Here is a 67783-nt window from a genome sequence, read left to right as displayed (position 1 = left end):
CTGTTCTGTTCTGCTCTGTTCTGCTCTGTTCTGTTCTGCTCTGTTCTACTCTGTTCTGTTCTGTTCTACTCTGTTCTGTTCTGCTCTGTTCTGTTCTACTCTACTCTGTTCTGCTCTGTTCTGTTCTACTCTGCTCTGTTCTGTTCTGCTCTGTTCTGTTCTGTTTTGTTCTGCTCTGTTCTGTTCTGCTCTGTTCTGCTCTGTTCTGCACTGTTCTAAACTGTTTTGCTCTGCTCTGTTCTACTCTGTTCTGTTCTACTCTGCTCTGTTCTGCTCTGTTCTGCTCTGTTCTACTCTGTTCTGTTCTGTTCTGCTCTGTTCTGCTCTGTTCTGCTCTGTTCTGTTCTGTTCTGTTCTACTCTGCTCTGTTCTGTTCTGCTCTGTTCTGCTCTGTTCTGTTCTACTCTGTTCTGTTCTGCTCTGTTCTGTTCTGCTCTGTTCTGTTCTACTCTGTTCTGTTCTGTTCTGCTCTACTCCGCTCCGTTCTGTTCTGCTCTGTTCTGCTCTGTTCTACTCTATTCTGCTCTGCTCTTTTCTACTCTGTTCTGTTCTGCTCTGTTCTGCTCTGTTCTGTTCTGTTCTACTCTGTTCTGTTCTGCTCTGTTCTGCTCTGTTCTTTTCTGTTCTACTCTGTTTTGTTCTTTTCTGTTCTGCTCTGTTCTGTTCTGTTCTGCTCTGTTCTGTTCTGTTCTGCTCTGTTCTGCTCTGTTCTGCTCTGTTCTGTTCTGTTCTGTTCTACTCTCTTCTGCTCTGTTCTGCTCTGTTCTGCTCTGTTCTGTTCTGTTCTGCTCTGTTCTGTTCTGCTCTACTCCGCTCTGTTCTGTTCTACTCTGTTCTGTTCTACTCTGTTCTGTTCACCTCTGTTCTGTTCTGCTCTACTCCGCTCCGTTCTGTTCTGTTCTGTTCTGCTCTGTTCTACTCTGCTCTGTTCTGTTCTACTCTGTTCTGCTCTGTTCTACTCTGCTCTGTTCTGTTCTGCTCTGTTCTGCTCTGTTCTGTTCTACTCTGTTCTGTTCTGCTCTGTTCTGTTCTACTCTGTTCTGTTCTGCTCCTGTTCTGTTCTGTTCTGCTCTGTTCTGTTCTGCTCTGTTCTACTCTGTTCTACTCTGTTCTGCTCTGTTCTGTTCTGCTCTGTTCTACTCTGTTCTATTCTGTTCTGCTCTGTTCTACTCTGTTCTGCTCTGTTCTGTTCTGTTCTGCTCTGTTCTACTCTGTTCTACTCCGCTCTGTTCTGTTCTGTTCTGCTCTGTTCTACTCTGTTCTGTTCTGCTCTGTTCTACTCTGTTCTGTTCTGCTCTGTTCTACTCTGTTCTGTTCTGCTCTGTTCTGCTCTGTTCTGCTCTGTTCTACTCTGTTCTGTTCTGCTCTGTTCTGCTCTGTTCTGCTCTGTTCTGTTCTGCTCTGTTCTACTCTGTTCCACTCTGTTCTGCTCTGCTCTGTTCTGTTCTGCTCTGTTCTACTCTGTTCTGCTCTGCTCTGTTCTACTCTGTTCTACTCTGTTCTGCTCTGTTCAGCTCTGTTCTGTTCTGCTCTGTTCTGCTCTTCTCTACTCTGTTCTGTTCTGCTCTGTTCTACTCTGTTCTGTTCTGCTCTGTTCTACTCTGCTCTGTTCTGTTCTGTTCTGCTCTGTTCTGTTCTACTCTTTTCTGTTCTGCTCTGTTCTACTCTGTTCTGCTCTGTTCTGTTCTTCTCTGCTCTGTTCTGTTCTGCTCTGTTCTACTGTGTTCTGTTCTACTCTGTTCTGTTCTGTTCTACTCTGTTCTGTTCTGCTCTGTTCTACTCTGCTCTGTTCTGTTCTGTTCTACTCTGTTCTGTTCTACTCTGTTCTGTTCTGCTCTGTTCTGCTCTGTTCTACTCTGTTCTGCTCTGTTCTGTTCTGCTCTGTTCTGTTCTGTTCTGTTCTGTTCTGCTCTGTTCTGCTCTGTTCTGTTCTGCTCTGTTCTGTTCTGCTCTGTTCTGTTCTACTCTGTTCTGCTCTGTTCTACTCTGCTCTGTTCTGTTCTGCTCTGTTCTGCTCTGTTCTGTTCTACTCTGTTCTGTTCTGCTCTGTTCTGTTCTACTCTGTTCTGTTCTGCTCCTGTTCTGTTCTGTTCTGCTCTGTTCTGTTCTGCTCTGTTCTACTCTGTTCTACTCTGTTCTGTTCTACTCTGTTCTGTTCTGCTCCTGTTCTGTTCTGTTCTGCTCTGTTCTGTTCTGCTCTGTTCTACTCTGTTCTACTCTGTTCTGTTCTATTCTGTTCTGCTCTGTTCTACTCTGTTCTGCTCTGTTCTGTTCTGTTCTGCTCTGTTCTACTGTGTTCTACTCCGCTCTGTTCTGTTCTGCTCTGTTCTACTCTGTTCTGTTCTGCTCTGTTCTACTCTGTTCTGTTCTGCTCTGTTCTACTCTGTTCTGTTCTGCTCTGTTCTGCTCTGTTCTGCTCTGTTCTACTCTGTTCTGTTCTGCTCTGTTCTGCTCTGTTCTGCTCTGTTCTACTCTGGTCTACTCTGGTCTACTCTGTTCTGTTCTGCTCTGTTCTGTTCTACTCTGTTCTGTTCTGTTCTACTCTGTTCTGCTCTGTTCTACTCTGTTCTGTTCTGCTCTGTTCTACTCTGTTCTGCTCTATTCTGAACTACTGTGTTCTGTTCTACTCTGTTCTGTTCTGCTCTGTTCTGTTCTGCTCTGTTCTACTCTGTTCTGCTCTGTTCTGTTCTGCTCTGTTCTACTCTGTTCTGCTCTATTCTGTTCTGCTCTGTTCTGCTCTGTTCTGCTCTGTTCTGTTCTGTTCTGTTCTGCTCTGTTCTGCTCTGTTCTGTTCTGCTCTGTTTTACTCTGTTCCACTCTGTTCTGCTCTGCTCTGTTCTGTTCTGCTCTGTTCTACTCTGTTCTGCTCTGCTCTGTTCTACTCTGTTCTGCTCTGTTCTGCTCTGTTCAGCTCTGTTCTGTTCTGCTCTGTTCTGCTCTGTTCTGATCTGTTCTGCTCTTCTCTACTCTGTTCTGTTCTGCTCTGTTCTACTCTGTTCTGTTCTGCTCTGTTCTACTCTGCTCTGTTCTGTTCTGTTCTACTCTGTTCTGTTCTACTCTTTTCTGTTCTGCTCTGTTCTACTCTGTTCTGCTCTGTTCTGTTCTTCTCTGCTCTGTTCTGTTCTGCTCTGTTCTACTGTGTTCTGTTCTACTCTGTTCTGTTCTGTTCTACTCTGTTCTGTTCTGCTCTGTTCTACTCTGCTCTGTTCTGTTCTGTTCTACTCAGTTCTGTTCTACTCTGTTCTGTTCTGCTCTGTTCTACTCTGTTCTGCTCTGTTCTGTTCTGCTCTGTTCTAATCTGTTCTGCTCTGTTCTGTTCTAGTCTGTTGTACTCTGTTCTGTTCTGCTCTGCTCTGTTCTGCTCTGTTCTACTCTGTTCTGCTCTGTTCTGTTCTACTCTACTCTGTTCTGCTCTGTTCTGTTCTGTTCTGCTCTGTTCTACTCTATTCTACTCTGTTCTGCTCTGTTCTACTCTGTTCTGCTCTGTTCTGCTCTGTTCTGTTCTGCTCTGTTCTACTCTGTTCTGCTCTGCTCTGTTCTGTTCTGCTCTGTTCTACTCTGCTCTGTTCTGTTCTGCTCTGTTCTACTCTGTTCTGTTCTGCTCTGTTCTACTCTGTTCTGCTCTGTTCTGTTCTGCTCTGTTCTGCTCTGTTCTGTTCTGCTCTGTTCTACTCTGTTCTGCTCTGCTCTGTTCTGCTCTGTTCTGCTCTGTTCTACTCTGTTCTGCTCTGTTCTGTTCTGTTCTGTTCTGTTCTGCTCTGTTCTGCTCTGTTCTGTTCTGCTCTGTTCTGTTCTGCTCTTTTCTGTTCTGTTCTGCTCTGTTCTGTTCTGCTCTGTTCTGCTCTGTTCTGTTCTACTCTGTTCTGTTCTGCTCTGTTCTGTTCTACTCTGTTCTGTTCTGCTCCTGTTCTGTTCTGTTCTGCTCTGTTCTGTTCTGCTCTGTTCTACTCTGTTCTATTCTGTTCTGCTCTGTTCTACTCTGTTCTGCTCTGTTCTGTTCTGTTCTGTTCTGTTCTACTCTGTTCTACTCCGCTCTGTTCTGTTCTGTTCTGCTCTGTTCTACTCTGTTCTGTTCTGCTCTGTTCTACTCTGTTCTGTTCTGCTCTGTTCTATTCTGTTCTGTTCTGCTCTGTTCTGCTCTGTTCTGCTCTGTTCTACTCTGTTCTGTTCTGCTCTGTTCTACTCTGTTCTGTTCTGCTCTGTTCTGCTCTGTTCTGCTCTGTTCTACTCTGTTCTGTTCTGCTCTGTTCTGCTCTGTTCTGCTCTGTTCTACTCTGGTCTACTCTGGTCTACTCTGCTCTGTTCTGTTCTGCTCTGTTCTGTTCTACTCTGTTCTGTTCTGTTCTACTCTGTTCTGTTCTGTTCTACTCTGTTCTGTTCTGCTCTACTCTGTTCTGCTCTGTTCTGTTCTACTCTGCTCTTTTCTGTTCTGCTCTGTTCTGTTCTGTTCTACTCTGTTCTGTTCTACTCTGTTCTGTTCTACTCTGTTCTGTTCTGCTCTGTTCTACTCTGTTCTGCTCTGTTCTACTCTGCTCTGTTCTACTCTGTTCTACTCTGCTCTGCTCTGCTCTGTTCTGCTCTGTTCTACTCTGCTCTGTTCTGTTCTACTCTGTTCTGTTCTACTCTGTTCTGCTCTGTTCTGTTCTGCTCTGTTCTGTTCTACTCTGTTCTGTTCTGCTCTGTTCTGCTCTGTTCTGCTCTGTTCTACTCTGTTCTGCTCTGTTCTGTTCTACTCTGTTCTACTCTGTTCTGTTATGCTCTGTTCTAATCTGTTCTACTCTGTTCTACTCTGTTCTACTCTGTTCTGTTCTGTTCTGCTCTGTTCTGTTCTGCTCTGTTCTTTTCTGCTCTGTTCTGTTCTGCTCTGTTCTGCTCTGTTCTGTTCTGTTCTGCTCTGTTCTGTTCTACTCTCTTCTGCTCTGTTCTGCTCTGTTCTGTTCTGCTCTGTTCTGTTCTGTTCTGTTCTACTCTGTTCTGTTCTGCTGTGTTCTGTTCTGCTCTGTTCTGCTCTGTTCTACTCTGTTCTGCTCTGCTCTGTTCTGTTCTGCTCTGTTCTACTCTGTTCTGCTCTGTTCTACTCTGTTCTGTTCTGCTCTGTTCTGCTCTGTTCTGCTCTGTTCTACTCTGTTCTGTTCTGCTCTGTTCTACTCTGATCTGCTCAATTCTGAACTACTGTGTTCTGTTCTACTCTGTTCTGTTCTGCTCTGTTCTGCTCTGTTCTGTTCTGATCTGTTCTACTCTGTTCTGCTCTATTCTGTTCTGCTCTGTTCTGCTCTGTTCTGCTCTGTTCTGTTCTATTCTGTTCTGTTCTGCTCTGTTCTACTCTGTTCTACTCTGTTCTGCTCTGCTCTGTTCTGTTCTGCTCTGTTCTACTCTGTTCTACTCTGTTCTGCTCTGCTCTGTTCTACTCTGTTCTGCTCTGTTCTGCTCTGTTCTACTGTGTTCTGTTCTACTCTGTTCTGTTCTGCTCTGTTCTACTCTGTTCTGCTCTGTTCTACTCTGCTCTGTTCTACTCTGTTCTACTCTGCTCTGCTCTGCTCTGCTCTGTTCTGCTCTGTTCTACTCTGCTCTGTTCTGTTCTACTCTGTTCTGTTCTACTCTGTTCTGCTCTGTTCTGTTCTGCTCTGTTCTGTTCTACTCTGTTCTGTTCTGCTCTGTTCTAATCTGTTCTGTTCTGCTCTGTTCTGCTCTGTTCTACTCTGTTCTGCTCTGTTCTGTTCTACTCTGTTCTACTCTGTTCTGTTATGCTCTGTTCTAATCTGTTCTACTCTGTTCTACTCTGTTCTGTTCTGTTCTGCTCTGTTCTGTTCTGCTCTGTTCTGTTCTGCTCTGTTCTGTTCTGCTCTGTTCTGCTCTGTTCTGTTCTGTTCTGCTCTGTTCTGTTCTACTCTCTTCTGCTCTGTTCTGCTCTGTTCTGTTCTGCTCTGTTCTGTTCTGTTCTGTTCTACTCTGTTCTGTTCTGCTGTGTTCTGTTCTGCTCTGTTCTGCTCTGTTCTACTCTGTTCTGCTCTGCTCTGTTCTGTTCTGCTCTGTTCTACTCTGTTCTGCTCTGTTCTACTCTGTTCTGTTCTGCTCTGTTCTGCTCTGTTCTGCTCTGTTCTACTCTGTTCTTTTCTGCTCTGTTCTACTCTGTTCTGCTCAATTCTGAACTACTGTGTTCTGTTCTACTCTGTTCTGTTCTGCTCTGTTCTGTTCTGCTCTGTTCTGCTCTGTTCTGTTCTGATCTGTTCTACTCTGTTCTGCTCTATTCTGTTCTGCTCTGTTCTGCTCTGTTCTGCTCTGTTCTGTTCTATTCTGTTCTGTTCTGCTCTGTTCTACTCTGTTCTACTCTGTTCTGCTCTGCTCTGTTCTGTTCTGCTCTGTTCTACTCTGTTCTGCTCTGCTCTGTTCTACTCTGTTCTGCTCTGTTCTACTGTGTTCTGTTCTACTCTGTTCTGTTCTGTTCTACTCTGTTCTGTTCTGCTCTACTCTGTTCTGCTCTGTTCTGCTCTGTTCTGTTCTGCTCTGTTCTACTCTGTTCTATTCTGTTCTGTTCTACTCTGTTCTGTTCTACTCTGTTCTGCTCTGTTCTACTCTGCTCTGTTCTACTCTGCTCTGTTCTACTCTGTTCTGTTCTACTCTGCTCTGTTCTGTTCTGTTCTGCTCTGTTCTGTTCTGCTCTGTTCTGTTCTACTCTGTTCTGTTCTACTCTGTTCTGTTCTGCTCTGCTCTGTTCTGTTCTGCTCTACTCCGCTCCGTTCTGTTCTGTTCTGTTCTACTCTGTTCTGTTCTGCTCTGTTCTGCTCTGTTCTACTCTGTTCTGCTCTACTCTGCTCTGTTCTGCTCTGTTCTGCTCTGTTCTACTCTGTTCTGCTCTGTTCTACTCTGTTCTGCTCTGTTCTGCTCTGTTCTGCTCTGTTCTGTTCTGCTCTGTTCTGTTCTGCTCTGTTCTGCTCTGTTCTACTCTGTTCTGTTCTGCTCTGTTCTGTTCTGCTCTGTTCTGCTCTGTTCTGTTCTGTTCTGCTCTGTTCTGTTCTACTCTGTTCTGTTCTGCTCTACTCCGCTCCGTTCTGTTCTGCTCTGTTCTGTTCTGTTCTGCTCTGCTCTGTTCTACTCTGCTCTGTTCTGCTCTGTTCTACTCTGCTCTGTTCTGCTCTGTTCTGTTCTGTTCTGCTCTGTTCTACTCTGTTCTGCTCTGTTCTGTTCTACTCTGTTCTGTTCTGCTCTGTTCTGTTCTGTTCTGCTCTACTCCCGCTCTGTCCTGTTCTGCTCTGTCCTGTTCTTCTCTGTCCTGTTCTGCTCTGTTCTGCTCTGTTCTGCTCTGTTCTGCTCTGTTCTGCTCTGTTCTGTTCTGCTCTGTTCTGTTCTGTTCTGCTCTGTTCTGTTCTACTCTGTTCTGTTCTGTTCTACTCTGTTCGGTTCTGCTCTGTTCTGTTCTGCTCTGTTCTGTTCTACTCTGTTCTGTTCTACTCTGTTCTGTTCTGCTCTGTTCTGTTCTGCTCTGTTCTGTTCTGCTCTCTTCTACTCTCTTCTGTTCTGCTCTGCTCTACTCTGTTCTGCTCTGTTCTGCTCTGTTCTACTCTGTTCTACTCTGTTCTACTCTGCTCTGTTCTGTTCTGCTCTGCTCTGTTCTACTCTGTTGTACTCTGCTCTGTTCTGTTCTGCTCTGTTATGTTCTACTCTGTTCTGTTCTACTCTGTTCTGTTCTACTCTTTTCTGTTCTACTCTGTTCTGCTCTGTTCTACTCTGTTCTACTCTGTTCTGTTCTGTTCTACTCTGTTCTGTTCTACTCTGTTCTGCTCTGTTCTGCTCTGTTCTGTTCTGCTCTGCTCTGTTCTGTTCTGCTCTGTTCTGCTCTGTTCTGCTCTGTTCTGCTCTGCTCTGTTCTGTTCTACTCTGTTCTGCTCTGTTCTACTCTGTTCTACTCTGTTCTGCTCTGTTCTACTCTGTTCTGCTCTGCTCTGTTCTACTCTGTTCTGTTCAGCTCTGTTCTGCTCTGTTCTACTCTGTTCTGCTCTGTTCTGTTCTGCTCTGTTCTGCTCTGTTCTGCTCTGTTCTGCTCTGTTCTACTCTGCTCTGTTCTGTTCTGCTCTGCTCTGTTCTGTTCTGCTCTGTTCTGCTCTGTTCTGCTCTGTTCTGCTCTGCTCTGCTCTGCTCTGTTCTGTTCTGCTCTGTTCTGCTCTGCTCTGTTCTGCTCTGTTCTACTCTGTTCTGTTCTGCTCTGTTCTGTTCTACTCTGTTCTGTTCTGCTCTGTTCTGTTCTACTCTGTTCTGTTCTGCTCTGTTCTGTTCTGTTCTGCTCTGTTCTGTTCTGTTCTGCTCTGTTCTGTTGTACTCTGTTCTGTTCTGCTCTGTTCTGTTCTGCTCTGTTCTGTTCTGTTCTGCTCTGTTCTGTTCTACTCTGTTCTGTTCTGTTCTGCTCTGTTCTGTTCTACTCTGTTCTGCTCTACTCCGCTCCGTTCTGTTCTGCTCTGTTCTGTTCTACTCTGTTCTGTTCTGCTCTGTTCTGCTCTGTTCTACTCTGTTCTGCTCTGCTCTGTTCTGCTCTGTTCTGCTCTGTTCTGCTCTGTTCTGTTCACTCTGTTCTGTTCTGTTCTACTCTGTTCTGTTCTGCTGTGTTCTGTTCTGTTCTGCTCTGTTCTACTCTGTTCTGCGCTGCTCTGTTCTGCTCTGTTCTGTTCTGCTCTGTTCTACTCTGTTCTGCTCTGTTCTGTTCTACTCTGTTCTGTTCTGTTCTGCTCTGTTCTGTTCTGTTCTACTCTACTCCGCTCCGTTCTGTTCTGCTCTGTCCTGTTCTGCTCTGTTCTGTTCTGCTCTGTTCTGCTCTGTTCTGTTCTGCTCTGTTCTGTTCTGTTCTGCTCTGTTCTGTTCTACTCTGTTCTGTTCTGTTCTACTCTGTTCGGTTCTGCTCTGTTCGGTTCTGCTCTGTTCTGTTCTACTCTGTTCTGTTCTGCTCTGTTCTGCTCTGTTCTGTTCTGCTCTCTTCTACTCTCTTCTGTTCTGCTCTGCTCTGCTCTGTTCTGCTCTGTTCTACTCTGTTCTACTCTGCTCTGTTCTGTTCTGTTCTACTCTGTTCTGTTCTGCTCTGTTCTGCTCTGTTCTACTCTGTTCTACTCTGCTCTGTTCTGTTCTGCTCTGTTCTGTTCTACTCTGTTCTGTTCTACTCTGTTCTGTTCTACTCTGTTCTGTTCTGTTCTACTCTGTTCTACTCTGTTCTGTTCTACTCTGTTCTGTTCTACTCTGTTCTGTTCTACTCTGTTCTGTTCTGCTCTGTTCTGTTCTGTTCTGCTCTGTTCTGCTCTGTTCTACTCTGCTCTGTTCTGCTCTGCTCTGTTCTGCTCTGTTCTGCTCTGCTCTGTTCTGTTCTGCTCTGTTCTGCTCTGCTCTGCTCTGCTCTGTTCTGCTCTGTTCTGCTCTGTTCTACTCTGCTCTGTTCTGCTCTGCTCTGTTCTGCTCTGTTCTGCTCTGCTCTGTTCTGTTCTGCTCTGTTCTGCTCTGCTCTGTTCTGTTCCGCTCTGTTCCGCTCTGTTCTGCTCTGCTCTGTTCTGCTCTGTTCTGCTCTGTTCTGTTCTGCTCTGTTCTACTCTGTTCTGGTCTATTCTGTTCTGTTCTACTCTGTTCTGTTCTACTCTGTTCTGCTCTGTTCTACTCTGCTCTGTTCTACTCTGCTCTGTTCTACTCTGTTCTGTTCTGTTCTGCTCTGTTCTGTTCTGCTCTGTTCTGTTCTACTCTGTTCTGTTCTACTCTGTTCTGTTCTGCTCTGCTCTGTTCTGTTCTGCTCTACTCCGCTCCGTTCTGTTCTGTTCTGTTCTACTCTGTTCTGTTCTGCTCTGTTCTGCTCTGTTCTACTCTGTTCTGTTCTGCTCTGTTCTGCTCTGTTCTGCTCTGTTCTACTCTGTTCTGCTCTGTTCTGCTCTGTTCTGTTCTGCTCTGTTCTGTTCTGCTCTGTTCTGCTCTGTTCTACTCTGTTCTGTTCTGCTCTGTTCTGTTCTGCTCTGTTCTGTTCTGTTCTGCTCTGTTCTGTTCTACTCTGTTCTGTTCTGCTCTACTCCGCTCCGTTCTGTTCTGCTCTGTTCTGTTCTGTTCTGCTCTGCTCTGTTCTACTCTGCTCTGTTCTGCTCTGTTCTACTCTGTTCTACTCTGCTCTGTTCTGCTCTGTTCTGTTCTGTTCTGCTCTGTTCTACTCTGTTCTGCTCTGTTCTGTTCTACTCTGTTCTGTTCTGTTCTGTTCTGCTCTGTTCTGTTCTGTTCTGCTCTACTCCGCTCTGTCCTGTTCTGCTCTGTCCTGTTCTGCTCTGTCCTGTTCTGCTCTGTTCTGCTCTGTTCTGCTCTGTTCTGCTCTGTTCTGTTCTGCTCTGTTCTGTTCTGTTCTGCTCTGTTCTGTTCTACTCTGTTCTGTTCTGTTCTACTCTGTTCGGTTCTGCTCTGTTCTGTTCTGCTCTGTTCTGTTCTACTCTGTTCTGTTCTACTCTGTTCTGTTCTGCTCTGTTCTGTTCTGCTCTGTTCTGTTCTGCTCTCTTCTACTCTCTTCTGTTCTGCTCTGCTCTACTCTGTTCTGCTCTGTTCTGCTCTTTTCTACTCTGTTCTACTCTGTTCTACTCTGCTCTGTTCTGTTCTGCTCTGTTCTACTCTGTTCTGTTCTGCTCTGCTCTGTTCTACTCTGTTGTACTCTGCTCTGTTCTGTTCTGCTCTGTTATGTTCTACTCTGTTCTGTTCTACTCTGTTCTGTTCTACTCTTTTCTGTTCTACTCTGTTCTGCTCTGTTCTACTCTGTTCTACTCTGTTCTGTTCTGTTCTACTCTGTTCTGTTCTACTCTGTTCTGCTCTGTTCTGCTCTGTTCTGTTCTGCTCTGCTCTGTTCTGCTCTGTTCTGCTCTGTTCTGCTCTGTTCTGCTCTGCACTGTTCTGTTCTGCTCTGTTCTGCTCTGTTCTGCTCTGTTCTGCTCTGCTCTGTTCTGTTCTGCTCTGTTCTGCTCTGCTCTGTTCTGCTCTGTTCTACTCTGTTCTGTTCTGCTCTGTTCTGTTCTACTCTGTTCTGTTCTGCTCTGTTCTGCTCTGTTCTGTTCTGTTCTGCTCTGTTCTGTTGTACTCTGTTCTGTTCTGCTCTGCTCTGTTCTGTTCTACTCTGTTCTGTTCTGTTCTGCTCTGTTCTGTTCTACTCTGTTCTGTTCTGTTCTGCTCTACTCCGCTCCGTTCTGTTCTGCTCTGTTCTGTTCTACTCTGTTCTGTTCTGCTCTGTTCTACTCTGTTCTGTTCTGCTCTGTTCTACTCTGTTCTGCTCTGCTCTGTTCTACTCTGTTCTGTTCAGCTCTGTTCTGCTCTGTTCTACTCTGTTCTGCTCTGTTCTGTTCTGCTCTGTTCTGCTCTGTTCTGCTCTGTTCTGCTCTGTTCTACTCTGCTCTGTTCTGTTCTGCTCTGCTCTGTTCTGTTCTGCTCTGTTCTGCTCTGTTCTGCTCTGTTCTGCTCTGCTCTGCTCTGCTCTGTTCTGTTCTGCTCTGTTCTGCTCTGCTCTGTTCTGCTCTGTTCTACTCTGTTCTGTTCTGTTCTGTTCTACTCTGTTCTGTTCTGCTCTGTTCTGTTCTACTCTGTTCTGTTCTGCTCTGTTCTGTTCTGTTCTGCTCTGTTCTGTTCTGCTCTGTTCTGTTGTACTCTGTTCTGTTCTGCTCTGTTCTGTTCTGCTCTGTTCTGTTCTGCTCTGTTCTGTTCTACTCTGTTCTGTTCTGCTCTGTTCTGTTCTACTCTGTTCTGCTCTACTCCGCTCCGTTCTCTTCTGCTCTGTTCTGTTCTACTCTGTTCTGTTCTGCTCTCTTCTGCTCTGTTCTACTCTGTTCTGCTCTGCTCTGTTCTACTCTGTTCTGTTCTGCTCTGTTCTGCTCTGTTCTGCTCTGTTCTGTTCACTCTGTTCTGTTCTGTTCTACTCTGTTCTGTTCTGCTGTGTTCTGTTCTGTTCTGCTCTGTTCTACTCTGTTCTGCTCTGCTCTGTTCTGCTCTGTTCTGTTCTGCTCTGTTCTACTCTGTTCTGCTCTGTTCTGTTCTACTCTGTTCTGTTCTGTTCTGCTCTGTTCTGTTCTGTTCTACTCTACTCCGCTCCGTTCTGTTCTGCTCTGTCCTGTTCTGCTCTGTTCTGCTCTGTTCTGCTCTGTTCTGCTCTGTTCTGTTCTGCTCTGTTCTGTTCTGTTCTGCTCTGTTCTGTTCTACTCTGTTCTGTTCTGTTCTACTCTGTTCGGTTCTGCTCTGTTCGGTTCTGCTCTGTTCTGTTCTACTCTGTTCTGTTCTGCTCTGTTCTGCTCTGTTCTGTTCTGCTCTCTTCTACTCTCTTCTGTTCTGCTCTGCTCTGCTCTGTTCTGCTCTGTTCTACTCTGTTCTACTCTGCTCTGTTCTGTTCTGTTCTGTTCTACTCTGTTCTGTTCTGCTCTGTTCTGCTCTGTTCTACTCTGTTCTACTCTGCTCTGTTCTGTTCTGCTCTGTTCTGTTCTACTCTGTTCTGTTCTACTCTGTTCTGTTCTACTCTGTTCTGTTCTGTTCTACTCTGTTCTACTCTGTTCTGTTCTACTCTGTTCTGTTCTACTCTGTTCTGTTCTGCTCTGTTCTGTTCTGTTCTGCTCTGTTCTGCTCTGTTCTACTCTGCTCTGTTCTGCTCTGCTCTGTTCTGCTCTGTTCTGCTCTGCTCTGTTCTGTTCTGCTCTGCTCTGCTCTGTTCTGCTCTGTTCTGCTCTGTTCTACTCTGCTCTGTTCTGCTCTGCTCTGTTCTGCTCTGTTCTGCTCTGCTCTGTTCTGTTCTGCTCTGTTCTGCTCTGCTCTGTTCTGTTCCGCTCTGTTCCGCTCTGTTCTGCTCTGCTCTGTTCTGCTCTGTTCTACTCTGTTCTGTTCTGCTCTGTTCTGTTCTACTCTGTTCTGTTCTGCTCTGTTCTGTTCTGTTCTGTTCTGTTCTGCTCTTTTCTGTTCTGTTCTGCTCTGTTCTGTTGTACTCTGTTCTGTTCTGCTCTGTTCTGTTCTACTCTGTTCTGTTCTGCTCTGTTCTGTTCTGCTCTGTTCTGTTCTGTTCTGTTCTACTCTGTTCTGTTCTGCTCTGTTCTGTTCTACTCTGTTCTGTTCTGTTCTGCTCTACTCCGCTCCGTTCTGTTCTGCTCTGTTCTGTTCTACTCTGTTCTGTTCTGCTCTGTTCTGCTCTGTTCTAATCTGTTCTGCTCTGCTCTGTTCTACTCTGTTCTGTTCTGCTCTGTTCTGCTCTGTTCTACTCTGTTCTGCTCTGTTCTGTTCTGCTCTGTTCTGCTCTGTTCTGCTCTGTTCTACTCTGTTCTGTTCTGCTCTGTTCTGTTATACTCTGTTCTGTTCTGCTCTGCTCTGTTCTACTCTGTTCTGTTCTGCTCTGTTCTACTCTGTTCTGTTCTGTTCTGTTCTGTTCTGCTCTGTTCTGTTCTACTCTGTTCTGTTCTGCTCTGTTCTGTTCTGCTCTGTTCTACTCTGTTCTGTTCTGCTCTGTTCTACTCTGTTCTACTCTGCTCTGTTCTGTTCTACTCTGTTCTGTTCTACTCTGTTCTGTTCTACTCTGTTCTGCTCTGTTCTACTCTGTTCTACTCTGTTCTGTTCTACTCTGTTCTGTTCTACTCTGTTCTGTTCTACTCTGTTCTGTTCTACTCTCTTCTGTTCTGCTCTGTTCTGCTCTGTTCTGTTCTGCTCTGTTCTGTTCTGTTCTGCTCTGTTCTGTTCTACTCTGTTCTGTTCTACTCTGTTCTGTTCTGTTCTACTCTGTTCTGTTCTGTTCTACTCTGTTCTGCTCTGCTCTGTTCTGTTCTGTTCTGCTCTGTTCTGTTCTGTTCTGCTCTGTTCTGTTGTACTCTGTTCTGTTCTGCTCTGTTCTGTTCTACTCTGTTCTGTTCTGCTCTGTTCTGTTCTGTTCTGCTCTGTTCTGTTCTGTTCTGCTCTGTTCTGTTCTACTCTGTTCTGTTCTGTTCTGCTCTGTTCTGTTCTACTCTGTTCTGTTCTGTTCTGCTCTACTCCGCTCCGTTCTGTTCTGCTCTGTTCTGTTCTGTTCTGTTCTGCTCTGTTCTGCTCTGTTCTGTTCTACTCTGTTCTGTTCTGCTCTGTTCTGCTCTGTTCTACTCTGTTCTGCTCTGCTCTGTTCTACTCTGTTCTGTTCTGCTCTGTTCTGCTCTGTTCTGCTCTGTTCTGTTCACTCTGTTCTGTTCTGTTCTACTCTGTTCTGTTCTGCTGTGTTCTGTTCTGTTCTGCTCTGTTCTACTCTGTTCTGCTCTGCTCTGTTCTGCTCTGTTCTGTTCTGCTCTGTTCTACTCTGTTCTGCTCTGTTCTGTTCTACTCTGTTCTGTTCTGTTCTGCTCTGTTCTGTTCTGTTCTACTCTACTCCGCTCCGTTCTGTTCTGCTCTGTCCTGTTCTGCTCTGTTCTGCTCTGTTCTGCTCTGTTCTGCTCTGTTCTGTTCTGCTCTGTTCTGTTCTGTTCTGCTCTGTTCTGTTCTACTCTGTTCTGTTCTGTTCTGCTCTGTTCGGTTCTGCTCTGTTCTGTTCTACTCTGTTCTGTTCTGCTCTGTTCTGCTCTGTTCTGTTCTGCTCTCTTCTACTCTCTTCTGTTCTGTTCTGTTCTACTCTGTTCTGTTCTGTTCTACTCTGTTCTACTCTGTTCTGTTCTACTCTGTTCTGTTCTACTCTGTTCTGTTCTGCTCTGCTCTGTTCTGTTCTGCTCTGTTCTGCTCTGTTCTGCTCTGTTCTGCTCTGCTCTGTTCTGCTCTGCTCTGTTCTGCTCTGTTCTGCTCTGTTCTGTTCTGTTCTGCTCTGTTCTGTTCTGCTCTGCTCTGTTCTGCTCTGTTCTGCTCTGTTCTGTTCTGTTCTGCTCTGTTCTGCTCTGCTCTGTTCTGCTCTGTTCTGCTCTGCTCTGTTCTGTTCTGCTCTGTTCTGCTCTCCTCTGTTCTGTTCCGCTCTGTTCCGCTCTGTTCTGCTCTGCTCTGTTCTGCTCTGTTCTGCTCTGTTCTGTTCTGCTCTGTTCTGTTCTACTCTGTTCTGCTCTGTTCTGTTCTGTTCTGTTCTGTTCTGCTCTGTTCTGTTCTGTTCTGTTCTGTTCTGTTGTACTCTGTTCTGTTCTGCTCTGTTCTGTTCTACTCTGTTCTGTTCTGCTCTGTTCTGTTCTGCTCTGTTCTGTTCTGCTCTGTTCTGTTCTACTCTGTTCTGTTCTGCTCTGTTCTGTTCTACTCTGTTCTGTTCTTGTTCTGTTCTCTTCTCTGTTCTGTTCTGTTCTGCTCTGTTCTGTTCTACTCTGTTCTGTTCTGCTCTGTTCTGTCTCTGTTCTGCTCTGTTCTGTTCTGCTCTGTTCTGCTCTGTTCTGTTCTGCTCTGTTCTGTTCTCTGTTCTGCTCTGTTCTGTTCTGTTCTGTTTCTCTGTTCTGTTCTGCTCTGTTCTGCTCTGTCTCTGTTCTACTCTGTTCTGTTCTGCTCTGTTCTGTTCTGCTCTGTTCTGTTCTGCTCTGTTCTGTTCTGTTCTGCTCTGTTCTGTTCTGTTCTGTTCTGTTCTGTTCTACTCTGTTCTGTTCTGCTCTGTTCTGTTCTGTTCTGCTCTGTTCTGTTCTGTTCTGCTCTGTTCTGTTCTACTCTGTTCTGTTCTGCTCTGTTCTGTTCTACTCTGTTCTGTTCTGTTCTGCTCTACTCCGCTCCGTTCTGTTCTGCTCTGTTCTGTTCTACTCTGTTCTGTTCTGCTCTGTTCTACTCTGTTCTGCTCTGCTCTGTTCTACTCTGTTCTGTTCTGCTCTGTTCTGCTCTGTTCTACTCTGTTCTGCTCTGTTCTGTTCTGTTCTGCTCTGTTCTGTTCTACTCTGTTCTGTTCTGCTCTGTTCTGTTCTGCTCTGTTCTACTCTGTTCTGTTCTGCTCTCTTCTACTCTGTTCTGTTCTGCTCTGTTCTGCTCTGTTCTACTCTTTTCTACTCTGCTCTGTTCTGTTCTGCTCTGTTCTACTCTGTTCTGTTCTGCTCTGCTCTGTTCTGCTCTGTTCTACTCTGCTCTGTTCTGTTCTGCTCTGTTCTACTCTGTTCTGTTCTGCTCTGTTCTGTTCTGTTCTGCTCTGTTCTGTTCTGTTCTACTCTGTTCTGTTCTGCTCTACTCAGTTCTGCTCTGTTCTGCTCTGTTCTGTTCTGCTCTGTTCTACTCTTTTCTGGTCTACTCTGTTCTGTTCTACTTTGTTCTGCTCTGTTCTGTTCTACTCTGTTCTCTTCTGCTCTGTTCTGCTCTGTTCTGTTCTGTTCTGTTCTGTTCTGCACTGCTCTGTTCTGTTCTGTTCTGCTCTACTCCGCTCCGTTCTGTTCTGCTCTGTCCTGTTCTACTCTGTTCTGTTCTGCTCTGCTCTGTTCTACTCTGTTCTGTTCTGCTCTGTTTTGCTCTGTTCTGCTCTGTTCTGCTCTGCTCTGTTCTGTTCTGCTCTGTTCTGCTCTGTTCTGCTCTGTTCTACTCTGTTCTACTCTGTTCTGTTCTACTCTGTTCGGTTCTGCTCTGTTCTGTTCTGCTCTGTTCTGTTCTACTCTGTTCTGCTCTGTTCTGTTCTGCTCTGTTCTGTTCTGCTCTGTTCTACTCTGTTCTGTTCTGCTCTCTTCTACTCTGTTCTGTTCTGCTCTCTTCTACTCTCTTCTGTTCTGCTCTGCTCTGCTCTGTTCTGCTCTGTTCTACTCTGTTCTACTCTGCTCTGTTCTGTTCTGCTATGTTCTACTCTGTTCTGTTCTGCTCTGTTCTGCTCTGTTCTACTCTGTTCTACTCTGCTCTGTTCTGCTCTGTTCTGTTCTACTCTGTTCTGTTCTACTCTGTTCTGTTCTACTCTGTTCTGCTCTGTTCTGCTCTGTTCTGCTCTGCTCTGTTCTGTTCTGCTCTGCTCTGTTCTGCTCTGTTCTACTCTGTTCTGCTCTGTTCTGTTCTACTCTGTTCTGTTCTGCTCTGTTCTACTCTGTTCTGTTCTGCTCTGTTCTGTTCTGTTCCACTCTGTTCTGTTCTGTTCTGTTCTGCTCTACTCCGCTCCGTTCTGTTCTGCTCTGTTCTGTTCTGCTCTGTTCTGCTCTGTTCTGCTCTGTTCTGCTCTGCTCTGTTCTACTCTGTTCTGTTCTGCTCTGTTCTGTTCTACTCTGTTCTACTCTGTTCTGTTCTGCTCTGTTCTGCTCTGTTCTGCTCTATCCTGCTCTGTTCTGCTCTGTTCTGTTCTGTTCTACTCTGTTCTGTTCTGCTCTGTTCTGTTATACTCTGTTCTGTTCTGTTCTGCTCTGTTCTGTTCTGCTCTGTTCTGTTCTACTCTGTTCTACTCTGTTCTGTTCTGCTCTGTTCTGCTCTGTTCTGCTCTGTTCTACTCTGTTCTGCTCTGTTCTGCTCTGTTCTGCTCTGTTCTGTTCTGTTCTACTCTGTTCTGTTCTGCTCTGTTCTGTTCTACTCTGTTCTGTTCTGTTCTGCTCTGTTCTGCTCTGTTCTGTTCTGCTCTGTTCTGTTCTGCTCTGTTCTGTTCTACTCTCTTCTGCTCTGTTCTGTTCTGCTCTGCTCTGTTCTGTTCTGCTCTACTCCGCTCCGTTCTGTTCTGTTCTGTTCTACTCTGTTCTGTTCTGCTCTGTTCTGCTCTGTTCTGCTCTGCTCTGTTCTGCTCTGTTCTACTCTGTTCTGTTCTGTTCTGCTCTGTTCTGCTCTGTTCTACTCTGTTCTGCTCTGTTCTGTTCTGTTCTGCTCTGTTCTGTTCTGCTCTGTTCTGTTCTACTCTGTTCTGCTCTGTTCTGTTCTGCTCTGTTGTACTCTGTTCTGTTCTGCTCTCTTCTACTCTGTTCTGTTCTGCTCTGTTCTGCTCTGTTCTACTCTGTTCTACTCTGCTCTGTTCTGTTCTGCTCTGTTCTACTCTGTTCTGTTCTGTTCTACTCTGTTCTGCTCTGTTCTACTCTGCTCTGTTCTACTCTGTTCTGTTCTACTCTGTTCTGTTCTACTCTGTTCTGCTCTGTTCTACTCTGTTCTACTCTGCTCTGTTCTGTTCTGCTCTGTTCTACTCTGTTCTGTTCTACTCTGTTCTGTTCTACTCTGTTCTGTTCTGCTCTGCTCTGTTCTGTTCTGCTCTACTCCGCTCCGTTCTGTTCTGTTCTGTTCTACTCTGTTCTGCTCTGTTCTACTCTGTTCTGCTCTGCTCTGTTCTACTCTGTTCTTTTCTGCTCTGTTCCTCTCTGTTCTACTCTGTTCTGTTCTGCTCTGTTCTGTTCTGCTCTACTCCGCTCCGTTCTGTTCTGTTCTGTTCTGCTCTGTTCTGCTCTGTTCTACTCTGTTCTACTCTGTTCTGTTCTACTCTGTTCGGTTCTGCTCTGTTCTGTTCTGCTCTGTTCTGTTCTACTCTGTTCTGCTCTGTTCTGTTCTGCTCTGTTCTGTTCTGCTCTGTTCTACTCTGTTCTGTTCTGCTCTCTTCTACTCTGTTCTGTTCTGCTCTCTTCTACTCTCTTCTGTTCTGCTCTGCTCTGCTCTGTTCTGCTCTGTTCTACTCTGTTCTACTCTGCTCTGTTCTGTTCTGCTATGTTCTACTCTGTTCTGTTCTGCTCTGTTCTGCTCTGTTCTACTCTGTTCTACTCTGCTCTGTTCTGCTCTGTTCTGTTCTACTCTGTTCTGTTCTACTCTGTTCTGTTCTACTCTGTTCTGCTCTGTTCTGCTCTGTTCTGCTCTGCTCTGTTCTGTTCTGCTCTGCTCTGTTCTGCTCTGTTCTACTCTGTTCTGCTCTGTTCTGTTCTACTCTGTTCTGTTCTGCTCTGTTCTACTCTGTTCTGTTCTGCTCTGTTCTGTTCTGTTCCACTCTGTTCTGTTCTGTTCTGTTCTGCTCTACTCCGCTCCGTTCTGTTCTGCTCTGTTCTGTTCTGCTCTGTTCTGCCCTGTTCTGCTCTGTTCTGCTCTGCTCTGTTCTACTCTGTTCTGTTCTGCTCTGTTCTGTTCTACTCTGTTCTACTCTGTTCTGTTCTGCTCTGTTCTGCTCTGTTCTGCTCTATCCTGCTCTGTTCTGCTCTGTTCTGTTCTGTTCTACTCTGTTCTGTTCTGCTCTGTTCTGGTCTCCTCTGTTCTGTTCTGTTCTGCTCTGTTCTGTTCTGCTCTGTTCTGTTCTACTCTGTTCTACTCTGTTCTGTTCTGCTCTGTTCTGCTCTGTTCTGCTCTGTTCTACTCTGTTCTGCTCTGTTCTGCTCTGTTCTGCTCTGTTCTGTTCTGTTCTACTCTGTTCTGTTCTGCTCTGTTCTGTTCTACTCTGTTCTGTTCTGTTCTGCTCTGTTCTGCTCTGTTCTGTTCTGCTCTGTTCTGTTCTGCTCTGTTCTGTTCTACTCTCTTCTGCTCTGTTCTGTTCTGCTCTGCTCTGTTCTGTTCTGCTCTACTCCGCTCCGTTCTGTTCTGTTCTGTTCTACTCTGTTCTGTTCTGCTCTGTTCTGCTCTGTTCTGCTCTGCTCTGTTCTGCTCTGTTCTACTCTGTTCTGTTCTGTTCTGCTCTGTTCTGCTCTGTTCTACTCTGTTCTGCTCTGTTCTGTTCTGTTCTGCTCTGTTCTGTTCTGCTCTGTTCTGTTCTACTCTGTTCTGCTCTGTTCTGTTCTGCTCTGTTGTACTCTGTTCTGTTCTGCTCTCTTCTACTCTCTTCTGTTCTGCTCTGTTCTGCTCTGTTCTACTCTGTTCTACTCTGCTCTGTTCTGTTCTGCTCTGTTCTACTCTGTTCTGTTCTGTTCTACTCTGTTCTGCTCTGTTCTACTCTGCTCTGTTCTACTCTGTTCTGTTCTACTCTGTTCTGTTCTACTCTGTTCTGCTCTGTTCTACTCTGTTCTACTCTGCTCTGTTCTGTTCTGCTCTGTTCTACTCTGTTCTGTTCTACTCTGTTCTGTTCTACTCTGTTCTGTTCTGCTCTGCTCTGTTCTGTTCTGCTCTACTCCGCTCCGTTCTGTTCTGTTCTGTTCTACTCTGTTCTGCTCTGTTCTACTCTGTTCTTTTCTGCTCTGTTCCTCTCTGTTCTACTCTGTTCTGTTCTGCTCTGTTCTGCTCTGTTCTACTCTGTTCTGCTCTGTTCTACTCTGTTCTGCTCTGTTCTGCTCTGTTCTGCTCTGCTCTGTTCTGCTCTGTTCTACTCTGTTCTGCTCTGTTCTGTTCTACTCTGTTCTGTTCTGCTCTGTTCTGTTCTACTCTGTTCTGTTCTGCTCTGTTCTGTTCTACTCTGCTCTGTTCTGTTCTGCTCTGTTCTGCTCTGTTCTGTTCTACTCTGTTCTGTTCTGCTCTGTTCTGTTCTGCTCTGTTCTGTTCTACTCTGTTCTGTTCTGTTCTGTTCTACTCCGCTCCGTTCTGTTCTGCTCTGTTCTGTTCTGCTCTGTTCTGTTCTGCTCTGTTCTGCTCTGTTCTACTCTATTCTGCTCTGCTCTTTTCTACTCTGTTCTGTTCTGCTCTGTTCTGCTCTGTTCTTTTCTGTTCTACTCTGTTCTGTTCTGCTCTGTTCTGCTCTGTTCTTTTCTGTTCTACTCTGTTCTGTTCTGTTCTGTTCTGCTCTGTTCTGTTCTGTTCTGCTCTGTTCTGTTCTGTTCTGCTCTGTTCTGCTCTGTTCTGCTCTGTTCTGTTCTGTTCTGCTCTGTTCTGTTCTGCTCTACTCCGCTCTGTTCTGTTCTGTTCTACTCTGTTCTGTTCTACTCTGTTCTGTTCACCTCTGTTCTGTTCTGCTCTACTCTGCTGCGTTCTGTTCTGTTCTGCTCTGTTCTACTCTGTTCTGTTCTGCTCTGTTCTGCTCTGTTCTACTCTGTTCTGTTCTGCTCTGTTCTGCTCTGTTCTACTCTGTTCTGCTCTGTTCTACTCTGTTCTGCTCTGTTCTACTCTGTTCTGCTCTGCTCTGTTCTGCTCTGCTCTGTTCTGCTCTGTTCTGCTCTGTTCTGTTCTGCTCTGTTCTGCTCTGTTCTGTTCTGCTCTGTTCTACTCTGTTCTGTTCTGTTCTACTCTGTTCTGTTCTGCTCTGTTCTGTTCTACTCTACTCTGTTCTGCTCTGTTCTGTTCTACTCTGCTCTGTTCTGTTCTGCTCTGTTCTGTTCTGTTTTGTTCTGCTCTGTTCTGTTCTGCTCTGTTCTGCTCTGTTCTGCTCTGTTCTGTTCTGCTCTGTTCTGCTCTGTTCTGTTCTACTCTGCTCTGTTCTGCTCTGTTCTGCTCTGTTCTACTCTGTTCTGTTCTGTTCTGCTCTGTTCTGCTCTGTTCTGCTCTGTTCTGTTCTGTTCTGTTCTACTCTGCTCTGTTCTGTTCTGTTCTACTCTGTTCTGTTCTGCTCTGTTCTGTTCTGCTCTGTTCTGTTCTACTCTGTTCTGTTCTGTTCTGCTCTACTCCGCTCCATTCTGTTCTGCTCTGTTCTGCTCTGTTCTACTCTATTCTGCTCTGCTCTTTTCTACTCTGTTCTGTTCTGCTCTGTTCTGCTCTGTTCTGTTCTGTTCTACTCTGTTCTGTTCTGCTCTGTTCTGCTCTGTTCTTTTCTGTTCTACTCTGTTTTGTTCTTTTCTGTTCTGCTCTGTTCTGTTCTGTTCTGCTCTGTTCTGTTCTGTTCTGCTCTGTTCTGCTCTGTTCTGCTCTGTTCTGTTCTGTTCTACTCTCTTCTGCTCTGTTCTGCTCTGTTCTGCTCTGTTCTGTTCTGTTCTGCTCTGTTCTGTTCTGCTCTACTCCGCTCTGTTCTGTTCTACTCTGTTCTGTTCTACTCTGTTCTGTTCACCTCTGTTCTGTTCTGCTCTACTCCGCTCCGTTCTGTTCTGTTCTGTTCTGCTCTGTTCTACTCTGTTCTGTTCTGCTCTGTTCTGCTCTGTTCTACTCTGTTCTGTTCTGCTCTGTTCTGCTCTGTTCTACTCTGTTCTGCTCTGTTCTACTCTGTTCTGCTCTGTTCTACTCTGTTCTGCTCTGCTCTGTTCTGCTCTGCTCTGTTCTGCTCTGTTCTGCTCTGTTCTGTTTTACTCTGTTCTGCTCTGTTCTGTTCTGCTCTGTTCTACTCTGTTCTGTTCTGTTCTGTTCTGTTCTGCTCTGTTCTGTTCTACTCTACTCTGTTCTGCTCTGATCTGTTCTACTCTGCTCTGTTCTGTTCTGCTCTGTTCTTTTCTGTTTTGTTCTGCTCTGTTCTGTTCTGCTCTGTTCTGCTCTGTTCTGCACTGTTCTAAACTGTTTTGCTCTGCTCTGTTCTACTCTGTTCTGTTCTACTCTGCTCTGTTCTGCTCTGTTCTGCTCTGTTCTACTCTGTTCTGTTCTGTTCTGCTCTGTTCTGCTCTGTTCTGCTCTGTTCTGCTCTGTTCTGTTTTACTCTGTTCTGCTCTGTTCTGTTCTGCTCTGTTCTACTCTGTTCTGTTCTGTTCTGTTCTGTTCTGCTCTGTTCTGTTCTACTCTACTCTGTTCTGCTCTGATCTGTTCTACTCTGCTCTGTTCTGTTCTGCTCTGTTCTTTTCTGTTTTGTTCTGCTCTGTTCTGTTCTGCTCTGTTCTGCTCTGTTCTGCACTGTTCTAAACTGTTTTGCTCTGCTCTGTTCTACTCTGTTCTGTTCTACTCTGCTCTGTTCTGCTCTGTTCTGCTCTGTTCTACTCTGCTCTGTTCTGTTCTACTCTGTTCTGTTCTACTCTGTTCTGCTCTGCTCTGCTCTGTTCTGTTCTGTTCTGTTCTGCTCTGCTCTGTTCTGCTCTGTTCTGTTCTACTCTGTTCTGTTCTACTCTCTTCTGCTCTGTTCTGCTCTGCTCTGTTCTGTTCTGTTCTGCTCTGCTCTGTTCTGTTCTGCTCTACTCCGCTCCGTTCTGTTCTGTTCTACTCTGTTCTGTTCTGCTCTGTTCTGCTCTGTTCTACTCTGTTCTGCTCTGCTCTGTTCTACTCTGTTCTACTCTGTTCTGTTCTGCTCTACTCTGTTCTGCTCTATTCTGCTCTGTTCTGTTCTGTTCTGCTCTGTTCTGTTCTACTCTGTTCTGTTCTGCTCTGCTCTGTTCTGCTCTGTTGTGCTCTGTTCTACTCTGTTCTGTTCTACTCTGTTCTGTTCTGATCTGTTCTGTTCTACTCTGCTCTGTTCTGTTCTGCTCTGTTCTGTTCTGTTCTGTTCTGCTCTACTCCACTCCGTTCTGTTCTGCTCTGTTCTGTTCTACTCTGTTCTGCTCTGTTCTGCTCTGTTCTACTCTGTTCTGCTCTACTCTGTTCTACTCTGCTCTGTTCTGCTCTGTTCTGTTCTGCTCTGTTCTGTTCTGTTCTGCTCTACTCCGCTCCGTTCTGTTCTGCTCTGCTCTGTTCTACTCTGTTCTGTTCTACTCTGTTCTGTTCTGCTCTGCTCTGTTCTGTTCTGCTCTACTCCGCTCCGTTCTGTTCTGTTCTGTTCTACTCTGTTCTGCTCTGTTCTACTCTGTTCTGCTCTGCTCTGTTCTACTCTGTTCTTTTCTGCTCTGTTCCTCTCTGTTCTACTCTGTTCTGTTCTGCTCTGTTCTGCTCTGTTCTACTCTGTTCTGCTCTGTTCTACTCTGTTCTGCTCTGTTCTGTTCTGCTCTGCTCTGTTCTGCTCTGTTCTACTCTGTTCTGCTCTGTTCTGTTCTACTCTGTTCTGTTCTGCTCTGTTCTGTTCTACTCTGTTCTGTTCTGCTCTGTTCTGTTCTACTCTGCTCTGTTCTGTTCTGCTCTGTTCTGCTCTGTTCTGTTCTACTCTGTTCTGTTCTGCTCTGTTCTGTTCTGCTCTGTTCTGTTCTACTCTGTTCTGTTCTGTTCTGCTCTACTCCGCTCCGTTCTGTTCTGCTCTGTTCTGTTCTACTCTGTTCTGTTCTGCTCTGTTCTGCTCTGTTCTGCTCTGTTCTGTTCTGCTCTGTTCTGCTCTGTTCTGCTCTGTTCTGCTCTGTTCTGTTCTGTTCTACTCTGTTCTGTTTTACTCTGTTCTGTTCTGCTCTGTTCTGTTCTGCTCTGTTCTTTTCTACTCTGTTCTGCTCTGTTCTGTTCTGCTCTGTTCTGTTCTGCTCTGTTCTACTCTGTTCTGTTCTGCTCTCTTCTACTCTGTTCTGTTCTGCTCTCTTCTACTCTCTTCTGTTCTGCTCTGCTCTGCTCTGTTCTGCTCTGTTCTACTCTGTTCTACTCTGCTCTGTTCTGTTCTGCTATGTTCTACTCTGTTCTGTTCTGCTCTGTTCTACTCTGTTCTACTCTGCTCTGTTCTGCTCTGTTCTGTTCTACTCTGTTCTGTTCTACTCTGTTCTGCTCTGTTCTGCTCTGTTCTGCTCTGCTCTGTTCTGTTCTGCTCTGCTCTGTTCTGCTCTGTTCTACTCTGTTCTGCTCTGTTCTGTTCTACTCTGTTCTGTTCTGCTCTGTTCTACTCTGTTCTGTTCTGCTCTGTTCTGTTCTGTTCTGTTCCACTCTGTTCTGTTCTGTTCTGTTCTGCTCTACTCCGCTCCGTTCTGTTCTGCTCTGCTCTGTTCTGCTCTGTTCTGCTCTGTTCTGCTCTGCTCTGTTCTACTCTGTTCTGTTCTTCTCTGTTCTGTTCTACTCTGTTCTACTCTGTTCTGTTCTGCTCTGTTCTGCTCTGTTCTGCTCTATCCTGCTCTGTTCTGCTCTGTTCTGTTCTGTTCTACTCTGTTCTGTTCTGCTCTGTTCTGTTCTACTCTGTTCTGTTCTGTTCTGCTCTGTTCTGTTCTGCTCTGTTCTGTTCTACTCTGTTCTACTCTGTTCTGTTCTGCTCTGTTCTGCTCTGTTCTGCTCTGTTCTACTCTGTTCTGCTCTGTTCTGCTCTGTTCTGCTCTGTTCTGCTCTGTTCTGTTCTGTTCTACTCTGTTCTGTTCTGCTCTGTTCTGTTCTACTCTGTTCTGTTCTGTTCTGCTCTGTTCTGTTCTGCTCTGTTCTGCTCTGTTCTGTTCTACTCTCTTCTGCTCTGTTCTGCTCTGTTCTGTTCTGTTCTGTTCTACTCTGCTCTGTTCTGTTCTACTCTGTTCTGTTCTACTCTGTTCTGCTCTGCTCTGCTCTGTTCTGTTCTGTCCTGTTCTGCTCTGCTCTGTTCTGCTCTGTTCTGTTCTACTCTGTTCTGTTCTACTCTCTTCTGCTCTGTTCTGCTCTGCTCTGTTCTGTTCTGTTCTGCTCTGCTCTGTTCTGTTCTGCTCTACTCCGCTCCGTTCTGTTCTGTTCTACTCTGTTCTGTTCTGCTCTGTTCTGCTCTGTTCTACTCTGTTCTGCTCTGCTCTGTTCTACTCTGTTCTACTCTGTTCTGTTCTGCACTACTCTGTTCTGCTCTGTTCTGCTCTGTTCTGTTCTGTTCTGCTCTGTTCTGTTCTACTCTGTTCTGTTCTGCTCTGCTCTGTTCTGCTCTGTTGTGCTCTGTTCTACTCTGTTCTGTTCTACTCTGTTCTGTTCTGATCTGTTCTGTTCTACTCTGCTCTGTTCTGTTCTACTCTGTTCTGTTCTGCTCTGTTCTGCTCTGTTCTGCTCTGTTCTGTTCTGTTCTGTTCTACTCTCTTCTGCTCTGTTCTGCTCTGTTCTGCTCTGTTCTGTTCTGTTCTGCTCTGTTCTGTTCTGCTCTACTCCGCTCTGTTCTGTTCTGTTCTACTCTGTTCTGTTCTACTCTGTTCTGTTCACCTCTGTTCTGTTCTGCTCTACTCCGCTCCGTTCTGTTCTGTTCTGTTCTGCTCTGTTCTACTCTGTTCTGTTCTGCTCTGTTCTGCTCTGTTCTACTCTGTTCTGTTCTGCTCTGTTCTGCTCTGTTCTACTCTGTTCTGCTCTGTTCTACTCTGTTCTGCTCTGTTCTACTCTGTTCTGCTCTGCTCTGTTCTGCTCTGCTCTGTTCTGCTCTGTTCTGCTCTGTTCTGTTCTGCTCTGTTCTGCTCTGTTCTGTTCTGCTCTGTTCTACTCTGTTCTGTTCTGTTCTACTCTGTTCTGTTCTGCTCTGTTCTGTTCTACTCTACTCTGTTCTGCTCTGTTCTGTTCTGTTCTGCTCTGTTCTGTTCTGTTTTGTTCTGCTCTGTTCTGTTCTGCTCTGTTCTGCTCTGTTCTGCACTGTTCTAAACTGTTTTGCTCTGCTCTGTTCTACTCTGTTCTGTTCTACTCTGCTCTGTTCTGCTCTGTTCTACTCTGTTCTGTTCTGTTCTGCTCTGTTCTGCTCTGTTCTGCTCTGTTCTGTTCTGTTCTGTTCTACTCTGCTCTGTTCTGTTCTACTCTGTTCTGTTCTACTCTGTTCTGCTCTGCTCTGCTCTGTTCTGTTCTGTCCTGTTCTGCTCTGCTCTGTTCTGCTCTGTTCTGTTCTACTCTGTTCTGTTCTACTCTCTTCTGCTCTGTTCTGCTCTGCTCTGTTCTGTTCTGTTCTGCTCTGCTCTGTTCTGTTCTGCTCTACTCCGCTCCGTTCTGTTCTGTTCTACTCTGTTCTGTTCTGCTCTGTTCTGCTCTGTTCTACTCTGTTCTGCTCTGCTCTGTTCTACTCTGTTCTACTCTGTTCTGTTCTGCTCTACTCTGTTCTGCTCTGTTCTGCTCTGTTCTGTTCTGTTCTGCTCTGTTCTGTTCTACTCTGTTCTGCTCTGCTCTGTTCTGCTCTGTTGTGCTCTGTTCTACTCTGTTCTGTTCTACTCTGTTCTGTTCTGATCTGTTCTGTTCTACTCTGCTCTGTTCTGTTCTGCTCTGTTATGTTCTGTTCTGTTCTGCTCTACTCCACTCCGTTCTGTTCTGCTCTGTTCTGTTCTACTCTGTTCTGCTCTGTTCTGCTCTGTTCTACTCTGTTCTGCTCTACTCTGTTCTACTCTGCTCTGTTCTGCTCTGTTCTGTTCTGCTCTGTTCTGTTCTGTTCTGCTCTACTCCGCTCTGTTCTGTTCTGCTCTGCTCTGTTCTACTCTGTTCTGCTCTGCTCTGTTCTACTCTGTTCTGTATTGCTCTGTTCTAGTCTGCTCTGTTCTGCTCTGCTCTGTTCTGCTCTGTTCTGCTCTGTTCTACTCTGTTCTGTTCTGCTCTGTTCTGCTCTGTTCTGCTCTGTTCTGTTCTGCTCTGCTCTGTTCTGCTCTGTTCTGCTCTGTTCTACTCTGTTCTGTTCTGCTCTGTTCTGTTCTACTCTGTTCTGTTCTGCTCTGTTCTGTTCTACTCTGTTCTGTTCTGTTCTACTCTGTTCTGTTCTGCTCTGTTCTGTTCTACTCTGTTCTGTTCTGCTCTGTTCTGTTCTGCTCTGTTCTGCTCTGTTCTGTTCTGCTCTGTTCTACTCTGTTCTGTTCTGCTCTGTTCTACTCTGTTCTGTTATGCTCTACTCTGTTCTGTTCTGCTCTACTCTGTTCTGTTCTGCTCTGCTCTGCTCTGTTCTGCTCTGTTCTACTCTGCTCTGTTCTGTTCTGCTCTGTTCTACTCTGTTCTGTTCTGCTCTGTTCTGTTCTGCTCTACTCTGTTCTGCTCTTTTCTGTTCTACTCTGTTCTACTCTGTTCTGGTCTACTCTGTTCTGTTCTACTCTGTTCTGTTCTGCTCTGCTCTGCTCTGTTCTGCTCTGTTCTGCTCTGCTCTGCTCTGCTCTACTCTTTTCTACTCTGTTCTGCTCTGTTCTGTTCTGCTCTGTTCTGCTCTGTTCTACTCTGTTCTGCTCTGTTCTACTCTGTTCTATTCTGCTCTGCTCTGTTCTGCTCTGTTCTGTTCTACTCTGTTCTGTTCTGTTCTACTCTGTTCTGCTCTGTTCTGCTCTGTTCTACTCTGTTCTGCTCTGCTCTGTTCTACTCTGTTCTGCTCTGTTCTGTTCTGCTCTGTTCTGCTCTGTTCTGCTCTGCTCTGTTCTGCTCTGTTCTGCTCTATTCTGTTCTGCTCTGTTCTACTCTGTTCTACTCTGTTCTGCTCTGTTCTACTCTGTTCTGCTCTGTTCTGTTCTGCTCTGTTCTGTTCTGCTCTGTTCTACTCTGTTCTGCTCTGTTCTACTCTGTTCTACTCTGTTCTGCTCTGTTCTACTATGTTCTACTCTGTTCTGTTCTGTTCTGCTCTGTTCTACTCTGTTCTACTCTGTTCTGTTCTGCTCTGTTCTACTCTGTTCTGTTCTGCTCTGTTCTACTCTGTTCTGTTCTGCTCTGTTCTACTCTGCTCTGTTCTGTCCTGCTCTGTTCTGTTCTACTCTGTTCTGTTCTGCTCTGTTCTGTTCTGCTCTGTTCTGTTCTGCTCTGTTCTACTCTGTTCTGTTCTGCTCTGCTCTGTTCTGCTCTGTTCTGTTCTACTCTGCTCTGTTCTGTTCTGCTCTGTTCTGCTCTGTTCTGTTCTGTTGTACTCTGTTCTGTTCTACTCTGTTCTACTCTGTTCTGCCTCTGTTCTACTCTGTTCTGCTCTGTTCTGTTCTACTCTGTTCTGTTCTGCTCTGTTCTACTCTGTTCTGCTCTACTCTGTTCTGCTCTGTTCTACTCTGCTCTGTTCTCTTCTGCTCTGTTCTGTTCTGTTCTGTTCTACTCTGTTCTACTCTGTTCTGCTCTGTTCTGTTCTACTCTGCTCTGTTCTGTTCTGCTCTGTTCTGCTCTGTCCTGCTCTGTTCTACTCTGTTCTGTTCTACTCTGTTCTGTTCTGCTCTGTTCTGTTCTACTCTGTTCTGTTCTACTCTGTTCTGTTCTACTCTGTTCTGTTCTGCTCTGTTCTGTTCTACTCTGTTCTGTTCTACTCTGTTCTGTTCTGTTCTACTCTGTTCTGTTCTGTTCTGTTCTGCTCTGTTCTGCTCTGCTCTGTTCTACTCTGTTCTGTTCTACTCTGTTCTGTTCTGCTCTTTTCTGCTCTGCTCTGTTCTGCTCTGTCCTGTTCTGTTCTACTCTGTTCTGTTCTACTCTGTTCTGTTCTACTCTGTTCTGCTCTGTTCTGCTCTGCTCTGTTCTGTTCTGCTCTGCTCTGTTCTGTTCTGCTCTGTTCTACTCTGTTCTTCTCTGTTCTACTCTGTTCTACTCTGTTCTGCTCTGCTCTGTTCTGTTCTGCTCTGTTCTGTTCTGCTCTGTTCTACTCTGTTCTACTCTGTTCTGCTCTATTCTGTTCTGCTCTGTTCTACTCTGTTCTGCTCTGTTCTACTATGTTCTACTCTGTTCTGTTCTGTTCTACTCTGTTCTGTTCTGCTCTGTTCTACTCTGTTCTGTTCTGCTCTGTTCTACGCTGTTCTGTTCTGCTCTGTTCTACTCTGTTCTGTTCTGCTCATTTATACTCTGCTCTGTTCTGTCCTGCTCTGTTCTGTTCTACTCTGTTCTGTTCTGCTCTGTTCTGTTCTGCTCTGTTCTGTTCTGCTCTGTTCTGTTCTGTTCTGCTCTGTTCTGTTCTGTTCTGCTCTGTTCTGTTCTGCTCTGTTCTACTCTGTTCTGTTCTGCTCTGCTCTGTTCTGCTCTGTTCTGTTCTACTCTGCTCTGTTCTCTTCTGCTCTGTTCTGCTCTGTTCTGTTCTGTTGTACTCTGTTCTGTTCTGCTCTACTCTGTTCTGCTCTGTTCTACTCTGTTCTGCTCTGTTCTGCTCTGTTCTGTTCTACTCTGTTCTGTTCTGCTCTGTTCTACTCTGTTCTGCTCTACTCTGTTCTGCTATGTTCTACTCTGCTCTGTTCTGTTCTGTTCTGTTCTACTCTGTTCTACTCTGTTCTGTTCTACTCTGCTCTACTCTGCTCTGTTCTGTTCTACTCTGTTCTGTTCTGTTCTACTCTGTTCTGTTCTGTTCTGTTCTGCTCTGTTCTACTCTGTTCTGTTCTACTCTGTTCTGCTCTGTTCTGTTCTACTCTGTTCTGCTCTGTTCTGATGTGTTCTACTCTGTTCTGCTCTGTTCTGCTCTGTTCTGCTCTGCTCTGTTCTACTCTGTTCTGTTCTGCTCTGTTCTGCTCTGTTCTGCTCTGTTCTGTTCTGCTCTACTCTGTTCTACTCTGTTCTACTCTGTTCTGTTCTACTCTGCTCTGTTCTGTTCTGCTCTGTTCTGCTCTGTCCTGTTCTGTTCTACTCTGTTCTGTTCTACTCTGTTCTGTTCTACTCTGTTCTGTTCTGTTCTGCTCTGTTCTGTTCTGTTCTGTTCTGTTCTGCTCTGTTCTGCTCTGCTCTGTTCTGTTCTGTTCTGCTCTGTTCTACTCTGTTCTGCTCTGTTCTTCTCTGTTCTACTCTGTTCTGCTCTGCTCTGTTCTGTTCTGTTCTGCTCTGTTCTGTTCTGCTCTGTTCTACTCTCTTCTGTTCTGTTCTGCACTGTTCTACTCTGTTCTACTCCGCTCTGTTCTGTTCTGCTCTGTTCTACTCTGTTCTGTTCTGCTCTGTTCTACTCTGTTCTGTTCTGCTCTGTTCTACTCTGTTCTGTTCTGCTCTGTTCTACTCTGCTCTGTTCTGTCCTGCTCTGTTCTGTTCTGTTCTACTCTGTTCTGTTCTGCTCTGTTCTGTTCTGCTCTGTTCTGTTCTGCTCTGTTCTGCTCTGTTCTGCTCTGCTCTGTTCTACTCTGTTCTGCTCTGTTCTGTTCTGTTCTGTTCTACTCTGTTCTATTCTGCTCTACTCTGTTCTGCTCTGTTCTACTCTGTTCTGCTCTACTCTGTTCTGCTCTGTTCTACTCTGCTCTGTTCTGCTCTGTTCTGTTCTGTTCTATTCTGTTCTGTTCTACTCTGTTCTGTTCTACTCTGTTTTACTCTGTTCTGTTCTACTCTGCTCTGTTCTACTCTGTTCTGTTCTACTCTGTTCTACTCTGCTCTGTTCTACTCTGTTCTACTCTGTTCTGTTCTACTCTGCTCTGTTCTACTCTGCTCTGTTCTGTTCTACTGTGTTCTGTTCTCTTCTACTCTGTTCTGTTCTACTCTGTTCTGTTCTGCTCTGTTCTGTTCTACTCTGTTCTGTTCTACTCTGTTCTGCTCTGTTCTGTTCTACTCTGTTCTGTTCTGCTCTGTTCTACTCTGTTCTGCTCTACTCTGTTCTGCTCTGTTCTACTCTGTTCTGTTCTACTCTGCTCTGTTCTGTTCTGCTCTGTTCTGCTCTGTCCTGCTCTGTTCTACTCTGTTCTGTTCTACTCTGTTCTGTTCTGCTCTTTTCTGTTCTACTCTGTTCTGTTCTACTCTGTTCTGTTCTGCTCTGTTCTGTTCTACTCTGTTCTGTTCTGTTCTACTCTGTTCTGTTCTGTTCTGTTCTGCTCTGTTCTGCTCTGCTCTGTTCTACTCTGTTCTGTTCTACTCTGTTCTGTTCTGCTCTGTTCTGCTCTGCTCTGTTCTTCTCTGTCCTGTTCTGTTCTACTCTGTTCTGTTCTACTCTGTTCTGCTCTGTTCTGTTCTGCTCTGTTCTGTTCTACTCTGTTCTGCTCTGTTCTGCTCTGCTCTGTTCTGTTCTGCTCTGTTCTACTCTGTTCTGCTCTGTTCTACTCTGTTCTACTCTGTTCTGCTCTGCTCTGTTCTGTTCTGCTCTGTTCTGTTCTGCTCTGTTCTACTCTGTTCTACTCTGTTCTGCTCTATTCTGTTCTGCTCTGTTCTACTCTGTTCTGCTCTGTTCTACTATGTTCTACTCTGTTCTGTTCTGTTCTGTTCTACTCTGTTCTGTTCTGCTCTGTTCTACTCTGTTCTGTTCTGCTCTGTTCTACTCTGTTCTGTTCTGCTCTGTTCTACTCTGTTCTGTTCTGCTCATTTATACTCTGCTCTGTTCTGTCCTGCTCTGTTCTGTTCTACTCTGTTCTGTTCTGCTCTGTTCTGTTCTGCTCTGTTCTGTTCTTCTCTGTTCTGTTCTGCTCTGTTCTGTTCTGTTCTGCTCTGTTCTGTTCTGCTCTGTTCTACTCTGTTCTGTTCTGCTCTGCTCTGTTCTGCTCTGTTCTGTTCTACTCTGCTCTGTTCTGTTCTACTCTGTTCTACTCTGTTCTGTTCTACTCTGCTCTACTCTGCTCTGTTCTGTTCTACTCTGTTCTGTTCTACTCTGTTCTGTTCTACTCTGTTCTGTTCTGCTCTGTTCTACTCTGTTCTGTTCTACTCTGTTCTGCTCTGTTCTGTTCTACTCTGTTCTGCTCTGTTCTGATGTGTTCTACTCTGTTCTGCTCTGTTCTGCTCTGTTGTGCTCTGCTCTGTTCTACTCTGTTCTGTTCTGCTCTGTTCTGCTCTGTTCTACTCTGTTCTACTCTGTTCTGTTCTACTCTGCTCTGTTCTGTTCTGCTCTGTTCTGCTCTGTCCTGTTCTGTTCTACTCTGTTCTGTTCTACTCTGTTCTGTTCTACTCTGTTCTGTTCTGTTCTGCTCTGTTCTGTTCTGATCTGTTCTGTTCTGCTCTGTTCTGCTCTGCTCTGTTCTGTTCTGTTCTGCTCTGTTCTACTCTGTTCTGCTCTGTTCTACTCTGTTCTACTCTGTTCTGCTCTGCTCTGTTCTGTTCTGTTCTGCTCTGTTCTACTATGTTCTACTCTCTTCTGTTCTGTTCTGCACTGTTCTACTCTGTTCTACTCCGCTCTGTTCTGTTCTGCTCTGTTCTACTCTGTTCTGTTCTGCTCTGTTCTGTTCTGTTCTGTTCTGTTCTACTCTGCTCTATTCTGTCCTGCTCTGTTCTGTTCTGTTCTACTCTGTTCTGTTCTGCTCTCTTCTGTTCTGCTCTGTTCTGTTCTACTCTGCTCTGTTCTGTTCTACTCTGTTCTGTTCTGTTCTACTCTGTTCTGTTCTACTCTGTTCTGTTCTGCTCTGTTCTACTCTGTTCTATTCTACTCTGTTCTGTTCTACTCTGTTCTGCTCTGTTCTACTCTGTTCTGCTCTGTTCTGCTCTGTTCTACTCTGTTCTGCTCTGCTCTGTTCTACTCTGTTCTGTTCTGCTCTGTTCTACTCTGTTCTGTTCTGCTCTGTTCTACTCTGCTCTGTTCTGTCCTGCTCTGTTCTGTTCTGTTCTACTCTGTTCTGTTCTGCTCTGTTCTGTTCTGCTCTGTTCTGTTCTGCTCTGTTCTGCTCTGTTCTGTTCTGCTCTGTTCTACTCTGTTCTGCTCTGTTCTGTTCTGTTCTGTTCTATTCTGCTCTACTCTGTTCTGCTCTGTTCTACTCTGTTCTGCTCTACTCTGTTCTGCTCTGTTCTACTCTGCTCTGTTCTGTTCTGTTCTACTCTGTTCTGTTCTACTCTGTTCTGTTCTACTCTGTTCTGCTCTGCTCTGTTCTACTCTGTTCTGCTCTGTTCTGCTCTGTTCTACTCTGTTCTGCTCTCTTCTGCTCTGTTCTACTCTGTTCTGCTCTGCTCTGTTCTGTTCTGCTCTGCTCTGTTCTACTCTGTTCTGTTCTGCTCTGTTCTGCTCTGCTCTGTTCTGCTCTGCTCTGTTCTACTCTGTTCTGCTCTGTTCTGTTCTACTCTGCTCTGTTCTGTTCTGCTCTGTTCTGCTCTGTCCTGTTCTGTTCTACTCTATTCTGTTCTACTCTGTTCTGTTCTGCTCTGTTCTGCTCTGCTCTGTTCTACTCTGTTCTGCTCTGTTCTACTCTGCTCTGTTCTGTTCTGCTCTGCTCTGTTCTGCTCTGTTCTACTCTGTTCTGCTCTATTCTGTTCTGCTCTGTTCTACTCTGTTCTGTTCTACTCTGTTCTACTCTGTTCTGCTCTATTCTGTTCTGCTCTGTTCTACTCTGTTCTGCTCTGTTCTGCTCTGTTCTACTATGTTCTACTCTCTTCTGTTCTGTTCTGCTCTGTTCTACTCTGTTCTACTCCTCTCTGTTCTGTTCTGCTCTGTTCTACTCTGTTCTGTTCTGCTCTGTTCTACTCTGTTCTGTTCTGCTCTGTTCTGCTCTGTTCTACTCTGTTCTGCTCTGTTCTACTCTGCTCTGTTCTGTCCTGCTCTGTTCTGCTCTACTCTGTTCTGTTCTACTCTGTTCTGTTCTACTCTGTTCTGCTCTGTTCTGTTCTGCTCTGTTCTGCTCTGTTCTGTTCTGCTCTGTTCTACTCTGTTCTGTTCTGCTCTGCTCTGTTCTGCTCTGTTCTGCTCTGTTCTGCTCTGTTCTACTCTGTTCTGCTCTCTTCTGCTCTGTTCTACTCTGTTCTGCTCTGCTCTGCTCTGCTCTGCACTGTTCTACTCTGTTCTGTTCTGCTCTGTTCTGCTCTGCTCTGTTCTGCTCTGCTCTGTTCTACTCTGTTCTGCTCTGTTCTGTTCTACTCTGCTCTGTTCTGTTCTGCTCTGTTCTGCTCTGTCCTGTTCTGTTCTACTCTGTTCTGTTCTACTCTGTTCTGTTCTGCTCTGTTCTGTTCTGCTCTGCTCTGTTCTGCTCTGTTCTACTCTGTTCTGCTCTATTCTGTTCTGCTCTGTTCTACTCTGTTCTGTTCTACTCTGTTCTACTCTATTCTGCTCTATTCTGTTCTGCTCTGTTCTACTCTGTTCTGCTCTGTTCTGCTCTGTTCTACTATGTTCTACTCTCTTCTGTTCTGTTCTGCTCTGTTCTACTCTGTTCTACTCCGCTCTGTTCTGTTCTGCTCTGTTCTACTCTGTTCTGTTCTGCTCTGTTCTACTCTGTTCTGTTCTGCTCTGTTCTACTCTGTTCTGTTCTGCTCTGTTCTACTCTGCTCTGTTCTGTCCTGCTCTGTTCTGTTCTACTCTTTTCTGTTCTACTCTGTTCTGTTCTGCTCTGCTCTGCTCTGTTCTGCTCTGTTCTGTTCTGCTCTGTTCTACTCTGTTCTACTCTGCTCTGTTCTGCTCTGTTCTGTTCTACTCTGTTCTGTTCTACTCTGCTCTGTTCTGTTCTGCTCTGTTCTGTTCTGTTCTACTCTGTTCTGTTCTGCTCTACTCTGTTCTGCTCTGTTCTACTCTGTTCTACTCTGCTCTGTTCTGCTCTGTTCTGTTCTACTCTGTTCTGTTCTGTTCTGTTCTACTCTGTTCTGCTCTACTCTGTTCTGCTCTGTTCTACTCTGCTCTGTTCTGTTCTGCTCTGTTCTGTTCTGTTCTACTCTGTTCTGTTCTACTCTGTTCTGTTCTACTCTATTCTACTCTGTTCTGTTCTACTCTGCTCTGTTCTACTCTGCTCTGTTCTGTTCTACTCAGTTCTGTTCTGTTCTACTCTGTTCTGTTCTGCTCTGTTCTGTTCTGCTCTGTTCTGTTCTGCTCTGTTCTGTTCTGTTCTGCTCTGTTCTGTTCTGTTCTGCTCTGTTCTGTTCTGCTCTGTTCTACTCTGTTCTGTTCTGCTCTGCTCTGTTCTGCTCTGTTCTGTTCTGTTGTACTCTGTTCTGTTCTGCTCTACTCTGTTCTACTCTGTTCTGTTCTGCTCTATTCTACTCTGTTCTGCTCTACTCTGTTCTGCTCTGTTCTACTCTGCTCTGTTCTGTTCTGTTCTGTTCTACTCTGTTCTACTCTGTTCTGTTCTACTCTGCTCTACTCTGCTCTGTTCTGCTCTACTCTGTTCTGTTCTGTTCTACTCTGTTCTGTTCTACTCTGTTCTGTTCTGCTCTGTTCTACTCTGTTCTTTTCTACTCTGTTCTGCTCTGTTCTGTTCTACTCTGTTCTGCTCTGTTCTGATGTGTTCTACTCTGTTCTGCTCTGTTCTGCTCTGTTCTGCTCTGCTCTGTTCTACTCTGTTCTGTTCTGCTCTGTTCTGCTCTGTTCTGCTCTGTTCTACTCTGTTCTACTCTGTTCTGTTCTACTCTGCTCTGTTCTGTTCTGCTCTGTTCTGCTCTGTCCTGTTCTGTTCTACTCTGTTCTGTTCTACTCTGTTCTGTTCTACTCTGTTCTGTTCTGTTCTGCTCTGTTCTGTTCTGTTCTGTTCTGCTCTGTTCTGCTCTGCTCTGTTCTGTTCTGCTCTGTTCTACTATGTTCTACTCTCTTCTGTTCTGTTCTGCACTGTTCTACTCTGTTCTACTCCGCTCTGTTCTGTTCTGCTCTGTTCTACTCTATTCTGTTCTGCTCTGTTCTACTCTGTTCTGTTCTGCTCTGTTCTACTCTGTTCTGTTCTGCTCTGTTCTACTCTGCTCTGTTCTGTCCTGCTCTGTTCTGTTCTGTTCTACTCTGTTCTGTTCTGCTCTGTTCTGTTCTGCTCTGTTCTGTTCTACTCTGCTCTGTTCTGTTCTACTCTGTTCTGTTCTGTTCTACTCTGTTCTGTTCTACTCTGTTCTGTTCTGCTCTGTTCTACTCTGTTCTGTTCTACTCTGTTCTGTTCTACTCTGTTCTGCTCTGTTCTACTCTGTTCTGCTCTGTTCTGCTCTGTTCTACTCTGTTCTGCTCTGCTCTGTTCTACTCTGTTCTGTTCTGCTCTGTTCTACTCTGTTCTGTTCTGCTCTGTTCTACTCTGCTCTGTTCTGTCCTGCTCTGTTCTGTTCTGTTCTACTCTGTTCTGTTCTGCTCTGTTCTGTTCTGCTCTGTTCTGTTCTGCTCTGTTCTGCTCTGTTCTGTTCTGCTCTGTTCTACTCTGTTCTGCTCTGTTCTGTTCTGTTCTGTTCTATTCTGCTCTACTCTGTTCTGCTCTGTTCTACTCTGTTCTGCTCTACTCTGTTCTGCTCTGTTCTACTCTGCTCTGTTCTGTTCTACTCTGTTTTACTCTGTTCTGTTCTACTCTGCTCTGTTCTACTCTGTTCTGTTCTACTCTGTTCTACTCTGCTCTGTTCTACTCTGTTCTACTCTGTTCTGTTCTACTCTGCTCTGTTCTACTCTGCTCTGTTCTGTTCTACTCTGTTCTGTTCTGTTCTACTCTGTTCTGTTCTACTCTGTTCTGTTCTGCTCTGTTCTGTTCTACTCTGTTCTGTTTCTACTCTGTTCTGCTCTGCTCTGTTCTACTCTGTTCTGCTCTGTTCTGCTCTGTTCTACTCTGTTCTGCTCTCTTCTGCTCTGTTCTACTCTGTTCTGCTCTGCTCTGCTCTGTTCTGCTCTGCTCTGTTCTACTCTGTTCTCTTCTGCTCTGTTCTGCTCTGCTCTGTTCTGCTCTGCTCTGTTCTACTCTGTTCTGCTCTGTTCTGTTCTACTCTGCTCTGTTCTGTTCTGCTCTGTCCTGTTCTGTTCTACTCTATTCTGTTCTACTCTGTTCTGTTCTGCTCTGTTCTGTTCTGCTCTGTTCTGCTCTGTTCTGCTCTGCTCTGTTCTACTCTGTTCTGCTCTGTTCTACTCTGCTCTGTTCTGTTCTGCTCTGCTCTGTTCTGCTCTGTTCTACTCTGTTCTGCTCTATTCTGTTCTGCTCTGTTCTACTCTGTTCTGTTCTACTCTGTTCTACTCTGTTCTGCTCTATTCTGTTCTGCTCTGTTCTACTCTGTTCTGCTCTGTTCTGCTCTGTTCTACTATGTTCTACTCTCTTCTGTTCTGTTCTGCTCTGTTCTACTCTGTTCTACTCCGCTCTGTTCTGTTCTGCTCTGTTCTACTCTGTTCTGTTCTGCTCTGTTCTACTCTGTTCTGTTCTGCTCTGTTCTGCTCTGTTCTACTCTGTTCTGCTCTGTTCTACTCTGCTCTGTTCTGTCCTGCTCTGTTCTGCTCTACTCTGTTCTGTTCTACTCTGTTCTGTTCTACTCTGTTCTGCTCTGTTCTGTTCTGCTCTGTTCTGCTCTGTTCTGTTCTGCTCTGTTCTACTCTGTTCTGTTCTGCTCTGCTCTGTTCTGCTCTGTTCTGCTCTGTTCTGCTCTGTTCTACTCTGTTCTGCTCTCTTCTGCTCTGTTCTACTCTGTTCTGCTCTGCTCTGCTCTGCTCTGCTCTGTTCTACTCTGTTCTGTTCTGCTCTGTTCTGCTCTGCTCTGTTCTGCTCTGCTCTGTTCTACTCTGTTCTGCTCTGTTCTGTTCTGTTCTACTCTGTTCTGTTCTGCTCTGTTCTGTTCTGCTCTGTTCTGTTCTGCTCTGTTCTGCTCTGCTCTGTTCTACTCTGTTCTGCTCTGTTCTACTCTCCTCTGTTCTGTTCTGTTCTGCTCTGTTCTGCTCTGTTCTACTCTGTTCTGCTCTATTCTGTTCTGCTCTGTTCTACTCTGTTCTGTTCTACTCTGTTCTACTCTATTCTGCTCTATTCTGTTCTGCTCTGTTCTACTCTGTTCTGCTCTGTTCTGCTCTGTTCTACTATGTTCTACTCTCTTCTGTTCTGTTCTGCTCTGTTCTACTCTGTTCTACTCCGCTCTGTTCTGTTCTGCTCTGTTCTACTCTGTTCTGTTCTGCTCTGTTCTACTCTGTTCTGTTCTGCTCTGTTCTGCTCTGTTCTACTCTGTTCTGTTCTGCTCTGTTCTACTCTGCTCTGTTCTGTCCTGCTCTGTTCTGTTCTACTCTGTTCTGTTCTACTCTGTTCTGTTCTGCTCTGTCTCTGCTCTGTTCTGCTCTGTTCTGTTCTGCTCTGTTCTACTCTGTTCTACTCTGCTCTGTTCTGCTCTGTTCTGTTCTACTCTGTTCTGTTCTACTCTGCTCTGTTCTGTTCTGCTCTGTTCTGTTCTGTTCTACTCTGTTCTGTTCTGCTCTACTCTGTTCTGCTCTGTTCTACTCTGTTCTACTCTGCTCTGTTCTGCTCTGTTCTGTTCTACTCTGTTCTGTTCTGTTCTGTTCTACTCTGTTCTGCTCTACTCTGTTCTGCTCTGTTCTACTCTGCTCTGTTCTGTTCTGCTCTGTTCTGTTCTGTTCTACTCTGTTCTGTTCTACTCTGTTCTGTTCTACTCTATTCTACTCTGTTCTGTTCTACTCTGCTCTGTTCTACTCTGCTCTGTTCTGTTCTACTCTGTTCTGTTCTGTACTCTGTTCTGTTCTACTCTGTTCTGTTCTGCTCTGTTCTACTCTGTTCTGTTCTACTCTGTTCTGTTCTACTCTGTTCTGTTCTGTCTCTGTTCTGCTCTGTTCTGCTCTGTTCTGTTCTACTCTGTTCTGTTCTGCTCTGTTCTACTCTGTTCTGTTCTGTTCTGCTCTGTTCTGCTCTGTTCTGTTCTGTTCTGCTCTGTTCTACTCTGTTCTGCTCTGTTCTACTCTGTTCTGTTCTGTTCTGTTCTGCTCTGTTCTGCTCTGCTCTGTTCTGTTCTGCTCTGTTCTACTCTGCTCTGTTCTGTTCTACTCTGTTCTGTTCTGTTCTGTTCTACTCTGTTCTGTTCTGTTCTGTTCTACTCTGTTCTGTTCTACTCTGTTCTGTTCTGTTCTGTTCTACTCTGTTCTGCTCTACTCTGTTCTGCTCTGTTCTACTCTGCTCTGTTCTGTTCTGCTCTGTTCTGTTCTGTTCTACTCTGTTCTGTTCTACTCTGTTCTGTTCTACTCTATTCTGCTCTGTTCTGTTCTACTCTGCTCTGTTCTACTCTGCTCTGTTCTGTTCTACTCTGTTCTGTTCTGTTCTACTCTGTTCTGTTCTACTCTGTTCTGTTCTGCTCTGTTCTACTCTGTTCTGTTCTACTCTGTTCTGTTCTACTCTGTTCTGCTCTGTTCTACTCTGTTCTGCTCTGTTCTGCTCTGTTCTACTATGTTCTACTCTCTTCTGTTCTGTTCTGCTCTGTTCTACTCTGTTCTGCTCTGTTCTGCTCTGTTCTACTCTGTTCTGCTCTCTTCTGCTCTGTTCTACTCTGTTCTGCTCTGCTCTGCTCTGCTCTGCTCTGTCTTACTCTGTTCTGTTCTGCTCTGTTCTGCTCTGCTCTGTTCTGCTCTGCTCTGTTCTACTCTGTTCTGCTCTGTTCTGTTCTACTCTGCTCTGTTCTGTTCTGCTCTGTTCTGCTCTGTCCTGTTCTGTTCTACTCTGTTCTGTTCTACTCTGTTCTGTTCTGCTCTGTTCTGTTCTGCTCTGTTCTGCTCTGTTCTGCTCTGCTCTGTTCTACTCTGTTCTGCTCTGTTCTACTCTGCTCTGTTCTGTTCTGCTCTGCTCTGTTCTGCTCTGTTCTACTCTGTTCTGCTCTATTCTGTTCTGCTCTGTTCTACTCTGTTCTGTTCTACTCTGTTCTACTCTATTCTGCTCTATTCTGTTCTGCTCTGTTCTACTCTGTTCTGCTCTGTTCTGCTCTGTTCTACTATGTTCTACTCTCTTCTGTTCTGTTCTGCTCTGTTCTACTCTGTTCTACTCCGCTCTGTTCTGTTCTGCTCTGTTCTACTCTGTTCTGTTCTGCTCTGTTCTACTCTGTTCTGTTCTGCTCTGTTCTGCTCTGTTCTACTCTGTTCTGTTCTGCTCTGTTCTACTCTGCTCTGTTCTGTCCTGCTCTGTTCTGTTCTACTCTGTTCTGTTCTACTCTGTTCTGTTCTGCTCTGCTCTGCTCTGTTCTGCTCTGTTCTGTTCTGCTCTGTTCTACTCTGTTCTACTCTGCTCTGTTCTGCTCTGTTCTGTTCTACTCTGTTCTGTTCTACTCTGCTCTGTTCTGTTCTGCTCTGTTCTGTTCTGTTCTACTCTGTTCTGTTCTGCTCTACTCTGTTCTGCTCTGTTCTACTCTGTTCTACTCTGCTCTGTTCTGCTCTGTTCTGTTCTACTCTGTTCTGTTCTGTTCTACTCTGTTCTGCTCTACTCTGTTCTGCTCTGTTCTACTCTGCTCTGTTCTGTTCTGCTCTGTTCTGTTCTGTTCTACTCTGTTCTCTTCTACTCTGTTCTGTTCTACTCTATTCTACTCTGTTCTGTTCTACTCTGCTCTGTTCTACTCTGCTCTGTTCTGTTCTACTCTGTTCTGTTCTGTTCTACTCTGTTCTGTTCTACTCTGTTCTGTTCTGCTCTGTTCTACTCTGTTCTGTTCTACTCTGTTCTGTTCTACTCTGTTCTGCTCTGTTCTACTCTGTTCTGCTCTGTTCTGCTCTGTTCTACTCTGTTCTGCTCTGCTCTGTTCTACTCTGTTCTGTTCTGCTCTGTTCTGCTCTGTTCTGTTCTGTTCTGCTCTGCTCTGTTCTACTCTGTTCTGCTCTGTTCTGTTCTACTCTGCTCTGTTCTGCTCTGGTCTACTCTGTTCTGTTCTGCTCTGTTCTGTTCTGCTCTGTTCTGTTCTACTCTGTTCTGTTCTGCTCTGTTCTGTTCTGCTCCGCTCTCTTCTGTTCTGCTCTGCTCTGTTCTGTTCTGCTCTGTTCTGTTCTGCTCCGCTCTCTTCTGTTCTGCTCTGCTCTGTTCTGTTCTGCTCTGTTCTACTCTGTTCTGCTCTTTTCTACTCTGTTCTGCTCTGTTCTGTTCTGCTCTGTTCTGTTCTGCTCTGTTCTACTCTGTTCTGCTCTGCTCTATTCTGTTCTGCTCTGTTCTACTCTGTTCTGCTCTGTTCTACTATGTTCTACTCTGTTCTGCTCTGTTCTACTCTGTTCTTTTCGGCTCTGTTCTACTCCGTTCTGTTCTGTTCTACTCTGTTCTACTCTGTTCTGTTCTGCTCTGTTCTACTCTGTTCTGTTCTGCTCTGTTCTACTCTGCTCTGTTCTGTTCTGTTCTGCTCTGTTCTGTTCTGTTCTACTCTGTTCTGCTCTGCTCTGTTCTGCTCTGTTCTACTCTGTTCTGCTCTATTCTGTTCTGCTCTGTTCTACTCTGTTCTGTTCTACTCTGTTCTACTCTATTCTGCTCTATTCTGTTCTGCTCTGTTCTACTCTGTTCTGCTCTGTTCTGCTCTGTTCTACTATGTTCTACTCTCTTCTGTTCTGTTCTGCTCTGTTCTACTCTGTTCTACTCCGCTCTGTTCTGCTCTGTTCTGTTCTGTTCTACTCTGTTCTGTTCTGTTCTACTCTGTTCTGCTCTACTCTGTTCTGCTCTGTTCTACTCTGCTCTGTTCTGTTCTGCTCTGTTCTGTTCTGTTCTACTCTGTTCTCTTCTACTCTGTTCTGTTCTACTCTATTCTACTCTGTTCTGTTCTACTCTGCTCTGTTCTACTCTGCTCTGTTCTGTTCTACTCTGTTCTGTTCTGTTCTACTCTGTTCTGTTCTACTCTGTTCTGTTCTGCTCTGTTCTACTCTGTTCTGTTCTATTCTGTTCTGTTCTACTCTGTTCTGCTCTGTTCTACTCTGTTCTGCTCTGTTCTGCTCTGTTCTACTCTGTTCTGCTCTGCTCTGTTCTACTCTGTTCTGTTCTGCTCTGTTCTGCTCTGTTCTGTTCTGTTCTGCTCTGCTCTGTTCTACTCTGTTCTGCTCTGTTCTGTTCTACTCTGCTCTGTTCTGCTCTGGTCTACTCTGTTCTGTTCTGCTCTGTTCTGTTCTGCTCTGTTCTGTTCTACTCTGTTCTGTTCTGCTCTGTTCTGTTCTGCTCTGTTCTGTTCTACTCTGTTCTGTTCTGCTCTGTTCTGTTCTGCTCCGCTCTCTTCTGTTCTGCTCTGCTCTGTTCTGTTCTGCTCTGTTCTACTCTGTTCTGCTCTTTTCTACTCTGTTCTGCTCTGTTCTGTTCTGCTCTGTTCTGTTCTGCTCTGTTCTACTCTGTTCTGCTCTGCTCTATTCTGTTCTGCTCTGTTCTACTCTGTTCTGCTCTGTTCTACTATGTTCTACTCTGTTCTGCTCTGTTCTACTCTGTTCTTTTCGGCTCTGTTCTACTCCGTTCTGTTCTGTTCTACTCTGTTCTACTCTGTTCTGTTCTGCTCTGTTCTACTCTGTTCTGTTCTGCTCTGTTCTACTCTGCTCTGTTCTGTTCTGCTCTGTTCTGTTCTGCTCTGTTCTGTTCTGTTCTACTCTGCTCTGTTCTGTTCTGCTCTGCTCTGTTCTGCTCTGTTCTACTCTGTTCTGCTCTATTCTGTTCTGCTCTGTTCTACTCTGTTCTGTTCTACTCTGTTCTACTCTATTCTGCTCTATTCTGTTCTGCTCTGTTCTACTCTGTTCTGCTCTGTTCTGCTCTGTTCTACTATGTTCTACTCTCTTCTGTTCTGTTCTGCTCTGTTCTACTCTGTTCTACTCCGCTCTGTTCTGTTCTGCTCTGTTCTACTCTGTTCTGTTCTGCTCTGTTCTACTCTGTTCTGTTCTGCTCTGTTCTGCTCTGTTCTACTCTGTTCTGTTCTGCTCTGTTCTACTCTGCTCTGTTCTGTCCTGCTCTGTTCTGTTCTACTCTGTTCTGTTCTACTCTGTTCTGTTCTGCTCTGCTCTGCTCTGTTCTGCTCTGTTCTGTTCTGCTCTGTTCTACTCTGTTCTACTCTGCTCTGTTCTGCTCTGTTCTGTTCTACTCTGTTCTGTTCTACTCTGCTCTGTTCTGTTCTGCTCTGTTCTGTTCTGTTCTACTCTGTTCTGTTCTGCTCTACTCTGTTCTGCTCTGTTCTACTCTGTTCTACTCTGCTCTGTTCTGCTCTGTTCTGTTCTGTTCTACTCTGTTCTGTTCTGTTCTACTCTGTTCTGCTCTACTCTGTTCTGCTCTGTTCTACTCTGCTCTGTTCTGTTCTGCTCTGTTCTGTTCTGTTCTACTCTGTTCTCTTCTACTCTGTTCTGTTCTACTCTATTCTACTCTGTTCTGTTCTACTCTGCTCTGTTCTACTCTGCTCTGTTCTGTTCTACTCTGTTCTGTTCTGTTCTACTCTGTTCTGTTCTACTCTGTTCTGTTCTGCTCTGTTCTACTCTGTTCTGTTCTATTCTGTTCTGTTCTACTCTGTTCTGCTCTGTTCTACTCTGTTCTGTTCTGCTCTGTTCTGCTCTGTTCTGTTCTGTTCTGCTCTGCTCTGTTCTACTCTGTTCTGCTCTGTTCTGTTCTACTCTGCTCTGTTCTGCTCTGGTCTACTCTGTTCTGTTCTGCTCTGTTCTGTTCTGCTCTGTTCTGTTCTACTCTGTTCTGTTCTGCTCTGTTCTGTTCTGCTCTGTTCTGTTCTACTCTGTTCTGTTCTGCTCTGTTCTGTTCTGCTCCGCTCTCTTCTGTTCTGCTCTGCTCTGTTCTGTTCTGCTCTGTTCTACTCTGTTCTGCTCTTTTCTACTCTGTTCTGCTCTGTTCTGTTCTGCTCTGTTCTGTTCTGCTCTGTTCTACTCTGTTCTGCTCTGCTCTATTCTGTTCTGCTCTGTTCTACTCTGTTCTGCTCTGTTCTACTATGTTCTACTCTGTTCTGCTCTGTTCTACTCTGTTCTTTTCTGCTCTGTTCTACTCCGTTCTGTTCTGTTCTACTCTGTTCTACTCTGTTCTGTTCTGCTCTGTTCTACTCTGTTCTGTTCTGCTCTGTTCTACTCTGCTCTGTTCTGTTCTGCTCTGTTCTGTTCTGCTCTGTTCTGTTCTGTTCTACTCTGTTCTGCTCTACTCTGTTCTGCTCTGTTCTGTTCTGCTCTGTTCTGTTCTACTCTGTTCTTTTCTACTCTGTTCTTTTCTACTCTGTTCTACTCTGTTCTGTTCTACTCTGCTCTGTTCTACTCTGCTCTGTTCTGCTCTGTTCTACTCTGCTCTGTTCTGTTCTGTTCTGCTCTGTTCTGTTCTGCTCTGTTCTACTCTGTTCTGTTCTACTCTGTTCTGTTCTACTCTGTTCTGCTCTGTTCTACTCTGCTCTGTTCTACTCTGCTCTGTTCTGTTCTACTCTGTTCTGTTCTGCTCTGTTCTGTTCTACTCTGTTCTGTTCTGTTCTGCTCTGTTCTGTTCTGCTCTGTTCTGTTCTGCTCTGTTCTGTTCTGTTCTACTCTGTTCTGTTCTGCTCTGTTCTACTCTGTTCTGTTCTGTTCTGCTCTGTTTTACACTGTTCTACTCTGCTCTGTTCTGTTCTACTCTGTTCTGTTCTGTTCTGCTCTGTTCTACTCTGTTCTGCTCTGTTCTGTTCTGTTCTGTTCTGTTCTGCTCTGTTCTGTTCTGCTCCGCTCTCTTCTGTTCTGCTCTGCTCTGTTCTGTTCTGCTCTGTTCTACTCTGTTCTGCTCTGTTCTACTCTGTTCTGCTCTGTTCTGTTCTGCTCTGTTCTGTTCTGCTCTGTTCTACTCTGTTCTGCTCTGCTCTATTCTGTTCTGCTCTGTTCTACTCTGTTCTGCTCTGTTCTACTATGTTCTACTCTGTTCTGCTCTGTTCTACTCTGTTCTTTTCTGCTCTGTTCTACTCCGTTCTGTTCTGTTCTACTCTGTTCTACTCTGTTCTGTTCTGCTCTGTTCTACTCTGTTCTGTTCTGCTCTGTTCTACTCTGCTCTGTTCTGTTCTGCTCTGTTCTGTTCTGCTCTGTTCTGTTCTGTTCTACTCTGTTCTGCTCTACTCTGTTCTGCTCTGTTCTGTTCTGCTCTGTTCTGTTCTACTCTGTTCTTTTCTACTCTGTTCTTTTCTACTCTGTTCTACTCTGTTCTGTTCTACTCTGCTCTGTTCTACTCTGCTCTGTTCTGCTCTGTTCTACTCTGCTCTGTTCTGTTCTGTTCTGCTCTGTTCTGTTCTGCTCTGTTCTACTCTGTTCTGTTCTACTCTGTTCTGTTCTACTCTCTTCTGCTCTGTTCTACTCTGCTCTGTTCTACTCTGCTCTGTTCTGTTCTACTCTGTTCTGTTCTGCTCTGTTCTGTTCTACTCTGTTCTGTTCTGTTCTGCTCTGTTCTGTTCTGCTCTGTTCTGTTCTGCTCTGTTCTGTTCTGCTCTGTTCTGTTCTGTTCTACTCTGTTCTGTTCTGCTCTGTTCTACTCTGTTCTGTTCTGTTCTGCTCTGTTTTACACTGTTCTACTCTGCTCTGTTCTGTTCTACTCTGTTCTGTTCTGTTCTGCTCTGTTCTACTCTGTTCTGCTCTGTTCTGTTCTGTTCTACTCTGCTCTGTTCTGTTCTGCTCTGTTCTGTTCTACTCTGTTCTACACTTTTCTGTTCTACTCTGTTCTACTCTGTTCTGTTCTGCTCTGTTCTGTTCTGTTCTGCTCTGTTCTACTCTGTTCTGTTCTACTCTGTTCTGTTCTGTTGTGCTCTGTTCTACTCTGTTCTGTTCTACTCTGTTCTGTTCTACTCTGTTCTACTCTGTTCTGTTCTACTCTGTTCTGTTCTACTCTGTTCTGTTCTACTCTGCTCTGTTCTACTCTGCTCTGTTCTACTCTGCTCTGTTCTGTTCTGTTCTACTCTGTTCTGTTCTGCTCTGTTCTGCTCTGTTCTGTTATACTCTGTTCTGTTCTACTCTGTTCTGTTCTGCTCTACTCTGTTCTGCTCTGTTCTACTCTGTTCTACTCTGCTCTGTTCTGCTCTGTTCTGTTCTGCTCTGTTCTGTTCTGCTCTGTTCTGTTCTGTTCTACTCTGTTCTGCTCTACTCTGTTCTGCTCTGTTCTGTTCTGCTCTGTTCTGTTCTACTCTGTTCTTTTCTACTCTGTTCTTTTCTACTCTGTTCTACTCTGTTCTGTTCTACTCTGCTCTGTTCTACTCTGCTCTGTTCTGCTCTGTTCTACTCTGCTCTGTTCTGTTCTGTTCTGCTCTGTTCTGTTCTGCTCTGTTCTACTCTGTTCTGTTCTACTCTGTTCTGTTCTACTCTGTTCTGCTCTGTTCTACTCTGCTCTGTTCTACTCTGCTCTGTTCTGTTCTACTCTGTTCTGTTCTGCTCTGTTCTGTTCTACTCTGTTCTGTTCTGTTCTGCTCTGTTCTGTTCTGCTCTGTTCTGTTCTGCTCTGTTCTGTTCTGTTCTGTTCTGTTCTACTCTGTTCTGTTCTGCTCTGTTCTACTCTGTTCTGTTCTGTTCTGCTCTGTTTTACACTGTTCTACTCTGCTCTGTTCTGTTCTACTCTGTTCTGTTCTGTTCTGCTCTGTTCTACTCTGTTCTGCTCTGTTCTGTTCTGTTCTACTCTGCTCTGTTCTGTTCTGCTCTGTTCTGTTCTACTCTGTTCTACACTTTTCTGTTCTACTCTGTTCTACTCTGTTCTGTTCTGCTCTGTTCTGTTCTGTTCTGCTCTTTTCTACTCTGTTCTGTTCTACTCTGTTCTGTTCTGTTGTGCTCTGTTCTACTCTGTTCTGTTCTACTCTGTTCTGTTCTACTCTGTTCTACTCTGTTCTGTTCTACTCTGTTCTGTTCTACTCTGTTCTGTTCTACTCTGCTCTGTTCTACTCTGCTCTGTTCTACTCTGCTCTGTTCTGTTCTGTTCTACTCTGTTCTGTTCTGCTCTGTTCTGTTCTGCTCTGTTCTACTCTGCTCTGTTCTACTCTGTTCTGTTCTGCTCTGTTCTGTTCTGCTCTGTTCTACTCTGCTCTGTTCTACTCTGCTCTGTTCTACTCTGTTCTACTCTGCTCTGTTCTGCTCTGTTCTGTTCTACTCTGTTCTGTTCTGTTCTGCTCTACTCTGTTCTGCTCTGTTCTACTCTGCTCTGTTCTGTTCTGCTCTGTTCTGTTCTGTTCTACTCTGTTCTGTTCTACTCTGTTCTGTTCTACTCTATTCTACTCTGTTCTGTTCTACTCTGCTCTGTTCTACTCTGCTCTGTTCTGTTCTACTCTGTTCTGTTCTGTTCTACTCTGTTCTGTTCTACTCTGTTCTGTTCTGCTCTGTTCTACTCTGTTCTATTCTACTCTGTTCTGTTCTACTCTGTTCTGCTCTGTTCTACTCTGTTCTGCTCTGTTCTGCTCTGTTCTACTCTGTTCTGCTCTGCTCTGTTCTACTCTGTTCTGTTCTGCTCTGTTCTGCTCTGTTCTGTTCTGTTCTGCTCTGCTCTGTTCTACTCTGTTCTGCTCTGTTCTGTTCTACTCTGCTCTGTTCTGCTCTGGTCTACTCTGTTCTGTTCTGCTCTGTTCTGTTCTGCTCTGTTCTGTTCTACTCTGTTCTGTTCTACTCTGTTCTGTTCTGCTCTGTTCTGTTCTGCTCTGTTCTGTTCTACTCTGTTCTGTTCTGCTCTGTTCTGTTCTGCTCCGCTCTTCTTCTGTTCTGCTCTGCTCTGTTCTGTTCTGCTCTGTTCTACTCTGTTCTGCTCTGTTCTACTCTGTTCTGCTCTGTTCTGTTCTGCTCTGTTCTGTTCTGCTCTGTTCTACTCTGTTCTGCTCTGCTCTATTCTGTTCTGCTCTGTTCTACTCTGTTCTGCTCTGTTCTACTATGTTCTACTCTGTTCTGCTCTGTTCTACTCTGTTCTTTTCTGCTCTGTTCTACTCCGTTCTGTTCTGTTCTACTCTGTTCTACTCTGTTCTGTTCTGTTCTGCTCTGTTCTACTATGTTCTACTCTGTTCTGCTCTGTTCTACTCTGTTCTTTTCTGCTCTGTTCTACTCCGTTCTGTTCTGTTCTACTCTGTTCTACTCTGTTCTGTTCTGTTCTGCTCTGTTCTACTCTGTTCTGTTCTGCTCTGTTCTACTCTGCTCTGTTCTGTTCTGCTCTGTTCTGTTCTGTTCTACTCTGTTCTTTTCTACTCTGTTCTACTCTGTTCTGTTCTACTCTGCTCTGTTCTACTCTGCTCTGTTCTGCTCTGTTCTACTCTGCTCTGTTCTACTCTGCTCTGTTCTGTTCTGTTCTGTTCTGCTCTGTTCTACTCTGTTCTGTTCTACTCTGTTCTGTTCTACTCTGTTCTGCTCTGTTCTACTCTGCTCTGTTCTACTCTGCTCTGTTCTGTTCTACTCTGTTCTGTTCTGCTCTGTTCTGTTCTACTCTGTTCTGTTCTGCTCTTTTCTGTTCTACTCTGTTCTGTTCTGCTCTGTTCTACTCTGTTCTGTTCTGTTCTGCTCTGTTTTACTCTGTTCTACTCTGCTCTGTTCTGTTCTACTCTGTTCTGTTCTGTTCTGCTCTGTTCTACTCTGTTCTGCTCTGTTCTGTTCTGTTCTACTCTGCTCTGTTCTGTTCTGCTCTGTTCTGTTCTACTCTGTTCTACACTTTTCTGTTCTACTCTGTTCTACTCTGTTCTGTTCTGCTCTGTTCTGTTCTGTTCTGCTCTGTTCTACTCTGTTCTGTTCTACTCTGTTCTGTTCTGTTGTGCTCTGTTCTACTCTGTTCTGTTCTACTCTGTTCTGTTCTACTCTGTTCTACTCTGTTCTGTTCTACTCTGTTCTGTTCTACTCTGTTCTACTCTGTTCTGTTCTGTTCTGCTCTGTTCTGCTCTGTCCTGTTCTGTTCTACTCTGTTCTGTTCTACTCTGTTCTGTTCTACTCTGTTCTGTTCTACTCTGTTCTGTTCTGCTCTGTTCTGTTCTACTCTGTTCTGTTCTGCTCTGTTCTGCTCTGCTCTGTTCTGTTCTACTCTGTTCTACTCTGTTCTGCTCTGCTCTGTTCTGTTCTGTTCTGCTCTGTTCTACTCTGTTCTACTCTGTTCTGCTCTATTCTGTTCTGCTCTGTTCTACTCTGTTCTACTCTGTTCTGCTCTGTTCTACTATGTTCTACTCTCTTCTGTTCTATTCTGCTCTGTTCTAAACTGTTCTACTCCGCTCTGTTCTGTTCTGCTCTGTTCTACTCTGTTCCGTTCTGCTCTGTTCTGCTCTGCTCTACTCTGTTCTGTTCTGCTCTGTTCTACTCTGCTCTGTTCTGTCCTGCTCTGTTCTGTTCTACTCTGTTCTGTTCTGCTCTGTTATGTTCTGCTCTGTTCTGTTCTGCTCTGTTCTACTCTGTTCTGTTCTGCTCTGCTCTGTTCTGCTCTGTTCTGCTCTGTTCTGTTCTGCTCTGTTCTACTCTGTTCTGTTCTGCTCTGCTCTGTTCTGCTCTGTTCTGTTCTACTCTGCTCTGTTCTGCTCTGTTCTGTTCTACTCTGTTCTGTTCTGCTCTACTCTGTTCTGCTCTGTTCTACTCTGTTCTACTCTGCTCTGTTCTGCTCTGTTCTGTTCTACTATGTTCTGTTCTGCTCTGTTCTGTTCTGTTCTACTCTGTTCTGCTCTACTCTGTTCTGCTCTGTTCTGTTCTGTTCTGTTCTACTCTGTTCTGTTCTACTCTGCTCTGTTCTACTCTGCTCTGTTCTACTCTACTCTGTTCTGTTCTGCTCTGTTCTACTCTGTTCTGTTCTACTCTGTTCTGTTCTGCTCTGTTCTACTCTGTTCTGTTCTACTCTGCTCTGTTCTACTCTGCTCTGTTCTACTCTGCTCTGTTCTGTTCTGTTCTACTCTGTTCTGTTCTGCTCTGTTCTGTTCTGCTCTGTTCTACTCTGCTCTGTTCTACTCTGTTCTGTTCTGCTCTGTTCCTTTCTGCTCTGTTCTACTCTGCTCTGTTCTACTCTGCTCTGTTCTACTCTGCTCTGTTCTGTTCTACTCTGTTCTGTTCTGCTCTGTTCTGTTCTGCTCTGTTCTGCTCTGTTCTGTTCTACTCTGTTCTGTTGTGCTCTGTTCTACTCTGCTCTGTTCTACTCTGCTCTGTTCTGTTCTACTCTGTTCTGTTCTGCTCTGTTCTACTCTGCTCTGTTCTGTTCTACTCTGTTCTGTTCTGCTCTGTTCTGTTCTACTCTGCTCTGTTCTGTTCTGCTCTGTTCTGTTCTGTTCTGCTCTGTTCTGTTCTGCTCTACTCTGTTCTGTTCTGCTCTGTTCTGTTCTGTTCTACTCTATTCTGTTCTGCTCTGTTTTACTCTGTTCTACTCTGCTCTGTTCTGTTCTACTCTGTTCTGTTCTGTTCTGTTCTGCTCTGTTCTGCTCTGTTCTGCTCTGTTCTACTCTGTTCTACTCTGTTCTGTTCTGCTCTGTTCTGTTCTGCTCTGTTCTACTCTGTTCTGTTCTACTCTGTTCTGTTCTACTCTGTTCTACTCTGTTCTGTTCTGTTCTGCTCTCTTCTGCTCTGTCCTGTTCTGTTCTACTCTGTTCTGTTCTACTCTGTTCTGTTCTACTCTGTTCTGTTCTGCTCTGTTCTGTTCTACTCTGCTCTGTTCTGCTCTGCTCTGTTCTGTTCTGTTCTGCTCTGTTCTGCTCTGTTCTGCTCTGTTCTACTCTGTTCTAATCTGTTCTGCTCTGCTCTGTTCTGTTCTGCTCTGTTCTGTTCTGCTCTGTTCTACTCTGTTCTACTCTGTTCTGCTCTATTCTGTTCTGCTCTGTTCTACTCTGTTCTACTCTGTTCTGCTCTGTTCTACTATGTTCTACTCTCTTCTGTTCTGTTCTGTTCTGCTCTGTTCTACTCTGTTCTACTCCGCTCTGTTCTGTTCTGCTCTGTTCTACTCTGTTCTGTTCTGCTCTGTTCTACTCTGTTCTGTTCTGCTCTGTTCTACTCTGTTCTGTTCTGCTCTGTTCTACTCTGTTCTACTCTGCTCTGTTCTGTCCTGCTCTGTTCTGTCCTGCTCTGTTCTGTTCTACTCTGTTCTGTTCTACTCTGTTCTGTTCTGCTCTGTTCTATTCTGCTCTTTTCTGTTCTGCTCTGTTCTGCTCTGTTCTGTTCTGCTCTGTTCTACTCTGTTCTGTTCTGCTCTGTTCTGGTCTGCTCTGTTCTACTCTGTTCTGTTCTGCTCTGCTCTGTTCTGCTCTGTTCTGTTCTACTCTGCTCTGTTCTGTTCTGCTCTGTTCTGTTCTACTCTGTTCTGTTCTGCTCTACTCTGTTCTGCTCTGTTCTACTCTGCTCTGTTCTGCTGTGTTCTGTTCTACTATGTTCTGTTCTGTTCTACTCTGTTCTGCTCTGTTCTGTTCTGCTCTGTTCTGTTCTACTCTGTTCTGTTCTACTCTGTTCTGTTCTACTCTGTTCTACTCTGTTCTGTTCTACTCTGCTCTGTTCTACTCTGCTCTGTTTTGTTCTACTCTGTTCTGTTCTGTTCTACTCTGTTCTGTTCTACTCTGTTCTGTTCTGCTCTGTTCTACTCTGTTCTGTTCTACTCTGTTCTGTTCTACTCTGTTCTGCTCTGTTCTGTTCTACTCTGTTCTGCTCTGTTCTACTCTGTTCTGTTCTACTCTGTTCTGTTCTGCTCTGTTCTGTTCTGTTCTGCTCTGTTCTACTCTGTTCTGCTCTGTTCTACTCTGTTCTACTCTGCTCTGTTCTGTTCTGCTCTGTTCTGTTCTACTCTGTTCTGTTCTACTCTGTTCTGTTCTGTTCTGTTCTGTTCTACTCTGTTCTGTTCTGCTCTACTCTGTTCTGCTCTGTTCTACTCTGTTCTACTCTGCTCTGTTCTGTTCTGCTCTGTTCTGTTCTGCTCTGTTCTGTTCTGTTCTGTTCTACTCTGTTCTGCTCTACTCTGTTCTGCTCTGTTCTACTCTGCTCTGCTCTGTTCTACTCTGTTCTGTTCTGCTCTGTTCTGTTCTGTTCTGCTCTGTTCTACTCTGTTCTGTTCTGCTCTGTTCTGCTCTGTTCTGCTCTGTTCTGTTCTGCTCTGTTCTGCTCTGTTCTACTCTGCTCTGTTCTGCTCTGTTCTGCTCTTCTGCTCTGTTCTGTTCTGCTCTGTTCTGTTCTACTCTGTTCTGTTCTACTCTGTTCTGTTCTACTCTGTTCTGTTCTGTTCTGCTCTGTTCTGTTCTACTCTGTTCTGTTCTGCTCTGTTCTGTTCTGTTCCGCTCTGCTCTGTTCTGTTCTGCTCTGTTCTGTTCTGCTCTGTTCTACTCTGTTCTGCTCTATTCTGTTCTGCTCTGTTCTACTCTGTTCTGCTCTGTTCTACTATGTTCTACTCTGTTCTGTTCTGTTCTGCTCTGTTCTACTCTGTTCTGCTCTGTTCTACTCTGTTCTGTTCTGCTCTGTTCTACTCTGTTCTGTTCTGCCCTGTTCTACTCTGCTCTGTTCTACTCTGTTCTGTTCTGCTCTGTTCTACTCTGCTCTGTTCTGTTCTGCTCTGTTCTGTTCTACTCTGTTCTGTTCTACTCTATTCTGTTCTGCTCTGTTCTGTTCTGCTCTGTTCTGTTCTGCTCTGTTCTGCTCTGTTCTGTTCTGCTCTGTTCTACTCTGTTCTGTTCTGCTCTGTTCTGTTCTACTCTGCTCTGTTCTGTTCTGCTCTGTTCTGTTATACTCTGTTCTGTTCTACTCTGTTCTGTTCTGCTCTACTCTGTTCTGCTCTGTTCTACTCTGTTCTACTCTGCTCTGTTCTGTTCTGCTCTGTTCTGTTCTGTTCTACTCTGTTCTGTTCTGCTCTGTTCTACTCTGTTCTGTTCTACTCTGCTCTGTTCTACTCTGCTCTGTTCTGTTCTGTTCTACTCTGTTCTGTTCTGCTCTGTTCTGTTCTGCTCTGTTCTACTCTGCTCTGTTCTACTCTGTTCTGTTCTGCTCTGTTCCTTTCTGCTCTGTTCTACTCTGCTCTGTTCTACTCTGCTCTGTTCTACTCTGCTCTGTTCTGTTCTACTCTGTTCTGTTCTGCTCTGTTCTGTTCTGCTCTGTTCTGCTCTGTTCTGTTCTACTCTGTTCTGTTGTGCTCTGTTCTACTCTGCTCTGTTCTACTCTGCTCTGTTCTGTTCTACTCTGTTCTGTTCTGCTCTGTTCTACTCTGCTCTGTTCTGTTCTACTCTGTTCTGTTCTGCTCTGTTCTGTTCTACTCTGCTCTGTTCTGTTCTGCTCTGTTCTGTTCTGTTCTACTCTGCTCTGTTCTGTTCTGCTCTACTCTGTTCTGTTCTGCTCTGTTCTGTTCTGTTCTACTCTATTCTGTTCTGCTCTGTTTTACTCTGTTCTACTCTGCTCTGTTCTGTTCTACTCTGTTCTGTTCTGTTCTGTTCTGCTCTGTTCTGCTCTGTTCTGCTCTGTTCTACTCTGTTCTACTCTGTTCTTTTCTGCTCTGTTCTGTTCTGCTCTGTTCTACTCTGTTCTGTTCTACTCTGTTCTGTTCTACTCTGTTCTACTCTGTTCTGTTCTGTTCTGCTCTCTTCTGCTCTGTCCTGTTCTGTTCTACTCTGTTCTGTTCTACTCTGTTCTGTTCTACTCTGTTCTGTTCTGCTCTGTTCTGTTCTACTCTGCTCTGTTCTGCTCTGCTCTGTTCTGTTCTGTTCTGCTCTGTTCTGCTCTGTTCTGCTCTGTTCTACTCTGTTCTAATCTGTTCTGCTCTGCTCTGTTCTGTTCTGCTCTGTTCTGTTCTGCTCTGTTCTACTCTGTTCTACTCTGTTCTGCTCTATTCTGTTCTGCTCTGTTCTACTCTGTTCTACTCTGTTCTGCTCTGTTCTACTATGTTCTACTCTCTTCTGTTCTGTTCTGTTCTGCTCTGTTCTACTCTGTTCTACTCCGCTCTGTTCTGTTCTGCTCTGTTCTACTCTGTTCTGTTCTGCTCTGTTCTACTCTGTTCTGTTCTGCTCTGTTCTACTCTGTTCTGTTCTGCTCTGTTCTACTCTGTTCTACTCTGCTCTGTTCTGTCCTGCTCTGTTCTGTCCTGCTCTGTTCTGTTCTACTCTGTTCTGTTCTACTCTGTTCTGTTCTACTCTGTTCTGTTCTGCTCTGTTCTATTCTGCTCTTTTCTGTTCTGCTCTGTTCTGCTCTGTTCTGTTCTGCTCTGTTCTACTCTGTTCTGTTCTGCTCTGTTCTGCTCTGGTCTGCTCTGTTCTACTCTGTTCTGTTCTGCTCTGCTCTGTTCTGCTCTGTTCTGTTCTACTCTGCTCTGTTCTGTTCTGCTCTGTTCTGTTCTACTCTGTTCTGTTCTGCTCTACTCTGTTCTGCTCTGTTCTACTCTGCTCTGTTCTGCTGTGTTCTGTTCTACTATGTTCTGTTCTGTTCTACTCTGTTCTGCTCTGTTCTGCTCTGTTCTGTTCTACTCTGTTCTGTTGTGCTCTGTTCTACTCTGCTCTGTTCTACTCTGCTCTGTTCTGTTCTACTCTGTTCTGTTCTGCTCTGTTCTACTCTGCTCTGTTCTGTTCTACTCTGTTCTGTTCTGCTCTGTTCTGTTCTACTCTGCTCTGTTCTGTTCTGCTCTGTTCTGTTCTGTTCTACTCTGCTCTGTTCTGTTCTGCTCTACTCTGTTCTGTTCTGCTCTGTTCTGTTCTGTTCTACTCTATTCTGTTCTGCTCTGTTTTACTCTGTTCTACTCTGCTCTGTTCTGTTCTACTCTGTTCTGTTCTGTTCTGTTCTGCTCTGTTCTGCTCTGTTCTACTCTGTTCTACTCTGTTCTGTTCTGCTCTGTTCTGTTCTGCTCTGTTCTACTCTACTCTGTTCTGTTCTACTCTGTTCTGTTCTACTCTGTTCTACTCTGTTCTGTTCTGTTCTGCTCTCTTCTGCTCTGTCCTGTTCTGTTCTACTCTGTTCTGTTCTACTCTGTTCTGTTCTACTCTGTTCTGTTCTGCTCTGTTCTGTTCTACTCTGCTCTGTTCTGCTCTGCTCTGTTCTGTTCTGTTCTGCTCTGTTCTGCTCTGTTCTGCTCTGTTCTACTCTGTTCTAATCTGTTCTGCTCTGCTCTGTTCTGTTCTGCTCTGTTCTGTTCTGCTCTGTTCTACTCTGTTCTACTCTGTTCTGCTCTATTCTGTTCTGCTCTGTTCTACTCTGTTCTACTCTGTTCTGCTCTGTTCTACTATGTTCTACTCTCTTCTGTTCTGTTCTGTTCTGCTCTGTTCTACTCTGTTCTACTCCGCTCTGTTCTGTTCTGCTCTGTTCTACTCTGTTCTGTTCTGCTCTGTTCTACTCTGTTCTGTTCTGCTCTGTTCTACTCTGTTCTGTTCTGCTCTGTTCTACTCTGTTCTACTCTGCTCTGTTCTGTCCTGCTCTGTTCTGTCCTGCTCTGTTCTGTTCTACTCTGTTCTGTTCTACTCTGTTCTGTTCTACTCTGTTCTGTTCTGCTCTGTTCTATTCTGCTCTTTTCTGTTCTGCTCTGTTCTGCTCTGTTCTGTTCTGCTCTGTTCTACTCTGTTCTGTTCTGCTCTGTTCTGGTCTGCTCTGTTCTACTCTGTTCTGTTCTGCTCTGCTCTGTTCTGCTCTGTTCTGTTCTACTCTGCTCTGTTCTGTTCTGCTCTGTTCTGTTCTACTCTGTTCTGTTCTGCTCTACTCTGTTCTGCTCTGTTCTACTCTGCTCTGTTCTGCTGTGTTCTGTTCTACTATGTTCTGTTCTGTTCTACTCTGTTCTGCTCTGTTCTGTTCTGCTCTGTTCTGTTCTACTCTGTTCTGTTCTACTCTGTTCTGTTCTACTCTGTTCTACTCTGTTCTGTTCTACTCTGCTCTGTTCTACTCTGCTCTGTTTTGTTCTACTCTGTTCTGTTCTGTTCTACTCTGTTCTGTTCTACTCTGTTCTGTTCTGCTCTGTTCTACTCTGTTCTGTTCTACTCTGTTCTGTTCTACTCTGTTCTGCTCTGTTCTGTTCTACTCTGTTCTGCTCTGTTCTACTCTGTTCTGTTCTACTCTGTTCTGTTCTGCTCTGTTCTGTTCTGTTCTGCTCTGTTCTACTCTGTTCTGCTCTGTTCTACTCTGTTCTACTCTGCTCTGTTCTGTTCTGCTCTGTTCTGTTCTACTCTGTTCTGTTCTACTCTGTTCTGTTCTGTTCTGTTCTGTTCTACTCTGTTCTGTTCTGCTCTACTCTGTTCTGCTCTGTTCTACTCTGTTCTACTCTGCTCTGTTCTGTTCTACTCTGTTCTGTTCTGCTCTGTTCTGCTCTGTTCTGCTCTGCTCTGTTCTGCTCTGTTCTGCTCTGTTCTACTCTGTTCTGTTCTACTCTGTTCTGTTCTGCTCTGTTCTGTTCTGCTCTGTTCTGTTCTACTCTGTTCTGTTCTACTCTGTTCTGTTCTACTCTGTTCTGTTCTGTTCTGTTCTGCTCTGTTCTGTTCTACTCTGTTCTGTTCTGCTCTGTTCTGTTCTGTTCTGCTCTGCTCTGTTCTGTTCTGCTCTGTTCTGTTCTGCTCTGTTCTACTCTGTTCTGCTCTATTCTGTTCTGCTCTGTTCTACTCTGTTCTGCTCTGTTCTACTATGTTCTACTCTGTTCTGTTCTGTTCTGCTCTGTTCTACTCTGTTCTGCTCTGTTCTACTCTGTTCTGTTCTGCTCTGTTCTACTCTGTTCTGTTCTGCCCTGTTCTACTCTGCTCTGTTCTACTCTGTTCTGTTCTGCTCTGTTCTACTCTGCTCTGTTCTGTTCTGCTCTGTTCTGTTCTACTCTGTTCTGTTCTACTCTATTCTGTTCTGCTCTGTTCTGTTCTGCTCTGTTCTGTTCTGCTCTGTTCTGCTCTGTTCTGTTCTGCTCTGTTCTACTCTGTTCTGTTCTGCTCTGTTCTGTTCTACTCTGCTCTGTTCTGTTCTGCTCTGTTCTGTTATACTCTGTTCTGTTCTACTCTGTTCTGTTCTGCTCTACTCTGTTCTGCTCTGTTCTACTCTGTTCTACTCTGCTCTGTTCTGTTCTGCTCTGTTCTGTTCTGTTCTACTCTGTTCTGCTCTACTCTGTTCTGCTCTGTTCTACTCTGCTCTGTTCTGTTCTGCTCTGTTATGTTCTGCTCTGTTCTGTTCTACTCTGCTCTGTTCTGTTCTGCTCTGTTCTACTCTGTTCTGTTCTACTCTGCTCTGTTCTACTCTGCTCTGTTCTACTCTGCTCTGTTCTACTCTATTCTGTTCTGCTCTGTTCTGTTCTACTCTGTTCTGTTCTGTTCTGCTGTGTTCTGTTCTGTTCTACTCTGCTCTGTTCTGTTCTGCTCTACTCTGTTCTGTTCTGCTCTGTTCTGTTCTGTTCTGTTCTACTCTGTTCTGTTCTGCTCTGTTCTACTCTGTTCTGTTCTGTTCTGCTCTGTTTTACTCTGTTCTACTCTGCTCTGTTCTGTTCTGCTCTGTTCTGTTCTACTCTGTTCTGTTCTGTTCTGTTCTGCTCTGTTCTGCTCTGTTCTACTCTGTTCTGTTCTGCTCTGTTCTGTTCTGTTCTACTCTGCTCTGTTCTGTTCTGCTCTGTTCTGTTCTACTCTGTTCTACACTGCTCTTTTCTGCTCTGTTCTGTTCTGTTCTACTCTGTTCTGTTCTGCTCTGTTCTGTTCTGCTCTGTTCTACTCTGTTCTGTTCTACTCTGTTCTGTTCTACTCTGTTCTGTTCTACTCTGTTCTACTCTGCTCTGCTCTGTTCTGTTCTGTTCGACTCTGCTCTGCTCTGTTCTGTTCTGCTCTGTTCTGCTCTGTTCTACTCTGCTCTTTTCTACTCTACTCTGTTTTGCTCGTTCTGCTCTGCTCTGTTCTGTTCTGCTCTGTTCTAGTCTGTTTTGCTCTGTTCTGTTCTACTCTGTTCTACTCTGCTCTGTTCTGTTCTGTTCTACTCTGTTCTGCTCTGCTCTGTTCTGTTCTGTTCTACTCTGTTCTACTCTGCTCTGTTCTGTTCTGTTCTGTTCTGTTCTGCTCTGCTCTGTTCTTTTCTGCTCTGTTCTACTCTGTTCTGCTCTGTTCTGTCCAACTCTGTTCTACTCTACTCTGCCCTAAATGCTCTGCTCTGTTCTAGTCTGTTATTTTCTGCTCTACTCTGCTTTAGCTAAACTTCTGAACCATACTGGTCAAAATAGATCAAACCGTGAGAAAGTGAGTGATTTAAATTCACACATCATCCCCAAACCGCAAGGGTGTGTCAAAGTGGTACCCTATTTCATACGTAGTGCGCTACTTTTGATCAGGGTCCTATGAGCCCTGGTCTAAAGCAGTGCACTATATCGGAACTAGGGTACCACATTTTGTTTTAAATTACGCTAATTACATTTCCACGGGGGGTGCGGACATCGCCTCCTAGTGGGTTTAGTTCCATCCTGCGGGGAGGAGAGATCGCATGAGCACCCCATCCCCTCCACACCACTGCTACTCTCTGTTGTTACCTTCTATGCATAGTCACTTTAATAACTCTACCTACATGTACATACTACCTCAACTAACCGGTTCCCCCACATATTGACTCTGTACCGGCACCGCCTTGTATATAATGTTATTTTTTTAAAGCTCATCTTTAATGACTTGTTATTTTTATCTCTTATTCTTATCTGTATTTTTTTTAACTGCACTGTTGGTTAAGGGGCTTGTAAGTAAGCATTTCACTGTGAGGTCTACTACACCTGTTGTATTCCGCATTTCACTGTGAGGTCTACTACACCTGTTGTATTCAGCATTTCACTGTGAGGTCTACTACACCTGTTGTATTCAGCATTTCACTGTGAGGTCTACTACACCTGTTGTATTCAGCATTTCACTGTAAGGTCTACTACACCTGTTGTATTCAGCATTTCACTGTGAGGTCTACTACACCTGTTGTATTCAGCATTTCACTGTGAGGTCTACTACACCTGTTGTATTCAGCATTTCACTGTGAGGTCTACTACACCTGTTGTATTCAGCATTTCACTGTGAGGTCTACTACACCTGTTGTATTCAGCATTTCACTGTGAGGTCTACTACACCTGTTGTATTCAGCATTTCACTGTAAGGTCTACTACACCTGTTGTATTCAGCATTTCACTGTGAGGTCTACTACACCTGTTGTATTCAGCATTTCACTGTGAGGACTACTACACCTGTTGTATTCAGCATTTCACTGTGAGGTCTACTACACCTGTTGTATTCAGCATTTCACTGTGAGGTCTACTACACCTGTTGTATTCAGCATTTCACTGTAAGGTCTACTACACCTGTTGTATTCAGCATTTCACTGTGAGGTCTACTACACCTGTTGCATTCAGCATTTCACTGTGAGGTCTACTACACCTGTTGCATTCAGCGTTTCACTGTGAGGTCTACTACACCTGTTGTATTCAGCGTTTCACTGTGAGGTCTACTACAGCTGTTGTATTCAGCGTTTCACTGTGAGGTCTACTACACCTGTTGTATTCAGCGTTTCACTGTGACTTCTACTACACCTGTTGTATTCAGCGTTTCACTGTGAGGTCTACTACACCTGTTGTATTCAGCGTTTCACTGTGAGGTCTACTACACCTGTTGTATTCAGCGTTTCACTGTGAGGTCTACTACACCTGTTGTATTCAGCGTTTCACTGTGAGGTCTACTACACCTGTTGTATTCAGCGTTTCACTGTGAGGTCTACTACACCTGTTGTATTCAGCGTTTCACTGTGAGGTCTACTACACCTGTTGTATTCAGCGTTTCACTGTGAGGTCTACTACACCTGTTGTATTCAGCGTTTCACTGTGAGGTCTACCTACACCTGTTGTATTCAGCGTTTCACTGTGAGGTCTACTACACCTGTTGTATTCAGCATTTCACTGTAAGGTCTACTACACCTGTTGTATTCAGCATTTCACTGTGAGGTCTACTACACCTGTTGTATTCAGCATTTCACTGTGAGGACTACTACACCTGTTGTATTCAGCATTTCACTGTGAGGTCTACTACACCTGTTGTATTCAGCATTTCACTGTGAGGTCTACTACACCTGTTGTATTCAGCATTTCACTGTAAGGTCTACTACACCTGTTGTATTCAGCATTTCACTGTAAGGTCTACTACACCTGTTGTATTCAGCATTTCACTGTGAGGTCTACTACACCTGTTGCATTCAGCATTTCACTGTGAGGTCTACTACACCTGTTGTATTCAGCATTTCACTGTGAGGTCTACTACACCTGTTGTATTCAGCATTTCACTGTGAGGTCTACTACACCTGTTGTATTCAGCATTTCACTGTGAGGTCTACACCTGTTGTATTCAGCATTTCACTGTGAGGTCTACACCTGTTGTATTCAGCATTTCACTGTGAGGTCTACTACACCTGTTGTATTCAGCGTTTCACTGTGAGGTCTACTACACCTGTTGTATTCAGCGTTTCACTGTGAGGTCTACTACACCTGTTGTATTCAGCGTTTCACTGTGAGATCTACTACACCTGTTGTATTCAGCGTTTCACTGTGAGGTCTACTACACCTGTTGTATTCAGCGTTTCACTGTGAGGTCTACTACACCTGTTGTATTCAGCATTTCACTGTGAGGTCTACTACACCTGTTGTATTCAGCATTTCACTGTGAGGTCTACTACACCTGTTGTATTCAGCATTTCACTGTGAGGTCTACTACACCTGTTGTATTCAGCATTTCACTGTGAGGTCTACTACACCTGTTGTATTCAGCATTTCACTGTGAGGTCTACTACACCTGTTGTATTCAGCATTTCACTGTGAGGTCTACTACACCTGTTGTATTCAGCATTTCACTGTGAGGACTACTACACCTGTTGTATTCAGCATTTCCCTGTAGAGGTCTACTACACCTGTTGTATTCAGCATTTCACTGTGAGGTCTACTACACCTGTTGTATTCAGCATTTCACTGTAAGGTCTACTACACCTGTTGTATTCAGCATTTCACTGTGAGGTCTACTACACCTGTTGCATTCAGCGTTTCACTGTGAGGTCTACTACACCTGTTGCATTCAGCGTTTCACTGTGAGGTCTACTACACCTGTTGTATTCAGCGTTTCACTGTGAGGTCTACTACACCTGTTGTATTCAGCGTTTCACTGTGAGGTCTACTACACCTGTTGTATTCAGCGTTTCACTGTGAGGTCTACTACACCTGTTGTATTCAGCGTTTCACTGTGAGGTCTACTACACCTGTTGTATTCAGCGTTTCACTGTGAGGTCTACTACACCTGTTGTATTCAGCGTTTCACTGTGAGGTCTACTACACCTGTTGTATTCAGCGTTTCACTGTGAGGTCTACTACACCTGTTGTATTCAGCGTTTCACTGTGAGGTCTACTACACCTGTTGTATTCAGCGTTTCACTGTGAGGTCTACTACACCTGTTGTATTCAGCGTTTCACTGTGAGGTCTACTACACCTGTTGTATTCAGCGTTTCACTGTGAGGTCTACTACACCTGTTGTATTCAGCGTTTCACTGTGAGGTCTACTACACCTGTTGTATTCAGCGTTTCACTGTGAGGTCTACTACACCTGTTGTATTCAGCGTTTCACTGTGAGGTCTACTACACCTGTTGTATTCAGCGTTTCACTGTGAGGTCTACTACACCTGTTGTATTCAGCGTTTCACTGTGAGGTCTACTACACCTGTTGTATTCAGCGTTTCACTGTGAGGTCTACTACACCTGTTGTATTCAGCGTTTCACTGTGACTTCTACTACACCTGTTGTATTCAGCGTTTCACTGTGAGGTCTACTACACCTGTTGTATTCAGCGTATCACTGTGAGGTCTACTACACCTGTTGTATTCAGCGTTTCACTGTGAGGTCTACTACACCTGTTGTATTCAGCGTTTCACTGTGAGGTCTACTACACCTGTTGTATTCAGCGTTTCACTGTGAGGTCTACTACACCTGTTGTATTCAGCGTTTCACTGTGAGGTCTACTACACCTGTTGTATTCAGCGTTTCACTGTGAGGTCTACTACACCTGTTGTATTCAGCGTTACACTGTGAGGTCTACCTACACCTGTTGTATTCAGCGTTTCACTGTGAGGTCTACTACACCTGTTGTATTCAGCATTTCACTGTAAGGTCTACTACACCTGTTGTATTCAGCATTTCACTGTAAGGTCTACTACACCTGTTGTATTCAGCATTTCACTGTGAGGTCTACTACACCTGTTGCATTCAGCATTTCACTGTGAGGTCTACTACACCTGTTGTATTCAGCATTTCACTGTGAGGTCTACTACACCTGTTGTATTCAGCATTTCACTGTGAGGTCTACTACACCTGTTGTATTCAGCATTTCACTGTGAGGTCTACACCTGTTGTATTCAGCATTTCACTGTGAGGTCTACACCTGTTGTATTCAGCATTTCACTGTGAGGTCTACTACACCTGTTGTATTCAGCGTTTCACTGTGAGGTCTACTACACCTGTTGTATTCAGCGTTTCACTGTGAGGTCTACTACACCTGTTGTATTCAGCGTTTCACTGTGAGATCTACTACACCTGTTGTATTCAGCGTTTCACTGTGAGGTCTACTACACCTGTTGTATTCAGCGTTTCACTGTGAGGTCTACTACACCTGTTGTATTCAGCATTTCACTGTGAGGTCTACTACACCTGTTGTATTCAGCATTTCACTGTGAGGTCTACTACACCTGTTGTATTCAGCATTTCACTGTGAGGTCTACTACACCTGTTGTATTCAGCATTTCACTGTGAGGTCTACTACACCTGTTGTATTCAGCATTTCACTGTGAGGTCTACTACACCTGTTGTATTCAGCATTTCACTGTGAGGTCTACTACACCTGTTGTATTCAGCATTTCACTGTGAGGACTACTACACCTGTTGTATTCAGCATTTCCCTGTAGAGGTCTACTACACCTGTTGTATTCAGCATTTCACTGTGAGGTCTACTACACCTGTTGTATTCAGCATTTCACTGTAAGGTCTACTACACCTGTTGTATTCAGCATTTCACTGTGAGGTCTACTACACCTGTTGCATTCAGCATTTCACTGTGAGGTCTACTACACCTGTTGCATTCAGCGTTTCACTGTGAGGTCTACTACACCTGTTGTATTCAGCGTTTCACTGTGAGGTCTACTACACCTGTTGTATTCAGCATTTCACTGTGAGGTCTACTACACCTGTTGTATTCAGCGTTTCACTGTGAGGTCTACTACACCTGTTGTATTCAGCGTTTCACTGTGAGGTCTACTACACCTGTTGTATTCAGCGTTTCACTGTGAGGTCTACTACACCTGTTGTATTCAGCGTTTCACTGTGAGGTCTACTACACCTGTTGTATTCAGCATTTCACTGTGAGGTCTACTACACCTGTTGCATTCAGCGTTTCACTGTGAGGTCTACTACACCTGTTGTATTCAGCGTTTCACTGTGAGGTCTACTACACCTGTTGTATTCAGCGTTTCACTGTGAGGTCTACTACACCTGTTGTATTCAGCGTTTCACTGTGAGGTCTACTACACCTGTTGTATTCAGCATTTCACTGTGAGGTCTACTACACCTGTTGTATTCAGCATTTCACTGTGAGGTCTACTACACCTGTTGTATTCAGCGTTTCACTGTGAGGTCTACTACACCTGTTGTATTCAGCATTTCACTGTGAGGTCTACTACACCTGTTGTATTCAGCGTTTCACTGTGAGGTCTACTACACCTGTTGTATTCAGCGTTTCACTGTGAGGTCTACTACACCTGTTGTATTCAGCGTTTCACTGTGACGTCTACTACACCTGTTGTATTCAGCATTTCACTGTGAGGTCTACTACACCTGTTGTATTCAGCGTTTCACTGTGAGGTCTACTACACCTGTTGTATTCAGCGTTTCACTGTGAGGTCTACTACACCTGTTGTATTCAGCGTTTCACTGTGAGGTCTACTACACCTGTTGTATTCAGCGTTTCACTGTGAGGTCTACTACACCTGTTGTATTCAGCGTTTCACTGTGAGGTCTACTACACCTGTTGTATTCAGCGTTTCACTGTGAGGTCTACTACACCTGTTGTATTCAGCATTTCACTGTGAGGTCTACCTACACCTGTTGTATTCAGCGTTTCACTGTGAGGTCTACTACACCTGTTGTATTCAGCGTTTCACTGTGAGGTCTACTACACCTGTTGTATTCAGCATTTCACTGTGAGGTCTACTACACCTGTTGTATTCAGCATTTCACTGTGAGGACTACTACACCTGTTGTATTCAGCATTTCACTGTGAGGTCTACTACACCTGTTGTATTCAGCATTTCACTGTGAGGTCTACTACACCTGTTGTATTCAGCATTTCACTGTGAGGTCTACTACACCTGTTGTATTCAGCATTTCACTGTAAGGTCTACTACACCTGTTGTATTCAGCATTTCACTGTGAGGTCTACTACACCTGTTGCATTCAGCATTTCACTGTGAGGTCTACTACACCTGTTGTATTCAGCATTTCACTGTGAGGTCTACTACACCTGTTGTATTCAGCATTTCACTGTGAGGTCTACTACACCTGTTGTATTCAGCATTTCACTGTGAGGTCTACTACACCTGTTGTATTCAGCATTTCACTGTGAGGTCTACTACACCTGTTGTATTCAGCGTTTCACTGTGAGGTCTACTACACCTGTTGTATTCAGCGTTTCACTGTGAGGTCTACTACACCTGTTGTATTCAGCGTTTCACTGTGAGGTCTACTACACCTGTTGTATTCAGCATTTCACTGTGAGGTCTACTACACCTGTTGTATTCAGCGTTTCACTGTGAGGTCTACTACACCTGTTGTATTCAGCGTTTCACTGTGAGGTCTACTACACCTGTTGTATTCAGCATTTCACTGTGAGGTCTACTACACCTGTTGTATTCAGCATTTCACTGTGAGGTCTACTACACCTGTTGTATTCAGCATTTCACTGTGAGGTCTACTACACCTGTTGTATTCAGCATTTCACTGTGAGGTCTACTACACCTGTTGTATTCAGCATTTCACTGTGAGGTCTACTACACCTGTTGTATTCAGCATTTCACTGTGAGGTCTACTACACCTGTTGTATTCAGCATTTCACTGTGAGGTCTACTACACCTGTTGTATTCAGCATTTCACTGTGAGGTCTACTACACCTGTTGTATTCAGCATTTCACTGTGAGGTCTACTACACCTGTTGCATTCAGCATTTCACTGTGAGGTCTACTACACCTGTTGTATTCAGCATTTCACTGTGAGGTCTACTACACCTGTTGTATTCAGCATTTCACTGTGAGGTCTACTACACCTGTTGTATTCAGCGTTTCACTGTGAGGTCTACTAACCTGTTGTATTCAGCATTTCACTGTGAGGTCTACACACCTGTTGTATTCAGCGTTTCACTGTGAGGTCTACTACACCTGTTGTATTCAGCATTTCACTGTGAGGTCTACTACACCTGTTGTATTCAGCGTTTCACTGTGAGGTCTACTACACCTGTTGTATTCAGCATTTCACTGTGAGGTCTACTACACCTGTTGTATTCAGCATTTCACTGTGAGGTCTACTACACCTGTTGTATTCAGCATTTCACTGTAAGGTCTACTACACCTGTTGTATTCAGCATTTCACTGTGAGGTCTACTACACCTGTTGTATTCAGCGTTTCACTGTGAGGTCTACTACACCTGTTGTATTCAGCGTTTCACTGTGAGGTCTACTACACCTGCTGTATTCAGCGTTTCACTGTGAGGTCTACTACACCTGCTGTATTCAGCGTTTCACTGTGAGGTCTACTACACCTGTTGTATTCAGCGTTTCACTGTGAGGTCTACTACACCTGTTGTATTCAGCATTTCACTGTGAGGTCTACTACACCTGTTGTATTCAGCATTTCACTGTGAGGTCTACTACACCTGTTGTATTCAGCGTTTCACTGTGAGGTCTACTACACCTGTTGTATTCAGCATTTCACTGTGAGGTCTACTACACCTGTTGTATTCAGCATTTCACTGTGAGGTCTACTACACCTGTTGTATTCAGCATTTCACTGTGAGGTCTACTACACCTGTTGTATTCAGCATTTCACTGTGAGGTCTACTACACCTGTTGTATTCAGCGTTTCACTGTGAGGTCTACTACACCTGTTGTATTCAGCGTTTCACTGTGAGGTCTACTACACCTGTTGTATTCAGCGTTTCACTGTGAGGTCTACTACACCTGTTGTATTCAGCGTTTCACTGTGAGGTCTACTACACCTGTTGTATTCAGCGTTTCACTGTGAGGTCTACTACACCTGTTGTATTCAGCATTTCACTGTGAGGTCTACTACACCTGTTGTATTCAGCATTTCACTGTGAGGTCTACTACACCTGTTGTATTCAGCATTTCACTGTGAGGTCTACTACACCTGTTGTATTCAGCGTTTCACTGTGAGGTCTACTACACCTGTTGTATTCAGCGTTTCACTGTGAGGTCTACTACACCTGTTGTATTCAGCGTTTCACTGTGAGGTCTACTACACCTGTTGTATTCAGCATTTCACTGTGAGGTCTACTACACCTGTTGTATTCAGCATTTCACTGTGAGGTCTACTACACCTGTTGTATTCAGCATTTCACTGTGAGGTCTACTACACCTGTTGTATTCAGCGTTTCACTGTGAGGTCTACTACACCTGTTGTATTCAGCGTTTCACTGTGAGGTCTACTACACCTGTTGTATTCAGCATTTCACTGTGAGGTCTACTACACCTGTTGTATTCAGCATTTCACTGTGAGGTCTACTACACCTGTTGTATTCAGCATTTCACTGTGAGGTCTACTACACCTGTTGTATTCAGCGTTTCACTGTGAGGTCTACTACACCTGTTGTATTCAGCATTTCACTGTGAGGTCTACTACACCTGTTGTATTCAGCATTTCACTGTGAGGTCTACTACACCTGTTGTATTCAGCATTTCACTGTGAGGTCTACTACACCTGTTGTATTCAGCATTTCACTGTGAGGTCTACTACACCTGTTGTATTCAGCATTTCACTGTGAGGTCTACTACACCTGTTGTATTCAGCATTTCACTGTGAGGTCTACTACACCTGTTGTATTCAGCATTTCACTGTGAGGTCTACTACACCTGTTGTATTCAGCATTTCACTGTGAGGTCTACTACACCTGTTGTATTCAGCATTTCACTGTGAGGTCTACTACACCTGTTGTATTCAGCATTTCACTGTGAGGTCTACTACACCTGTTGTATTCAGCATTTCACTGTGAGGTCTACTACACCTGTTGTATTCAGCATTTCACTGTGAGGTCTACTACACCTGTTGTATTCAGCGTTTCACTGTGAGGTCTACTACACCTGTTGTATTCAGCATTTCACTGTGAGGTCTACTACACCTGTTGTATTCAGCGTTTCACTGTGAGGTCTACTACACCTGTTGTATTCAGCGTTTCACTGTGAGGTCTACTACACCTGTTGTATTCAGCATTTCACTGTGAGGTCTACTACACCTGTTGTATTCAGCATTTCACTGTGAGGTCTACTACACCTGTTGTATTCAGCATTTCACTGTGAGGTCTACTACACCTGTTGTATTCAGCGTTTCACTGTGAGGTCTACTACACCTGTTGTATTCAGCGTTTCACTGTGAGGTCTACTACACCTGTTGTATTCAGCGTTTCACTGTGAGGTCTACTACACCTGCTGTATTCAGCGTTTCACTGTGAGGTCTACTACACCTGCTGTATTCAGCGTTTCACTGTGAGGTCTACTACACCTGCTGTATTCAGCGTTTCACTGTGAGGTCTACTACACCTGCTGTATTCAGCGTTTCACTGTGAGGTCTACTACACCTGTTGTATTCAGCATTTCACTGTGAGGTCTACTACACCTGCTGTATTCAGCGTTTCACTGTGAGGTCTACTACACCTGCTGTATTCAGCATTTCACTGTGAGGTCTACTACACCTGTTGTATTCAGCGTTTCACTGTGAGGTCTACTACACCTGTTGTATTCAGCGTTTCACTGTGAGGTCTACTACACCTGTTGTATTCAGCGTTTCACTGTGAGGTCTACTACACCTGTTGTATTCAGCATTTCACTGTGAGGTCTACTACACCTGTTGTATTCAGCATTTCACTGTGAGGTCTACTACACCTGTTGTATTCAGCATTTCACTGTGAGGTCTACTACACCTGTTGTATTCAGCATTTCACTGTGAGGTCTACTACACCTGTTGT

The sequence above is a fragment of the Salmo salar genome, chromosome ssa16 (genome assembly GCF_905237065.1).
Source record: "Salmo salar chromosome ssa16, Ssal_v3.1, whole genome shotgun sequence".
NCBI lineage: Eukaryota > Metazoa > Chordata > Actinopteri > Salmoniformes > Salmonidae > Salmo > Salmo salar.
This window is presented reverse-complemented; position numbering follows the sequence as displayed.